General features: G+C 31.3%; 5 protein-coding genes and 1 long non-coding RNA gene across 8 annotated transcripts; 4 read left to right on the forward strand and 2 right to left on the reverse strand.

Moving 5' to 3' along the window:
* The first annotated feature begins 2,445 nt into the window (after positions 1-2,445).
* On the forward strand, positions 2,446-6,747 carry LOC114190669 (putative protein phosphatase 2C 60). Its single transcript, XM_028079645.2, has 5 exons — positions 2,446-2,741; positions 3,260-3,721; positions 4,357-4,724; positions 5,547-5,783; positions 6,257-6,747. The coding sequence occupies exons 2-5, from the start codon at positions 3,403-3,405 to the stop codon at positions 6,524-6,526; spliced, it is 1,194 nt and encodes a 397-aa protein (XP_027935446.1). The 5' UTR covers positions 2,446-2,741; positions 3,260-3,402; the 3' UTR covers positions 6,527-6,747.
* Positions 6,748-13,445: 6,698 nt separating this feature from the next.
* On the forward strand, positions 13,446-17,843 carry LOC114190277 (protein ALTERED PHOSPHATE STARVATION RESPONSE 1-like). Of its 2 annotated transcripts, none has more exons than XM_028079097.2 (5): positions 13,446-13,825; positions 13,911-15,220; positions 15,979-16,199; positions 16,489-16,712; positions 16,799-17,843. In XM_028079097.2, the coding sequence occupies exons 2-5, from the start codon at positions 14,242-14,244 to the stop codon at positions 17,655-17,657; spliced, it is 2,283 nt and encodes a 760-aa protein (XP_027934898.2). In that variant the 5' UTR covers positions 13,446-13,825; positions 13,911-14,241; the 3' UTR covers positions 17,658-17,843. The 2 variants fall into 2 exon arrangements, with proteins under 2 accessions (XP_027934898.2, XP_027934897.2); XM_028079096.2 differs by having other exon boundaries at positions 13,914-15,220.
* A 2,662-nt stretch (positions 17,844-20,505) lies between these two features.
* Positions 20,506-23,649, reverse strand: LOC114192253 (chaperone (DUF3353)). The gene is made up of 3 exons (XM_028081915.2): positions 23,221-23,649; positions 21,855-22,200; positions 20,506-20,991 (listed from the first exon to the last, which is right to left on the reverse strand). Exons 1-3 carry the CDS (start codon positions 23,539-23,541, stop codon positions 20,816-20,818), a joined length of 843 nt encoding a protein of 280 aa, XP_027937716.1. The 5' UTR covers positions 23,542-23,649; the 3' UTR covers positions 20,506-20,815.
* A 1,900-nt stretch (positions 23,650-25,549) lies between these two features.
* Positions 25,550-27,210, reverse strand: LOC114192254 (uncharacterized). Its single transcript, XR_003606073.2, has 2 exons — positions 26,934-27,210; positions 25,550-26,851 (listed from the first exon to the last, which is right to left on the reverse strand). It is a non-coding gene; the product is annotated as an uncharacterized LOC114192254 (long non-coding RNA).
* A 3,097-nt stretch (positions 27,211-30,307) lies between these two features.
* LOC114192252 (V-type proton ATPase subunit B 1) lies at positions 30,308-36,976 on the forward strand. The gene is made up of 15 exons (XM_028081913.2): positions 30,308-30,461; positions 31,209-31,273; positions 31,528-31,583; positions 31,705-31,803; positions 32,158-32,217; positions 32,917-33,028; positions 33,111-33,319; positions 34,153-34,284; positions 34,853-34,990; positions 35,168-35,318; positions 35,401-35,483; positions 35,865-35,912; positions 35,996-36,049; positions 36,125-36,208; positions 36,308-36,976. Exons 2-15 carry the CDS (start codon positions 31,216-31,218, stop codon positions 36,491-36,493), a joined length of 1,470 nt encoding a protein of 489 aa, XP_027937714.1. The 5' UTR covers positions 30,308-30,461; positions 31,209-31,215; the 3' UTR covers positions 36,494-36,976.
* Positions 36,977-43,835: 6,859 nt separating this feature from the next.
* Positions 43,836-49,170, forward strand: LOC114191800 (DNAJ heat shock N-terminal domain-containing protein). Of its 2 annotated transcripts, XR_003606013.2 has the most exons (4): positions 43,836-44,603; positions 44,863-45,045; positions 46,807-46,892; positions 48,652-49,170. XR_003606013.2 is itself a non-coding variant. In XM_028081196.2 (3 exons), exons 1-3 carry the CDS (start codon positions 43,947-43,949, stop codon positions 46,825-46,827), a joined length of 861 nt encoding a protein of 286 aa, XP_027936997.2. In that variant the 5' UTR covers positions 43,836-43,946; the 3' UTR covers positions 46,828-47,120. The 2 variants fall into 2 exon arrangements, 1 of the variants encoding a protein (XP_027936997.2); XM_028081196.2 differs by lacking the exon at positions 48,652-49,170 and having other exon boundaries at positions 46,807-47,120.
* Positions 49,171-52,267: the final 3,097 nt, after the last annotated feature.

A 52,267-nucleotide genomic window follows, 5' to 3' on the forward strand; every position in this document is an offset into this window, starting at 1 on the left:
TTGACACATGGCACAATCATGACTGCTATATGGCAGTACATTTTTTAAATAAAAAAATATCAAATTGACACGTGTCACAACCATAAGGTGACACGTGGCAGTTTAATTTTTTAAAAAATAAAAAATAAATTAGAAATTGAAAATTCCACAAATGACACGTGGCATGTACGGAGGTGTTAAAGTTGACTTAACGGCAAGGACCAAATTGAACCAAAAAATAATAAGAGGATAAAAATGAACCAACCCAACAAATTAGGGGACCAAAATGATAATTAAGTCTTTATGTATTTTTATTGAAAAATAATAAAAGACTATAGTTGAGGCTTACGTTAATGGTTAAATGGCGACCATATCGACAATATTGATTGTGATGTTATGTTTGTTTAAAATATGAATTTGAAAGATAATAAGTGAGTGGATAAATTTAGATTATTGAAAATATAAAGGGAAATTATTTATTTTAAGGGATTCAAATGTAGAAAAAAATATTTGAAGATCAAAATTGTGAAATAAATGATATGATGAATGTTGTAAAAAAATTTATAAGGTTATAATTTTACTCTTGTGGTTAAAATTAATATAAAATAATTTATAATAATAATAACAATATAATGGTATTAATTATTATTAATATTATTAATGTATTAATAATTTTTTTTAATCATTTTGATTTTGCAATTAATATTATTATTATTGGAATTAAAAAAAAAGTATGGATGTTTAGGTAAAAACATAACTATGAAGCTGTTTTTCTCATTTGTCTTTCCATTAATGCAAAGATGAAAATATTTTATTTCTCTCAAATTTTATTTTCATAAATCCTCTCAACTAATAAATACCCATCACCAAACACAACATAAATGATGACAAATAAATTTTAAAAAGTATAAACTTGTTATTCCATACAGTTTTAATATAAATAATGAAGTCCATCACAGTTCATAAAATCAATCACTTATTATGGTAATGATGTTTTATATTAATCACAAAACCCTCATATATGTTAACACATGAATATATGCTAAGGCGAAATATAATCACACAACTCACATGAACAATTAAACTACGAGATAATTCAATTGAAAGATATAAAAGTTTTGAATACTAAACAATTTTTTAATAGATACTCAATCAAAATAAAAACAATTTTTTTTGTTTTAAATTTCACATTATCTAATACAAAATTATGATAATAAAACAATATAATAACTACATCACTGACCGAAAAAATTAAATTACAGCGATTCAATTGAAAAATATAAAATTTTAAATGTTTAATAATTTTTTTATAATAATGACATAATTAAAATTATCTAGATTTAAGAAAAAAATTAAAACATAAAACTTTTCAAATGCTCTATAAAGTTTATTTTAAAAGTATCCAAATTTAAATAATAAATAAAATCAATCAAGACAAACAATTATCATCTTTTAATCATATATATTATTTCTGAATTCATGAAATAATATTTAATTGCAATGTGGCAAAGGAGAATAGAGTTGGATAAATAATAAGGTTTTGCTAGTCGATGACAGACATCGGTTAAGATACATTTATATTAAATTTTATAAGAAATAAATATATAAATGTAATATTAAAATAAATTTGACTTAATTACTATTAGTATAATATTATTTTATTGAAAAAATAAAAATATCTATAATTATTATATGTGTGTTAATATTTTATTTAATGTTTGTTAATAAAAGTTAAAAAATAATTAAATAATAAAATAAATATGTTTTAATATTATTAAAAATTAAATATATTTAAATGTAAGAAATTTAAATTAATAGAATAATTAATAAAAAATAGTATTAAATATATAAAAAATTTATAAAAAAATTTTATAAAATATTTTAGTAGAAACCTTAAAAATTTTAAAATTATTATTTTATATTAATACTTTGTTGTCTAAAATTTAAAAATGATATTTTTATCTTTATAAAAACTATCTTAATTATTTTAATTTTTAATATAAAAATAAAATAATTAATATAAATTAATTATCTTTAATCAGTGTCTTTTAATTGGTATCTTTTAGAACATTGATTGGCAGTCTCCTTAATCATAAATGATCGATTAGAGTTAATAATATGAGAGAAAAAGAGTAAATAGATGAGAGAGAAGCATGATAAAGTTTAATCCATAAATTCTTTGTTGTAAACTTATTATGTGTGTGACTACAAACCCAAACCCATGCATAGGAAAATGGTGATAATATAAGTGGTTAAAATTATGAATGCCAAAAACATGAGATGCTTAAATTCATTGACTCTCTATGTATGTATGTTTCTCTCTCTAACTTTTTTCTGATTCTCTCTCTAGTTCGTCATAGTGGTGTGGAGCCCATAGCTGGACCTGTGCTTTGCTGGCTCCAAGCTCTTCATCGTTAGTCTTTTTATGGGGCTTCTCCTCTGAGTTCATAACAAAAGAAAAAGGCAAAAACAAACACGAAAAAGGGTTTCACACTTTGTCCAATCTTTCACACTGAGCTCTTTCAATTTTCAATTATCTTTCATGCACCACTCTCCTTTTTCTTCTCTAATACCTTTCACCTTCTGCATACATACATATCGCCTCGCCCCAAAAGCAACACAAAAAACCCATTTCTGTTTCTTTCTATTGATTTGATGGATCCGCAGATCTAATGATTTTCCACACTTTCCCGCCTACGGATCACTGTCTTCTTCATCTGGGTCACCGCGATACCTTCTAATCGATTGTCAAATTTTGCTGGGTGAGATCTCTTACCCAAATTTTTATTTTACTTTGACTTGTTGCCGTATAAAATACATGTTTACACTTGATGGGAAATATTGCTTGCTCCCGTTATTGGATTTTATGGAGATCAGTGTAACATGGGGTTTTGTTTTGATTTTCAATGTAAATGTGAACAAAGGATTTCCAATCAGCTGACCAAAAAGTGTCTCAGAAAAAGTGGGTTTTGACCTTTGGGGGAAATAAAATAAAAGTAAAATATATTTTTTCCTTTGTTGAATTTTTCATCTTTAGCGGCTCCTCTATGTGGTCATAGTTTTTGTTGCGTTAAAAGGAAACCGAAAGGTTGGATTTTTTTTTTTTTCATTGGGAGTTGATTTCTTTTTGTGGGTGCTCTTCAATATTCAGTCACCCCTTATAAAACTGTGAAAAGCAGCTTGTTTTGCAAGTTTCTGGTTCATAGAGGGTTCAGGTTTTGTTTGTTTGTTGAGGGTTGGACCTTAATTGATTTTAACTGTATTTGTTTTGTTGGTGTAGCTTGTGCTGGATCATCTTTGTTGTTGTGGTGGTGAGGAGTGCAGCACCATATTCATAGTTTATGAAAATTCCGGGGGGTGAAGTTGTTTTTTGGGTAGTTGGTAGATGTTGAAATCCCTGACGGTTGTTTGGTGAAATGAGGGATGTTATCGGGGTTGATGAACTTATTGAGGGCCTGCTTTCGGCCGGGTTCCGAAGGATTTTCTCGCACAGGTTCGGATGCTGGAGGTAGACAGGATGGACTATTGTGGTATAAGGACTCAGGGCAGCACTTGAATGGTGAATTTTCAATGGCTGTGATCCAAGCCAATAACTTGCTGGAAGATCAAAGCCAGATTGAATCAGGCAGTTTGAGCTCCAATGAATCTGGCCCTTATGGTACCTTCATCGGTATCTATGATGGCCATGGAGGGCCCGAGACATCTCGGTTTATCAATGATCACCTCTTTCACCATCTCAAGAGTAAGTTTACAGCAAAATGACTGAATTCTTCAAGCTTTTCTGTATTGGAACAGGCTTTTCTCCTTGCCTTGCTATATTTTTCTCTGCTTTCCAGTTCCAAGACTCTTGTAGTCAATTTTTCTTTTTAACTGGGACAACCACAAAAGGAAATACAGGGAATCGTCTTAAGTTAACGAAAAGGATGAAAAACAGACGTCTTGTTCATTTCTGTCATGTCCTTAATTAGCTAGAAAGACTAGGGAATAATGGAATAATATAGTTTGGATTCTTTTCCTGAGTTGATAATATCTAAGAAACAAGACTTTCCACTTTACATGCCAATAAAAAACTCGTTCTTTCTTCTTCTATTTGCATGGATGGTCAGATTTCATTCTTTTGGTGTCAGTTTGTCAGAAGTTGTTATAGTGAATGATTTCCCTCCTACTATTCCTTTTGTCTGACATTCTATCAGGTCTGCAATGAATTAAGATTATAAAAACAGTCAGATGTGTACAGAATCGAAACTAACAAAATAGTGGTTTTCAGTACCTTTTTGTTGCATGTCTGTGATCGTAGATTTGTTTGTATTTTGAATTTGAACCATTTCTGTGCACATGAGTACTGAATATAATGTTATCTTTTGTTTTAACTTCCAGAATTTACTTCAGAGCAACAATCAATGTCAGTAGATGTAATTCGCAAGGCACTCCAAGCAACAGAAGAGGGGTTTATTTCAGTTGTTGCCAATCAGTGGTCCCTGTCGCCACAAATTGCAGCTGTTGGCTCATGTTGTCTTGTTGGTGTTATTTGTAACGGAACCCTTTATATAGCAAACCTAGGGGATTCCCGGGCAGTTTTGGGAAGAGCGGTCAAGGCGACCGGCGAGGTTTTAGCCATGCAATTATCGGCAGAGCACAATGCATCAATAGAGTCTATAAGACAGGAGCTGCATTCTTTACATCCTGATGATCCAAATATTGTGGTTTTAAAGCATAATGTATGGCGTGTGAAGGGCCTTATTCAAGTAAGTTTTTCCAGCTGCTATGTGTACATGTAGCAGATGAACTCATGATAAACACTTCACACCTCTTAATATCACTTTAAATCTGCAAACTTCCTAGATTGAAAGTCAAATTTTCAGTTTTCAGGATGCGAAGAATGACATCAGAAATACAAAGCTATGCTGAGGAGAATTAAAAGGGACTGGGGTGGGTGTGGGGAGAGAGAGAGAAAAACAATACCAATGTCAAAAAAAATTGTTGAAAGGGCTTTAATTTTTCAACTTCATTAGAGTTTTATGTTGCTGGATAGCATTAATATCACAGTAAAAGCTATTGCAGTGAATAGTTATTGAAGTTGTCTTAGTGCAACGGCAGAATTTCAATTTCTAGATTCTGGGCTAAATGGGTTAATATTTATCACTTCAGTTATAATATACTCTAAATTATGAGAGTAGAAAGAGTCAAATAACCTTGCATCATGTAATTCTGTTTTAGTAACTTTTGTTATAGTTTCATAAGAGTTTGGTCTAATCATGTCAAGTACACGTATAAATGTTGTCTATAATATTATGTGAATGACAATTGCAACTAGTGCTTTTGTATCTTTCTTTTCTTCTGTGAAAGTTTAAATTTGTTTATGGGCTTGTCATCTTTAATTCTTATCTCGGTACATCCTGGTAATCCTTGGCCTTTGTCATTATTGACTTTACTAGAGATGCCTTAACTCGGTTGATTCAATGCTTATTATTATCTTACCTAACAAAACTTGACTTAAAACCTCTCTCTCTCTCTCTCTCTCTTTTTATGAATTGTCATAAATTTTAAAATCTGTTTCTCAACTGCAGGTTTCTAAATCTATTGGTGATGTATATTTGAAGAAGGCTGAGTTCAACAGGGAACCTCTGTACGCTAAGTTTCGACTTCGGGAACCATTCAAGATGCCAATACTGAGCTCAGAGCCATCAATTTCAGTGCATCATTTGCAGCCAAATGATCAATTTATTATATTTGCATCTGATGGACTCTGGGAGCACCTTAGCAATCAAGAAGCAGTTGATATAGTTCAAAACAGTCCCCGCAGTGTAAGATACATATTTAAATTTGACTATGCTTGATTGTGTTTACGTCATTACCAGTAACTTTAAAGTGGATTTTCCATGAGAAATTGTAATCAAACAGATTTTTTTTTTTTGCGGAAATGCAGTATTTAAGTAACAAAACACTACTCTTAAATTCTAGCAACAAAGCTTGATTTAATTTGCTTAGAGAAATTCATGCTGGGATATAAAGTCTTCCCTTGACTTGGATAATCTTGACAAATAATCTTATGTTGGAGAACCTTGCTTATATCTGATGTGGTCGCACAAATGGATCCTTGAGAGATCTTTTGAATAATCTTGGAGGTGAAGGATGACTAAGAAAGATATTGGCATGCTTAAATTTCTATATTTCTTGACACATGAAATATTTTCCAATGCATGGCTTGAAAACAATTTGATAGCATTTTATTTGGTCAGTGCAAACTGAATTCGTGTTTCATCTTCTGTCCTTTCAGGGAAGTGCAAGGAGGCTGGTGAAAGCTGCACTTCAAGAAGCTGCAAAGAAAAGAGAAATGAGATATTCAGATTTAAAGAAAATTGATCGTGGTGTTCGTCGTCATTTCCATGATGATACCACAGTGGTTGTTGTGTATCTTGACTCAAATGTTGTGAGTAGGACAAGCACTGCGAAGTTCCCTGGTATTTCTGTGAGAGGGGGTGGTATTAACCTGCCTCATAACACACTGGCACCTTGTACCACACCAACAGAGATTAGTGGTACCTGATCTAAGTTGTATCTTTTATCTTTTTCTTTCTTGTATTTTCTTGTGTGAATACCAGTTATCTTCAAATAGCAATGAGAGGAGCAGCACTTCAATTCTTTTCAATGTGAACTGTAACTTACTAGGATACTAATACTCATGTCTTAGGTTTTTTCCCCTTCCCCTCAAAACCAAACAACAGAAGAGATCTTCTGATGACCATTATAAGAGTTGCCTTGGCACCATTTTATCTTTCTTTCCCTTTTCAACTTTGATCTTAAACTGTGATGTGGGAAATGTTGTAATGCTGAGGACACCATCTTTGTTTTAGCCTTAGATAATGCAATTCATTCAGGTGCTTTAGGTGGAGAGGAAAATCACACTGTAAATGTGGATTATGCATGACATGATGTAATGTTAAAGGTGTCTTCATTGTTACATTATTGAACACAATCAATCAATATGGCATCCACTCCCACCTCATTACAAAAATGTTGATGTTCAGAGGAATTCATTGTTTTGAATGATTGAATGAATCTACAATAATTTTCTTTTTTCTGGTTTTGGAAATATCTTTCCATAGATACATTAAATGCATAGACACATTGAGAAGGATGAAAGGGAAAGATGGAAAGAGATTAATGAATTGTTTGGATGAGAAGTGAAATAAAGAGAAAGAAATAAGAATTATAAATAAGTCAATAGTAAAAATATGATGTTTGGAGGGATAAGGAAGTAAATGCATGTTTTATTGTTTAGATATCTGAAAAAGAAAGTGGGAATAATTCAATTATATAAAAAAGTTATGATGGTTTTAAAAATGTATTTTTGATAGAATATCTTTGTTAACAAAAATAATAATTATTTTAAAATTAATTTACAGTTTTTAAAGCTTAAAGAGAAATAGGTAATCTTGTTTCCATTCCAGCCACTCTATAAAATACCTTTTCTTTTAAAAAACAGGGTAAGTGTTGGATGTTACATGAAAAAAAAAAGATAAAAATAGATAAAAGAAAAAAAATGTATATTTTTTTTCCATGAGAATTAAAAAAAAAAAAAAAACAAACCCGAGTGGGGCCTGTTAGATTCCATTTGTAACATGAGTTAGCATCAAACATTATGGATTTGGTCGCAGATTGAAAGATGAAAGAATGCATAGTCACTGTTTTATTTTCCTTGCGGAGACATTTGTAAAAACTAATTTCGTATAAGCCAAAACATTCAACATCAATTTCTTTCATCATCACTCTCCAAAAACATCATCAACATCAAACTCCTTCAGGAAACTTTGTACACAATTTCATTGTACGATGATTTATCAATTCCACTAGATTTTCTTTTATTACTATAGAGATTCTCGTATAAGATATTTTAATATTATATAAGTTCAATATTTATTTTATAGTATCATTTTTTTACATAAAAAGAGGTATTATTAAAATTCAAACTATTAAATCACTCAAATAATATTTTCATTCTTTTCCTCCATCTCTTTCCACTTAAAATAAATTTATATATTGTGTATCTTTTAATGTTTTGGGATGTTAATAAATGATTGATTTTTATTATTTCATTTTTGTAAATCAAGTCATGATGCCTGAATTCCTAATGAAATTAACACAAATTTTATTTAAACAATAATTATGTTAACACGACACTCAAAAACAATATTCTAAAAAAAAACATTTGAATCCCTGTTGTAGCAACAAACCTAAAACCATAACTAGTATTAGATCTGAGAAAAATATATTATACATCGTAACTTTATCACAATAGTAAATATATTTTCTTTGGTTAAACTGAATAAATAATAATTTATGCTTTTTAAAATCATCAATCTTAATTATAACTTAATTACTCTGTATTAAATTGATTTTTCGCTTTTTATTTTTATATTATTGTGTCTTAAATAAGATAAAATATTATTTTTTACTAAAAAATAAAATCTATAATAATATAATCAGGTAAGATTGTACAAGAAATTCAAAATATTAAAACATAATATAAGCTTTTATATATATATATATATATATATATATATATATATATATATATATCATAAAAATTATTGTTTTTTCATTGTAATTTATAGATAAACTTATTTTTCAAGTTAATTTATCATATTCAGGAATAGATATTTTAACCATAGCAAATGACATGCTGATTTCTACATTTATAGTTGAATACTAGTAACTCTTGTTATATCTATGTTTATAGAACATATTAGTCTGAGTATCTTCATCTTTAGAGTAACATATACAACAAATAAAATATGTGTCACATCCTCATGATCAATGGTTTATAGATATATTTGTACCTGTCTCATTTTTTTATACAAATAAATATTATAATATACCATTTAAATAAAATTGTACAAAGAAAAATATTAAATGAATAATAATTAGAATTTAAGAACTCGTAAAAAAATTTGGAAACAAAAATTAAACTTATCACACATTGCCAAATTCAAGCAAAGGAGACGGGACGAAAACATTAGTAATTATTATACAAAAAATCAAAGTAGGTCGATGAAAATACATAAAACCAAGAAAAAAAAATAAAAGGAAATAAAAATAATTAAATGTTCACTCTAAAAAAATTATTAAATGAAATTAATGATTGTATCGGTATACTCTTTGAAACAAATTGCATAAAAGTGAAACAATTTTAAATGGAATGAAACAAAAGGTCAAACTAAAAAAAAAAAAACTTTTAAGTTACCTAATAAATTAAGAATTTATAACATTGAACACTTGAATTTAAGGGTCATAAATTCTAATGTGACAAATAAATGAAAATTTTGATTAAATGGAAATTTAAAGTGAAATACAACATTTAAATAAATTCGTGAGAAAGAAAAAAGAATATTAAACTCTGATTTACAAACAAGTCAAACAATTAAGATCATCATTAGACATGGCAAATAAACTCGTCTCCGTGGGTATTGTCCGAACCCATTCCCGTCTTGACGGAGAATCTCCACATTGATTGGGTATGGGTATGGGTATGGGTATGGGGAATCCCCGACTTTTTCAGTATGGAGATGAGTATGAGGATGTATATATCCCCGCTATAATATCTGTCCCGCCATATCTCCATTCTCGTTTAAATTATTAAAATATTCACAATTAATTATGTAACCATATATATATTATTTCTTTTAATTATTTGATTTGTCATGAAACTCATTCGCATCTCCAATATATTTTTTATCTTATCATAACCTTTATGTAATTATGTTAAAATTATATATGTTAATTAAAAAAAATTTATGCCTCACATTTGAATATTTCTATTATTTTTTAATATTTTTATTTATTATATATTTTCCTTTCACATGAGAATGTTTATACTCTCAATTTAAGGTAATATAATTTTTTTTAGTTATTATTATTATTAATTTTTGTTTAATTTGAAGAACTCTTTTGTTTCATTGAAATAATTTTCGTTATTTTTCAACCATTGAGTATATATGTTAATATTTGAAAAATTTTCTTAGTTCTCTAAGATATTTTTCATCTTATCATACCTTAATTATACATTTGATTTCCTTTGTGCGATTTCTTTCGATAGTCTCTCAAATTATTTCTAAAACACACATTTGTTAGTTTTTTAATATTTTTATTTATTGTTTTTATTTTCATCATGTAGAATAATATTTTGATATATTCTATCTAATTATTTTTTAATTTATAACTCATTATTAATCATACTATAATTTTTTCGCTTTAAATTATGTTTGAAGTGGTTAAAATTATATATATATATATATATATATATATATATAATGATATTTATGAATAATATATGATAATTCACTACAAGAAAAATATGAAATAGTGGCTGATTTAGTCAATAACCCATATCAGTCACTATTTTTCGTCATTGGTGGTAGTAGTTGATTTATTGTCTGAATCAATTATTAAATATCAAATAAGTTCATCAATGTTGTAGTTTGCAAATTTAATAAATGTTTTGGTTCTCATGAAATTTTATTTGGTATTCTAATCTAAAATGTAGACAATTATAATTTATTTCAAAGTATTTGATATGGAAGAAACCATTATCTTCCTAATATTGAATATTTGATAATATTATATTTTCTTTACCGTAATTTTTTTCTTTTATAAAAATTAATATTGAAGTAGTTAGAACACAGGTATGGGTATGAGTACGAGATTATACCCGTTATCCGGTGGGGATGGGGATGAAACAAATGTTTGATACCCGTTGGGTTTGGGTATGGAGATGGTGATGAATTTTTTATGCAGGGATGGGTATGGGATAACGAAACCCGTCCCCACTCCGCCCTGTTGCCATCCCTAATCATCACGCATTTATGTAGTAAAAAATAAAAAATAAAAAAGATTTTTGGAAATAAAACAAAACTAATGATCAAATCAACACCGAAGATAAATTTGTATATATATCTTTATTTGTTTGGGTTAATACATCATTAAAGTATATATATATATATATATATATATATATATATATATATATATATATATATATATATATATATATAATTGATTTGGTGGTATAAATTGGAAGTAGGAGTGAGTTCAACAATCTCACCGACATTTGAAAATTATAAGATTAATGTAAAGATTTTTCCAGCAAAGGACGGGTTGGATTCAAATTTCCAACCCACTAACCTGTCTTGACCCGTCAATCATTTTTTTAATTTTTTTAATTTTTAAAAATTAAAAATAATTAGTAAATTAAAGTTTTATATTATATAAACAAATTTATATATATTAAAAAAATTTATAAAAAAAAAATGACGGACCATCCCACCAATTTGTCCTGAGGCGGGACAGATTACTGTGTTCAATCCGTTTTGTTGTAGCAGACTGACCCGACCTGATCTATTTTTAACGGATCAAAGACAGAACATGAAAAAAATAAGTTAGATTGGTCCATTTTAACATCCCTGAATTTAGTTCCTCAACTATAATTTACTGATAAAAGAAAAAATTAAAATGCTTTTTCTAATTTCCAGTATATCCAAATTTTATATCAAAAACCATATTCGTCAAACTAATATTTTTTTTGTCTTAATTGTTTTGTATAACATTCTTCAATATTTTAATAAGTTTTATTTCTAAAGATAAATTATCTTTGTTCAATTAAAATTATTAATTATTGATAACTTAATATTTAACTTTCTTAACTTAATATCTCTTCCCACACATATGCTAAGTGTATCTTGCAAAACACAAATGGTTTGGAGTCAAAACCTCCAAAAAGTTGTCTTCTATGATAACCAAAAAGGTTAATTCTATTAAACTATCGGACAATGATAGAAAAATACTTAAATTTTATTCAACCCCTGTCACATACATATAAAATAATATCTTTATTTTAAATATAAAATAATTTAAAACAAAAGACTTACAAGAATAAAAGTAATATTTTTTTAGTAAGAATCAAATAGGTGTAAAAAATTCAAAAAGTGTTAATGAGACTCTTTACTACAGTAGTAACAATAGGACATGTTTAAGAGTGATGAAAATGATACAATTTATTTAAAATAAAATGATTTTTTTATAACACTTCTGCCTTTTAGATGTTTGTATGAAGAATCAGAGTTAGTATTCACTTTAAGTAAGTGTGAAATAATGCACGTTTTAGCTCATCTTAAATGATTCATAATTTATATTTAAGTATAATTATTAATTTATTTAGATTTTTTATTTATTTTGTTGCTCATATTAATTTTTCAGTTAATTAAATTTATATTTTCATAAAAAAATAATATAATCATTTTAGATAAATTAATATTAATACTATTTAAAAATATCACAAATTAAAATTCAGATAAGTTACATATCTTAGTCATCTTTTTATTTTAAAAAAAATTATATAATTTAACATATGACATATTTAAAATAAAAGATACCTCAGACTTTAATATTTAATTGATCTGACTTTTAATAAGTAATATTTTTAAATAATATTAATATCAATTTTATGAAATCAATTACATCGAATTTTTTCACAAAAATAAAAATTGAGACCTTATAAACTCAATCAAATAAAAAGAAATACGAGAAACAAATTAAACTTTTGAATTTAGATCGTAATTACTTTGAAAATTTATAACAATAGAAGATTTTTTTTCCATGTTTCAAAATATTAATTTTATCTTTTAAAGTATAATTATTTATTAAATTTTAAAAGTTAATTGTTATTTTTACAAATTTTTTTATAAAATCTTTTGTTTCTATCTTTTAAAATATAATTATTTATTAAATTTTTGAAAATTAATCATTATTTTTATAAACTTTTTTATAAATCTTTTATTTTTTTAATTTATTTTTTTCTATTTATCAACATTTATTTTATATTTCATTTTACTTTTAATAAATATAATTTTATTTTATATATTAATTTAATAACTTTACATTGTCATCACTTATTATATAATATAACACATATTTAAAAATTATATATATATATATATATATATATATATATATATATAAAATCGAAAAAAGGTGAAAGGAGAACACAGATTTTAAACTTGAGGTTGTGAGTGAGAGTTGCAGTGCTTAGGTTAGGAGGGAGCAGCATAGAGATGTGTTGGGTCACCACCTGGAAATAACTGGCAAAATCTAGTGCCAACAGTAGTGGGCCATGCCATCTAAATCCAAGGGACAATTTCGTCATTATCCTAAATACCACTATCACACTTCTGACACCTCACTTCTGCTAAACCCCACACTCAATCTCAATTACCATTACCACTTTGGTCTTGTTGACCATCTTCTTATCATATCCAACAAACAACTAATAATAATATTAAATGTTTTTTAACTCATCTTATAATGTTTTTTTATTTTCATGCCATAAACACAATTATTCTCTCATTATAAGAGGGATTAGTACAAGACAAAGACTAGAGTTTCAAAACACAACCAAGAAAGACACCGTTCTCTGACAAAAACCAAACCAAAACCATCTTCTGTGGAGTGGAATGGATTTTATTCTCTCTCTCTCTTTCTCTCCTCTTTTTTTTCACAAGTCACCACTCACTCACTCTTCTCTGCTATGCTTTTTCTTTTTGTTTTTTGCATTATTTTTTAATCTCTCTAGGCTCTACCACTGCTACAACTCTTTTAAACAGCCAAACAATGCTTCTTCACCGTGACCGTACTCAAAACCATCAAGTGCAAATTGCCAAACACTAGAAAGAACCCTGTCTTCTCTCTCTTTCTCGAGCCCCTACCTTCTTTACCCTCTCTCTCTCTCTCTCCTCTACAAGTGTGCAGTAATTTTTTTCTTCAAGAACATTTATTTAGTCATTTACTACTAATGGTAAGTTAATTACTCTATCTACTTCTTCCATTAAGGTGCTAACAATGAGTTAATATCTTATAATCTCCGTGTGTTCTTGTTGTAGCAGGCTACTTAGGTAGTGTGTCCGAGGGAATGGAAAACTTTGCTGCGTTGTTTTGTTTGTAAAGTTCTGCGTGGAAAAAACATCTACTGCGTTTTTGTCTCAGAAAGAGGAATGGTTTTACTCCAAAACTTAGGAAAAAGGCTATTTTTTGAAAACTTGTTTGTTTCTTTTAAAACCCAGTTGAAAGTTGGTTCTCTCTACCTGGGAAAGCTCCCTCCTTTTTTGTCAGAGAAAGGAACAAGCAAGTAAGAGTCTTTCTTTCTCACTAAAACCATTCAACCCTTGTTTTAAGATAAGGAACACTTGCACCACTACACTACACTACACAATAATGGGATGTGTTGCTTCCAAACTAGAGGAAGAAGAAGAAGTTGTGTCCATTTGTAGAGAGAGAAAACGGCTGTTGAAGCTCGCTGTGGAGAAAAGATATGCACTTGCTGTGGCTCATTGTAAGTATTTTCATTCTCTCAATGCAGTAGCTGCGGCCATTAAGCTCTTTGTTGCACGCCACTCTTCACCTTCATCACCTTTCCTCATAACTTTTCCTCCTCCTTGTCCTTCTTCTCACCCTCCTTCTCCACCCTCCGAGAATGTCATCACCAACCCCATGTTCCTCCAGCAGACACCCTCGGAAACCAAGCATGAAGCCATTGCTTGTGACTCATGCATCTCTTCAACAACCTCGGAGTCTTCCGAGGAAGAGAGTGAGGAGAAAAGGAAAGGAGAAAATGAACTCAAGGGAGAAGAACCGCAGCATGAACAACCATGTGGGTACTATTGCATGCCTGTGACTATGTCTATGTCCATGTCGATGTCCATGCCTGTGCCTATGTCCATGCCACCTTCAATGCCGTCCCCTCAGAGAGATTTTGGATGGGACTTTTTCTACCCTTTTGACATGAGGGGTGATATGTGTGGCTACCACAGAAACTCAGATGATGACTTGAGGGCAGTGAGGGAGGAGGAGGGGATTCCTGAGTTGGAAGAAGAAGTGGAGAGAGAAGAGGTTGAACACAAAGTGGTGAGTGTTGAAGAGAATAATAATAATAATAAAAGTAACAGTGAAGGTGTTGCTGAGAAAGCGATGAGTGGTGTTGAAACAGTGAAGGTGGTGGATGTGGCCACTGAGAACCAAAAGGAGCAAAAGGGGCTTGCAGTTCTTGATACACCTGCAGAAGGGAGAGAGCTTCTTGAAGCATTGAAAGACATCGAGGACCATTTTCTCAGGGCTTATGATTCTGGAAAAGATGTGACCAGAATGCTGGAAGCTAATAGAATCCCCCTTCATTCTGGTTTGGATGAAATAAAAGGTGGCCCCCCCCCTTTATTGTTATCATTTTTCTGCAAATATCAAATTCATGTTTATGGTTGAGTTTCTTGAATTATTAACTGGTGGAAGTAATAATTACTGTGTGATGTAATTTGTTGGTTAAATCTTGTACACTGCTGTGTTGTGTTGGTTCTGCCTCATATCATTAGCCTCAACATTCGGCTTGTGCAAGGTATATGATTATCATGTCTCTGTTAACTTGTTTCTATTTCTACTATGGACTGTCCTTTTCTCCAACCAGCTTTGGATATTTTAGGATATATCCGTTCATCTTTTAAAAATATTTACTTGAACGACTATAGTATAATTGCAAGGTTTATCTGAACACTTAAAGAAAGTGCTATCAAGTTAGAGTACTTGGTGTGTGTTTGAACTTTTAATCAGTCAGAAGTTGATGGCACAAAAGTGGTTTAACACTTCGGTAGAAGCCTGTACACACAAAAACTTTGGATCAGTTAATTCTGTTCAGAATAGCTTATCATAGTTCACAACTTAATAAGAGAGCTCTAGAAGATAAAAATGATTTTGATCTGAAAATTAGCAAGAGGTGTGATAATATTATGTTTGAAAATCATATTCTTGCATGTACCATCTTGTGAAATCTATTTGATGTATGAGCACATGATAACCAATGCTCTGTATAATTTAGATGTGTATTCAATTACCTCTGCATGGGTTCATATGCTTCTGTTTCAAGTTTCAACCCTTGAGATTTTGAACCATCTGATCTCACTGCAGAAAGTTCGACTAAACTCATTCAGGCAATAACATGGAAGTCCATTTCGTCTAGGCAATCATCGTGCAAGAGTCTCATGGCTCCAAATACGAAAAGTTCCTCAACTTGGGTGGAATATAAGAATGATCTGTTTGATGACTATGGAGGAATGGATTCGGGAAGTCATTTATCAACCTTAGGAAGGTTATATGCATGGGAAAAGAAACTCTATGAGGAGGTTAAGGTTAGTTATTTTTATAATTTTTCTGTTTTGTGATGATGCTGATGCATCAACATTTGTTCTGGAATGGATCAAAATAACTGGTGTATATACCATTGTTTACTTTTTTTCACACCTTGCATCTATCTACATATAAATTCTTGGGGCATTTATTTAACCTTTATTAGTGTTTCATTAAAGGCTTCATCGTTGGCAAACTCAAGATTGGTGTTAAAAACATGCAAAACTATGTTTTCCAGTTTCCAGTTTTTCTCATTCTACTTTTAACATCTGAAAATTTCCCTTACCTTAGGCTGGAGATAGCACAAGGAAAAGTTATGAAAAAAAATGTGCACAGTTGAGAAGTAAGAATGTTAGAGGAGATGATCTGCTGAGCACAGACAAAACCAAAGTTGAAGTGAAAGATCTGTATGCCGGGATCTTGGTTGCGATCCGACGGGCCGAATCAATCTCAAAGAGAATCGAGAAAATGAGAGATGAAGAACTCCAACCTCAAATTGTAGAACTGTTAAAAGGGTGGGATAACATTGCCACTGAAATCTTGAAAAGACTAAGTAATTCCAAGTTTCACTGATTTCATATGTTCTATTTTCCTAATGCAGCCTGACCCAGTCATGGAAAATCATGTTGGAGTCCCATGAAACCCAGAAGAAGATTCTGTCTGAAGTCAAGTACTTCACATGCACCACGTACGAGAAATTCTGCAACCAGTCTCATGGATTTGCAACCCTTCAACTCGAAGCGGAGCTTCGAAATTGGCGTGACTGCTTCAAAGAGTACACTGCAGCACAGGAAGCATATGTTGAAGCTTTACACGGGTGGCTGAGCAAGTTCATAGTCCCGGAGGTCGAGTTTTACTCGAGAAGCAAAAACATCGCCGCCGTGCCGTACCAAGTGAACGGGCCACCTCTGCTTGTGATATGCAACGATTGGTTAGGTTCAATGCAGAAGCTACCTGATAAAATGGTAACACTGGCATTGAAAAGCGTGGTGAAAGATGTTAGAGCTTTGTGGCTTCAGCAAAACAAAGAGCAACAGCAGAAAAGGAAGGTAGAAAGGTTAACAAGAGTGTTGGAGAGAAGATACTGTTCAGGAGGAGTACCTAAAGTGGAGACTAAGATGCTTGAGCTGCATGCCACTGATCATGAATCAGAGTGGAGTACTAGTGATCATCAAGATGAGTGCATGATGGAGAAAAATGATCATGTGGAGACACTGAGAAGAAAACTTGAAGTGGAGAAGGAGAAGCACCACAGTAGCATGCAGGAAACACAGAGGATCACGTTACATGGATTGCAATCTGGTTTTTCTCTGGTGTTTGAATCCTTGTCGGAGTTCTCCAAAGCATCACAGAAAATGTACCATGATCTTGTAGGTTATAGTGAAAAAGGTGACAAGGTTGGGAACATTACATACATAGAAGGTGGCTGCAATATTGAAAGTTGCAACAGCCAAAAATAGTGGTAGTGAGGGATATTTGTGGCTTTGAGGTGCTTTATTGTGTAAGTAATTATGGTGTTATTATTATGTGTTGTGTTATGTCGAAGCAGCTCGCTGAGACATCAATTTTTATGTTAGTTGATGGAGTGCACTGATGTATTACTATAATGTTGCTGACTGTTAATTGTTTTGTTTGGTGATTTTCAATATTTCTTCCATTTTCTGCGTTTGGCAGGTGAAAAGTAAGATAAAGGAGGGAATGTGATGGAGTTGGTAACACTTTTGATAGCTGAATGATTAGTTTAATGAGGTTGAGTGAGAGAATTTTGTACAAGATTCTGAATTGTCTTGGTGGGTGTGTTAGATTCGTTTAACAATTGGGTTCAACTTCTGGATATATAATTATATTTGAGGCAGAGTCTGTGAACATATCTCCTAATGAAATTTTAAATAAAGAAAGGTAAACTAGTTACTTTTTGTAGGTTTTTAAACAGTATACTCATTTGCTTAATTTACCTTTAAATATAAAAATTTAGTGAGAAGACTACAGTTGAGAGTTAAAAGTGGTGTAATAACATTGGATTAAAAAATATGTAAATTATAGCTGATGTTATATATTTCCAGGTTAAAGTCAAACTTCAAAACAAATACTGAAAATATTTAATAAGGATTAATAAATAAACGTATCATTTAAAGTATAAATTGTCTTAAAGAGCGAAGGTGTTTTATGATAAAGACTCAAGAGGGAGTAATTCATTATAAGGAAATAACTTTTTCTTTTGATATGTTAAAACCATGGTTGTTATATAGAATTTCTTACCAACTTAAGTAATAAGTGTTAGAAAAAGGGAAGAATATAGTGAAGCTTAAAATCAAGGGGGGAAATTATTAATCATGTGTAATTTTAATTTTGTAATAACAAGCACTTGTCAAAGGTTCTTGTACACCATGTTTTATTTGTTAATGAGCAAGGTTATTGTTGAACTCTACAAAAAGATGTTCAATTTATTAGTTAAACGAGTGGACCGCTTGGGGAAAAACACCTATTAGCTAATTGTGTGATACCCAAAATTTTACTTCCGAACAACTATTATTAATGTCTCCTACTAGAGTAGTTAAATGTGTTGATGTTTCCAATTTTACTTTGAAAATGAGCATGGAACTTTCAAAAATTTAAAAATAATTGATTAGTCTAAATATTTTAATCTAGCTCCATACAAAAGTAAAGAATATTTTAAAAATATCCTAATCAATGCTGTTAGTTTGGTTTTCTCCTCCCGTTTGTGATATAATATATATCCTCTTCCAAGAAAAAGTCAGCATATTTTGAACTGCCCCAATTATGAAAAAAAAAACATTAAAAAAATTATGTTTTCATTTTTTTTCCTTATAAAATTTTTAAAATTATAAAACTTTGGGTGAAGAGAAGGAATGTAGAGAGGAGAATAGAAAACATAGATTATGACACATTTTCTCTCGTTTAAAGGGGAAATAATTTTTTTTTTTAAACGGTGTTTTCATTCAGTTTTTTTTTTCAATTCAAATTACATTTTTTTTTCTCTATTCTCATATTCTTTAGTATAAAACTCAACAGAGGGTAAATGAAGACGAAATAATTTCCTAATTATTTGCACCATTAAAAAATATTTTATCAAGTAAAACTACTCTTGATATTTACCCAAAAAAAAAAAAGAAGAGAAAAGAATTGTACCAAAAGAAACACTCTCGAAAATTCAAATTCATACAATTCGTTCTACTACCTGAGTTGTACCTCGGTTTGTAACCCAACAAAATACCTCGGTTAAGATTAAATCATTCATAGTAATAAATTAACAGTAGAATTGACCATGCTCATTTTCCAACGAATTGACCTCAATGTCTCATTGGACATTGATTTCAATGAAGTTGTCGGCAATCTCCTTACCACAATTGTTCCAAACTCGAATCTCAATCTCTTGCTGCTGCAATTATACTGATTGGAAGTTTTATCATAATTTCCAATGAATAATCAAACAAGCAAATTAAGTATTAGGTTTAGTTCTGAAGTGATATCCAGACACACTCTATTTCATCAATGCTTGTGGGTGTATGTATTTGTTTCTTCTTTTCTTGGGCTTTTCCCAAGAAACTAACGGAAACTTGCTTGGATCAGCGAGGTTGCATTTATTTACAAAGATTCCCAGACTCAAATTTTGACATTGCAAAAGAAGACTTTAAACCACAAAATTTTTTGCTAGTGTTTGTGTGTGACTATAAACTAACCTAACATTTGAAGAAATAAGTGAATTTTGTGCCTTTGTGCTGTCATTATTCTAGTTTATTTATTTTATCTAAACACGAGTTGTGGTCGCATGCTGAAAAGGGTGAGGGTGCAGTCTGTACGTGAGAGATGTACGAGTACAGAAAAGGCCAGCACTTATGACCCACCGGAAAAACACAAGACAGAGGCATTATCATAAAGCTTTGAAACAAAACGCCAAAATGCAGCACGTTGAAAGAAACAGCATGGTTTGATATACATCATAAAAGTGCTAAGCATAGCAACAGAACCCATCATGAGAGGACCCATAACACATAAAGATGTACACAAATATAAACAGACAGTGTTTCAAATTCGGAAACCAGTTAAGAAAATGAAGTGTTATGAACACTTTAAAGGACTAAAAAGGAAACTGAACTCCCCCAAGTGTGTTTTTTTCTTAGTTTATTTATTAAAAAAAGCAAGACGGACTATTGAGATTGCAAAATGCTCAATTTCTCACCAACTGTGAACATAAATATGCACCTTTCCGATGTAAGTTTCACGCTTCTAATTTGCAGATGAACGACTACATTCTATTCACAATAGCTTGGGTATGATCACGCTGCATGCAAATGAATAGTTACAAGTTCACATTTTCAAATAAGATCACCATATTTTCCTGTCTACCTTAGGTACAGATAAAACCAAGATATGAGATAGTTATGATTATACTAACAACAGCAGCAGGGAGCGTATGCCCAGAAATGGTATAACAGTTCTCTCCAGCTGACACAACCACAGGGGGCCAGCTATGAGTCCTATGGTTATAAGTAATAACAGTAGCCTTGCCTGTCTACCTTAGGGTATGAACATGCTGCATGCAAATGAATAATTACAAGTTTCACAATTTAATGCAAGATTACCCATGCTTTCCTGTTTACCTTAGGTACAGAGAAACCAAGAATTGAGATATAATAATGATTTCACTAACAACAGCAGCAGGGGAGTGTATACCCAGGAATGGGACAATATCTACCTGCAACCAGTTCTCTACCGCTGACCCTACAACAGCGCCAGCTACGAGGCCGCCTATGGTTATCACAGTGGCCTTCCCTGCAAAAGATTAATGGGATACAACAATAAGGACAATGAGAAAGAAATGAAACTGGTGTTATAACTGATCCTAAAAGAATAGACCATAGTCTAAAAAAGAGGCATAAAAGTCAGAAAAATATCTCAACTGAACAAAATATAGCTAGAAGTGTCATTTGTTAAGTAGATCAACTTTTTCAACTGCAGTGTCACACTTTACTTGATACTTCTTATTCTTTTCAAACAGCCACTAATTTAGACAGAAATAATCATCATGTTGGATAAATTAAGAAATTAATTAGTATCCATATCAGCAGCATAAAAATACAGGTCTTTTCTATAAACCCAATTTTTAATATTGAGTTGGGGAAAACACAGTAAAAGAAGTAAACAACACAGTCAAGTTTCATTTTGTGCTCCTGCCTAATTACAACACAAAATGCTATCATAGACGGCTCTTGCAGAATCCCACTATGGAGGTAAATATTGAAAAACAAAAATCTAGAAATTTGTACAGCCAAAGACAACCACAATAACAAACAACAACCAAGTTTCATCCCACTAGTTGGGAATAGCTAGATGAATCAACCGACAATTCTTTTCAGAGAATCCAAAAAGTTGAGGTTCAATCATATCACTTGCTTTCATATCATATTCTCTTATCTGTCCTCAAAATATTAAATTTCAACAAAGGATAACAAGAAGGTAAATCTCTCTATGTTCATTTCCCCCTTTTCCCTGGTTCTCCCATTCATTATGGCCTTTCCAATTCTCACTTACTTTCCAACATACAAGTCAATATGAATATTGCTACACCCACGAAACAAAAATCTTCTTGAATTGCAATGAACTAATTATAGAGTGCACATGTGAACGCTCCTTACCTAACTTAACATTCTTTTTGGTCATAAAGTACAGGGAAGCACCAAAGCTACCAGCCAAGAGTAGTCCAGGAACATCAGCCCCAGCATAAGCTGCAACGGGTGTAGAAGCCCCATTAAGATAGGTTAAACCCATCAATGCACCATACACTCCAGCTTGTAAACCGAGATCACTGGTGGAAGGTGACTCAACTGACACAGGTGAATTCTTCAACCACTGCGGCATCGATCCCGTTGTTGGGGGCTTAACACGCTTGACATCAGCATAACGAACACTACTGTTTGCTACTTTCCCTGCCCTCCTCTGAGTTAGGCTCTGCATAAGCAACATGTCATATGCAGCCTCAACCTACATACAAAGACAACCACTAATTGTGTTAATGTCCAGATCCACTTTATTCAGAATTCAGTAGTTGACTGCCTTTGGCTTCTCCAGAAGCTGATTCTTATTTATCTACAAGCAAATTTTAACTTGAAAAAGGTTTTATTCATTTTACCTTCTAATATTCTTCTTGATGGGTACATGTTTCAAGATATAATATGTTGCAGAAAATAGGTCCCATTCCTATGAAAATAACATGAACATTTATATTATTCTGAATCGGTAATTCCTGAAAACTTCAGTTCAAAACCAAACCCAGAAATGAAATATCCCCATGTTCACCTTCCCAGAAATCCTTTTCGATACCTCAAAACAAACACAACTCATAAGTATCCAGCGAGAAGTTTTCCCAAACAAAATTTAATGCTTCCCTATTGACCCATCACCACAGAGAGGATTGACTTATCATTGTCAGTTAATCACAAACACTCTTGTTTAACCCTGAAACGATAAATATTTACCCAAACGACACCCATCATTATCTGTTTTCAATCAACACACCACATACGCTACCAAAACCCACTCAATTCATGAGGTAACAAAGAAAAAAATTGCGGAGGATGTAACAAATGAGCGATTAAAAAATTGAGAAATACATATTAAACAAATAGTATATCTATATACAAACCAATTAGAAGCTGAAATTACGTCCGACCCCAAGTAGATATGCTAATTTTATAAAGAAAAATTAGATGCAGTTTTTTAAATTGCTTATAGTGAGTGTTCCAGTATAGATGGAAATTTCAATTTGACAGGCAGTTTTACTAAATCTTTACATTAGATATATGTCAGCAAAGATTCGAAACTCTAATTATGATTGGGAAACTCTAACAATGATTAGGCAATAGCACCAAAAACACTCAAGCTAATTTCATTTTTCACCTTCTCAATCATGACCTGCAACTAACATTAACAAGCAAGCTCGATGTGAATTCGATTCTCATAACGGAAATTGGAGCGAAAGAGACAAATTGAAGAAAACTCAACCTGAGCAACGGCATCTTGGTCATCTTTGCAATTGGCGAGGATGGCGTTTTTTGCTCGGAGTATGTCATCGAAGGACGCGCCCTCCGACACGCCCAGCAGCTTTAGCGCGTTCTCCACGGACATCTCGAACGGCGCGGAGTCATCGGCGCGAGAGCCGGCGTGGACCGGCGCCACCGTCCTGCGCCGGCACTGTATCCGCGGCGGTGCGGCGCGCCACGGTTCGGCCGCGATTGGTTTGTGCAGGAGAGGGCGGACCGGCGGTCTGAGGAAGACTGAACCGGGCGAGAGTCGGTCGGGCCGGAGGGAGAGAGTGGATGCCATGTTACGTTTTGGTTATTATTATTGTAATTGTAATAATTATTCAAGCGTTTGGAGAAAGAAAAATTTAAAAAAAACAAAAAAAAAAAACCGGAATGTGAGGCTTGGAGTGAGTGAGGGAAGAGTGTTTGAAATAGTAACATTCAACTGAAACAGCAACAGCAACAGCCACAACCACATTTTTGTTTTGTTCCAGTGACGGGACACTCTCCACCGTTGATGCAAAGATTGAAAAATCATCATCATCATCTTACCAGCTACGATTCATGGATAGAGTCGTGTACATGTATGTATGCATCTTTCTTCTACGCCACCTTAACCTTGTTCAAGTACACTTAAATCGTATTTTTTTTTTAAGCCTTTTTAAAAACATGATCAAAAGACAACAAGTACAGCGTGAGAATGACAAAAAAGCCCTTAGTGGGATTGGAGTCACGTAAATATCCAGCTTTAATAAAAAAAGGTAGATATTGATTCATATTTTTGGATTAAAATAAATATATTTAAAATGGAATTTATTGCGGATAAATTAATTAATATCGAGTGCTCAAATTTAATAAATTGTATCAAAAACATGTTATAGAGTGGTAAAGTATATAATCCATGATATAAAGAATATTTGCTACAAATTTAAACACGTGAAAGAAAATTGAGAAAAGGAAAAATAATTGGCTTTAATATGAATATTTGTATTTAAATTTATCTGAAAAGATGCTTGTTATTCTGGAATCTAGTACAGATGTCATATGTGAAAATATATTTAGTGAGATTAGATCCTATTGTGTGTATTCAGTGACACGTTCTCAAAGTATATCTATCCAAATAGTTTTAGTTTAAAGTCAGTATAATTTTATTATAATATCTTTTATTTTTCTATTGTGCTTAGTATTTGATCATTTTGTTAGATCTTTTAATTGAGGATAATTTTGAAGTAAGTTATAGTTTAATGGATAATCTTTTAATTGAGAACAGTGATTATCTTGACCACTTTATTTATTTTTTATGTCAAGTTCTTAAATCATATAGTAAAATTTCATTAGATTATTAAAATCTTTGGTGTGATTTAAAAATTAAGGGTGACAGGGTAAATCACTTATTTATATAAGTAATTTAAAATTTTGATGTTTGTTTAGTGAGGAACTACCAACTTAACTCTAGAGTATGGATTTTCAAACCATAATATTAATGATTTAAGTTATAAGTCAAAAGTTGGTAGAGAGATAACATAATCATTTTTTCTTTCATGTGAGGATCACAATTGAAATGATGGTTGGACATTTAAATGATGTATTTTTGAGAGTGTGGATAATTCTATGCTCTAATTTCTAAGCTTCAAAGAGTTATATCATTCAACCAACATCATTATAATTATAATTCATGTTAAGTCTAGTTAAATTAACCAATTTAAGAATACAGTGTCATGATTTATTATTGAACTTTGTATTTGCATTATATGACATGATTTTTGTTTAAGTTACATGCACAAAATGTTATGTTAACTAATTTGTGATTGTATACACACATATAATTAATATAAGTCTTCTTATTGCCTTAATGACTATATTAACATTTTGAAATATATGAATTTATCGATTGGATTATATTTAATTTTGAATATGACTTGTTTGATTAAACTAGAGAGATCTTTGCTCGAAAGGTTTTCTTTTTTGATAAATTAAGATCTCCTAAACATTTTCTGAGTCATAGTTTATGAAAAATATCTCTTTTTTCTTTTTTTAAATTAGGATTTTCCTAAACATTTTTTGAGTCATAGTTTACAAAATATGTTCATTTTGTAATGAGTTGATGAATTTGAATAAATTTGAAGGTAGATTCTAAGTAATTTGTCTTTATAATTGAAGTTGAAAGTGGAAATGAATGGATTTGTGGTGATGTTTGTAATTAATTTAAAGATAAAAAAAAATTAATAAATTAAAATGCAAGATTACTGCTTTGTCTTATTAATTGAAATTAATATATTATTATTATTGTTATTACTGAGGTTATAATCTATGTAAATTGGAATCGATTCCAATAATAGAAGAACCAATTCCCACACAGGTAATGGTTGACAAAATCGATTTCCTTGACGTTTCAAACTTGCAGGAATTGATTCTCCTACACTTCCCCACCATCACACCAACATTAACGAGCGTAATATATCACCATCAAATCATTCCACTTCAAGTGAAAAAAAAAACTCATTATTTCACAAATTTACTCACTCCGTAACCTTCAAAAGTTGCATGATATAAACACAAATGACACCGACAAGAATGACATTGGTAAGGAAATTTATAACAAGATGAATTCGACACCTTATCTTATTGTTGCATACACATGATAATTGGAACATTTCTAGCAGGTAAATTACAATTCATAATCATTTTTATTAACAATACCATTGATTTTTGAACACAAAAGGATGATTCATGGAACTTCCTTTATTCTTTTAGAGGGAGATGATCTTTTTGTGCCACCAGATTCATTTCGGACCTCAATCAATATAGTAAAAAACTTTTTCAAAATGTCTATTTTTCAAAAGAATAAAGTTGTGGACGAAATTCAACAAGTCCAGCTCTTAGATAATGTGTTGCACCGAATTCGTCATATAAATCCAAATTATAACTTATTTATTTTTATCTTGATTGCACACTAATTGCGAGAGAAGAATTTGACAACTCCAAAAAAGGTTTTGATTTTTTTTTCTTTCTAATAACTTATAACATAGATTATATATAAATAAATTTCATATAACTAAATATAGATGACGTAAAAGAAAATGCAAAAATGTTTCTTGCACTGTTCTCTCGTACACAGTAGTGTGCAATTAAAGTAAAAAATAAATAAATCATGATTTGAATTCACATGAGAAATTCTGATCAACACATATTATCTGAGACCTGGATTTGCCGAATTTCATTCACAAGTTCATCATCCAAGAAAATAGACATTCTTAAAAGACTTTATTGCAAGATTTATTGAGATCTAAAACGGATAAAGTGACATAAAAGATTATCTTTTTGTAAAAGAAGAAAGAAAGTTCCATGAATCACCATTTAATGTTCAAGAATCAGTGGTATCGTTAACAAAAATATCATAGATTGCCATTTATCTGCCAGAAATATCCCAATTATCATATGTATAGAATGAGGTAAGGTGTCGAACTAATGTTGTTACAAATTACCTTACCGATGTGGGGCTCCAACCTTCTTTTGGGTTCTTTCGGGTTTGTCTGCCTTCTTCCTGCGCCGCTGCCTCCAGACGAGTCCCCGTCGGTTCATGAAATCTTTGCCATCTTTTCTTTTTTTTTCTGCAATCATCATCACTCACAAAATTCCTCATCAAATTTGAAAAATTAGGAATTAAAAGAAGAAGAAGAAAGAATTGCAAACTTTTTCCGACGCCGAATTTCCAAAATTGATTTCATCAGTTTCTACTGCGGCGATCCACCCTCCACGACGATCCTTCCTCCAGAATCTCCTCGTCTGATTCTCGCACGACCATCACTCTCCCACAGTTTCATCTTTTCCATTAGTTTCTCCAGCGAGGATCTACCTCTGAAAACTTTGGCGCCCTCCACCCATTAAATAACGGTATATTAGATTAGTGAAAACTAAACTTAACACAAAAAATTAAATAACTACTAACTAATCCAACCAAACAAACTTCTAAAAAAAATATTTTAATATTTTGAAAAATAAACTGATCTAACTAAATTTACTTTTAAAATATAACTTTTATAGAAGTATATATCACACTATATTTACATTTAAATTTCTTATAACAAATATCAATATTTAATTTCAAAATATAATTTTATTTTAATATTAGAATCACAAGTTATTTAAATCGCGAAATTTCATGGCTGCAATAATTATGACTATGTGCAAAACAATATATTGTATATATTTTTTCTATTTCCTGTTCTATATTTGTCATACTTCATTTGATAAATAAATTATAATAATTAAAACATTTCATAATTATAATAATTTAGAGGAACAAGTCATATGAAAATCAACCTTTTATATTATCCAAAATATAATGGAGCAGAAATACCATTGGCACAAAACAAAGTTATAAATATGTCTTAAAGGTAGAAGAGTTTGGCAATAGGATTGCTCAATCAAGCAAGGAATTTGAATAAAACAGTTCCAATAGGTGCTCAAAGAACTATAACAATGAAGCCTAGTCTAAACTCGAGCAACACGTGATAGTAAACAATGTCAAAGACCCTTCTAACTCAATTATTTATTCGGATACATGTCATTGTCAATGAGTTTCACCTTACCACACACAAGGTTAATCCATGATCATTTAAGATCATTATCCTACCATACTCTCACCACATAAATCAATTTACTCTATGTGAGTCTGACTGATTCATTAGAATGTCAGGATGCAGCCGTACTTAAATTCTTATTTCATAACATACACTACAATAACACCACCATAAAGTCTCCCCCAAGATACTCATGAAATTACTTCAAGCACATACCATATACTTCTCACACATTCGTTATCATTGCATACCAAACACAACAATTTAAGTTCAAAATATTCCATCATACATGCATAACCATATACTTCATCATACATGCAAAGTCACATACTTCATACTTTCTCAAAGAATATAGCCAGCCACAGACTTAATAAGAGAATTAAAAACAAGTTTGCACCATTCTTGTTTAGGCTAGAAGGTCTTGCTCAAGCGACAGGGTCCCTCCTCGCTTAAACCTTTTGCCTAGGCAAGAACTCGAACAACAAGCATAGTGGACATCTGCGAGTTCTTTCTTAAGCCAGACTTCCTCGCTTAGACGAGACTGCTCTCGCTTGAGCGACGACTTGCACACCAACAAAGGTGAGTTTTCGCTTAGGCTAAAGGCTCCTCGTTTGGGTGAGAACAACAGATTCTCACCTGCTCGCACATGCACAACAGAAATCCAACTAGAAATAACATACAATTTATTTTCATACAAACACAAGCATCAAAATAACACTTTAAGCACCATTCATAATCAAAATAGAAACATGCAAAACACTAAAAAGCTTTAGAACATAACTTCCTTACTTCGAAATTGAAAGCAAAACTACGAGGAAGAGAGTCCTAACGGAAGGAGCACCACAATTTCAAAAACAAAATAGAGAACTGAAAAATATGAACATATGAATGAAAAATTAGATTCAAGAGAGACCCCGAAACTGAACCAACACACAAGATCTGAACAAAAAAGAGAAAAATAGAAGTTCAGAGTTCAACTTGAGGAGAAAAAGAATGTTTAGCTTGATCCAACAAGAACTCCACAACAAACTCAGTCTTAGCCTCTGCTTGAATGAGTGTAAGCAACTGAGTTAGAAAGAGAAGAAATAGAAACTATGAAGAGTAGAGAAATTTGGGAGGAGAACTAGGGTAGGAAAACTAAAAAGGTTTATTTTGAAAATGAACAAGTGGGTGACCTTGAGTCTTCTTACTTTAAACTAGGCCCAAATCATAAAATAAAAGTGAACCTCACAATATATTATATATGTAATATAAAAAATTAGGATACATAAATAGTAAGCAGATATTATGTCGTAACAATTTTCATATATATTAATATATTAATGTTAATTCTTATTAATAATAATAATATCTATTTATTATTATTATTACTAGTATTAAATTTACTTAGTTGGGTAAGACTAAATTGCTTAAACCAAAGTTTAAAAGTTTAAAAGTATGTATAACTTGGAATTCTTTGGATGTAAGTAACATCATATTTTTCGGTTAATAAATTTTAATTTTATTCTTTAAAAGCCATGACATGATGAACGACTGTAATAAATAATAAAATATATTACAATAGTATATGATAAGAAAATATAACTAATTAAAATAACTAATTTTTGTAGTGATTTTGACAAATTTTATATAATTTTATGAATTGTAACTTTCTAGCAACATTTTTTTAAGCACCATTTTTTATCAGTTAATTTTTTTATCATGTATAAAAAATTACGGAACGCATAAAGAAGGTTTTAACTAACATAAATATAGGATTTTAACAAATTTTATAGAATAAAATATATTACAATAGTATATGATAAGAAAATATAACTAATTAAAACAACTAATTTTTGTAGTGATTTTAACAAATTTTATATAATTAAATGAATTGTAACTTTCTAGCAACATTTTTTTTAAGCACCATTTTTTATCAGTTAAATTTTTATCATGTATAACAAATTACGGAACGCACTAAAGAAGGTTTTAACTAACATAAAGCTATGATTTTAACAACTTTTATAGAATAAAATATATTACAATATTATATGATAAGAAAATATAACTAATTCAAATAACTAACTTTTGTGGTAATGGCAATTCTATGATTTTAACAAATTTTATATAACAAAAAATATTACAATGATATAGCGAATTCAAATAACTAACTTTTACCGTAATTCAAAATCCTATGATTTTTGAAAATTTTATATGATAAAAATATTGCAATAACTATTTAATACAAGAATAACACGGCAAGCATAAGAAAATATAACTAATTCTAATAACTAACTTTTTCATTAATATATAATTAAGATTTTGCATTTATAAGAAATATTTAATGTCTTCAATAATTGATAATTTCGAAAATGACAGAAGGTAAGTGCAACGTGTCGCCCTTGGCACTTGACACTCTGGCATCATGGTGATGTCGTTGGGTCCCACTGTTATTTGAGAAAAAATGCAGTAAATCTTCAAACAAACAAAGGTTGAAACCAAGAGATTTTACTTATTTATTTTTTTATCTGGAATAAATAAAAAAAAATTGGAATTTAATAATTTGATGTTGTGTTAACATTTTTGGTCCAATAGATCCGTGTTCCTCACCCACGTCTCTCTTCCTCTTCAGATCACGAAAATCGTAAGCGTTTCGCTGGTGCGTTCTTCCCTCTTTCGATCCATTTTCTCACTTCTTTTCGCTTCGATCTCACAATCATCATTCCATTGTGCGTTTCTCGATCTCATTATTCTTTCAAATCTTTAGTATCGGTTTTTCATTTCTCTGTTACAAAGGATTTGTAATTATCGAAGTGTGGAAAACTAGTTCTCACTTCGACCACTTATCTACTGCTACCGTGCCTTCAATTTTGAATATGACTGTTGTTTTTGTTGTTAGTTAACCTTTGTTTTATTTTATTTTTATTTGTTCCAACCTAGTTCATCCGCTTAGTTCAGTAGCGATTGGTTCGGATCAATCCGTTCTTTCACGCGCTAATGGAGTGCAATTTGGATCCGAGTATTGTTGTTTTCGCTCAATTTTTTGTTAGATTGAACGTCTAAATGGCTTTTTCTAAAAGAATAGGTTGTTCTTTTTATTAGATATTCGGGGAACTAAGTATGTTTGAACGGGTGATTTAGTGAAACAAATCTTTACACTGTTTTTGATGGTAACTCGCTAATCTTTGAAGGACTAATTTAATGGTTTGAATTCTTTTTTTTTTTTTTTACTGTAATGGTTTTCGTATTGACTTTGTGTTGGATTGGATTTTTGGTATTTGCTTTGTCTTAATTTATTGTCGAGAGGATTGCTTTTGAAGATTTCTGTTTATGCTTCTCATTTGTCTTTTTGATTTGGCATGAATTGACTTTTTGTACGTCTCTTCTTTTGTCTGCTTGTTTGAAGTTCCAAGATGGGCGTGGCTCAGAATGTTCATGATACGGAGGAGGGTACCTTGGAGATTGGAATGGGTATGTCTTATTGGTTTGCTTGTCCTAATTATTTTTCAACTGTGATTGGATACCCTGTGGCTATGTGCACTGGCCGTTGATAATAAATAAAGACTGAATATTTAATGCCTTCCATTAAGCTTGAAAGAGAATTTGCGAGCAAGAATATTGCACTACTGAGTTGATATACTTGATCAATCAAGAGAACTAGTGGTATTTATTCCATTATTTTTCAGTTTCTCCCTAAACTATTTGTTTGCTGACTAATGTTGCAGAATACAGAACTGTATCTGGAGTTGCTGGACCATTGGTTATTCTTGACAAAGTTAAGGTAATGATGGCATGCTTGCCGTGTTATTTTTATTGAATTTTCTGGTATTATGATTTTCCCAATGTGAATGTCTTATTTCTGCCGTGACTAAAGTTCACTTCATACTGATTAACTGCATCAGGGACCCAAATTTCAAGAGATTGTTAATATTCGTTTAGGAGATGGAACTACTCGACGTGGACAAGTTCTAGAGGTTGATGGTGAAAAGGCTGTTGTTCAGGTTAGAGCCTCTGGCATGCACATATTATCTTCTGTACCTGCTTGTTTTTGAAACTGAATTGTTGACTATTTATGTGCTTATTTTTACATCTAACAAAAACTTTATAAGATTCCCCTCTCCTCCTAATCTTGAGCAGTTTCCTTTGTAAGAAGTGCCTTCGCTGTCGTCTACTTTACAAATGTAGTTGTAGTAACTTAAAAAGGATAGCCCAGTTCAGGAATTCCCTACCAAGTGGGGATGTTGCTGTATTGACTTCAATAGCAAATATTTTTTGTCACTGCTTAGTTTTGCCAATCTGCTAGTACCATTATCAATGGTTCAATGTTTATTCACCTTTTCTTAACTATTGAGCAGGTATTTGAAGGTACATCTGGGATTGACAACAAATTTACAACAGTGCAATTTACTGGAGAGGTAGGAACTCAGTTATTAATGTTCTCTAATATGGAAAAGTACAATTAAAATTATTCGTCTAAATTTATTGATTCCCATCATACTCATCTGCTGTTTTTGTGATTTTGTTGCAGTAGTTAGTAGCATCAAAATGTCAATTCTGTAGGACTCATATTACTAGTGGAAAACACATAGTTGAGCTGATTTCGCTGTGTTTTAATGAGTTTCCTTCTAAATTATTACGCTGAATACTTAGGACAAATCCCATTATAACTATCCCATGAGCTTGTTGAAGCTGCAGTTTTTCTTTCATGAGAAAAAGGATAATTGGCTTTGACCAACCAATATCAGTATGATTGTCATTGTTGATCTATTTACTAGATTAATTTTCTAATTTTACACTATGCATTTATTTTTTGCCTTTTTAATTGATATTTATTGTGGAAACGGGAGACGTCTCGTTTATTTTTTGCACATCTAAACTACATCTCGTTGGTTGCTGATTACTGTTGTATTCCTTAAGTTATTATTTCATATGATTTAGTCCGTCCTGAATTCCCTTATTATTTAGCCAAGAGTTTGATTATTGAATTGAAGCTGACAACTCTTCCTATGAAGTTTTTCTCTGACTTTCTTTTGCATGTTTCTTTAATTGTTCTGGAATCAGTTTATTCCACATTTTGACTTTCTCCATTCCTCTTTTTTTGTTTATGTCCACAGGTGTTAAAAACTCCTGTCTCACTAGATATGCTTGGGCGCATATTTAATGGTTCGGGAAAACCAATTGATAACGGTCCACCGATTTTACCTGAGGCATACCTAGATATTTCTGGTATTTAACTTCCTCTGCAGTATTCTACCATTGTCTGTTGACGGGTGATTTTTCCCCCCCTAATATCTTCCCAATAATTCAGGAAGTTCTATCAATCCTAGTGAGAGAACCTATCCTGAGGAGATGATACAGACAGGAATATCTACAATTGATGTCATGAATTCTATTGCTAGAGGTCAAAAGATCCCTTTATTCTCAGCAGCTGGTCTCCCTCATAATGAAATTGCTGCACAGATATGTCGTCAGGCTGGCTTAGTCAAGCGACTTGAGAAATCTGATAATCTACTTGAGGTATTGGTGATTTCCTATGGTGTATTTTGTAAAATATGTTGCAGGCTCTTAAATTATGACTTTCAGAAATTGGTAACGATTTGTTTTCCATCCAGACCCCTTAATACTATTATGGATAGAGAAAATAAATATTATTATATTGGTAATCTATGGCCGACATTACTTGTGGAAAAAAAAAATGTTTGGCCGATTCAAATGTTCTCTTTATTGTCAAACATTTATTACCTGTAATATATGTATTACTAGTCATATGACTGAAACATATGCCTTGGAAAAGTAGTTTAATCTGTGGTTGTTTAGGGTGTTGGTTTTCAAAATTTATAATATTAAAGCATTACCTTTATCTATGTAACCTTGAAAATTAAATTTCAATATTAAATGAATGGGAAGTATACTTTGTGATTACTAAAGTTTCTCAAAAGTTTTAAGGAACTGTATAATAGACCTGCTGTAGAAATTAGGCAGAAGATCCGTGAATTGCAAGAGTGAGAGCATTCAGTATCGTAGATAGTATTTTGTAATAATTTGTATACTTAAAAGAGTAAATTTTAAAACATTTACCAGGGCAATAGTAAAACTAAACTATTCCATATATGATTCTTGAACTCTGATAATTTCGAATGACTTATTAATCACTATCACTGTTTTTATTCTTTTGAACATCTGTAGTGAACTAACGTGGTTAATTTGAAATTATCTCACTTGTTTTATTTCTTACAGATCTATCGCTTCTTAGTGCCTTCAGATTATTTTTGCATAATCATTTACTAACTCATTACTACTCGACTTTTTGTAAGATGTATAATTTTTCTCACAAATATCATGCTATGCAGAGTGGAGGAGAAGAGGACAATTTTGCTATTGTTTTTGCAGCTATGGGAGTTAACATGGAGACTGCACAGTTTTTCAAACGTGACTTTGAGGAGAATGGGTCAATGGAGAGAGTGACTCTTTTCCTTAATTTGGTAATCTTTGACAATTAAAATCTGTATGAAAGTGTTCTGTTACTCCCCTTTCGGTTACTGTGCTGGAGTAGTTTGCAAGTTAAACAATATATTAACCCTTATATATTGATATGGTCTTGTAATACATGCTTGGAGCGTACTCAATGTATATTTTTTTTGTTTAAAAGTTCTTACATTCAGTCATTGTATTTAATCTAAATCTAAGATCTTGATCAAGAAATATGCATGTAGTGTTAGTATGTCTATGATCAGTGCAGAACTAATTTTTGGCACGTTAATATGGACTTAAGTGCTTATTTAAATTTAAGTGAGAAGAAAAGTTAAAAATTTTAGGCTGTACAAGCTGGTGAAGTTATAAATTGAGTAAGGTGGTATGATCTTAAAAATTTAAATTGGTCTATCAAGTTGTATTTATGGAACACAGGGTGATAGATAGTATATGATGCATTTAGAATTACCTCTCCCCATTAAAAGCGACATTCAAATGATTTTTTATTTTTATTTCATGACTTGCATGAAAGATCTAATCTCTAAAATGTATGTTCTCTGCAAATGTGATTTAACGCAGGCAAACGATCCTACAATTGAGCGAATTATCACTCCTCGTATTGCTCTCACTACTGCTGAATATTTGGCTTATGAATGTGGCAAGCACGTTCTTGTGATACTCACAGATATGAGTTCTTATGCTGATGCTCTTCGTGAGGTAATAATGTACCTTCAACTGTAATTAGTTTGGAAAACAAGCAACAGAAGGATAGGAGACTTGAAACCTTAGTACGCTTTAAAGATAGTTATGCAAGGCATTCTTCTATGCCTTTGACTCTTGCTTGGAGAGTAAGAAATGACTGAAACAATGTTTAAATATTTAAACCTTCCATAGGTATCTGCTGCCCGAGAAGAAGTGCCAGGAAGACGTGGTTATCCTGGATACATGTATACAGATCTTGCAACAATTTATGAACGTGCTGGAAGAATTGAGGGGCGTAAAGGCTCTATTACTCAAATTCCAATTTTAACCATGCCCAACGATGGTAGTGAAATTTACAAGTTCATTGGCTATATTTCATAGTTCTTTCTTGATACTGAATGATCATATTTTAAACTTCTGCACAGATATTACGCACCCAACTCCTGATCTGACAGGATATATCACTGAGGGGCAGATATACATCGACAGGCAGCTGTATAACAGACAGGTGCGTTTATGTTGAAGCTTTCAGATGTAATGAACATTGAAATTAAAGAGAGAATTTGGTGCAGAATGCATCCTATAATTCAATTGCTGGCTTGTTATTATTCATTGATAAACTAGTCTCCTTGTGAAAAGTTTGTCTGTTCCTTCCAACTTTTAATTTTTCTATCACTTCATGGTTTAAATATAAGTTTGCAATTTATTATTTCCTTGACTAATCTAGGACTGCTGTGAAAGATGTGAGCAGTTAGATTGTTGCAGATTTTTGTTGTAAATCTGTGTAAATGACCTGGTGGTTGATTGGTTGCATTTAATGTTTTTGATTAACGATGGGGATTAAATATCAAAGCCAAAACTAAACATTTTAATTTTTCTAACTGAGCAGATATACCCACCAATCAATGTCCTCCCATCACTGTCTCGGTTGATGAAGGTAAAATCTTGTATGTTTGATATCGAGGTGCTTTCAAGAGATAAACATTTTTTCTGTTTCTGAATTATTGGTCACCTCTGCAGAGTGCTATTGGTGAGGGAATGACCAGAAGGGATCATGCAGATGTTTCCAACCAGGTCTGATATTATTTCATTCATCACATACTTATTTCTTCTCTTCACAAACTTTCTCATTCGTGTTTGTTTTTTCAGCTCTATGCAAATTATGCTATTGGAAAGGATGTTCAGGCAATGAAAGCAGTGGTTGGAGAAGAAGCACTTTCATCAGAGGACCTGGTCTCTAATAATATCCTATCTTAAGTACATTTCTTTTCATTACGTGAACTTGCTCTTAAAATGGTATTAATGGAACTCTTTCTCCCCTTTTATCAACAGTTGTATCTGGAATTTTTGGAGAAGTTTGAGAGGAAGTTTGTTGCCCAGGGAGCTTACGACACCCGTAATATATTCCAGTCACTAGATCTTGCGTGGACCTTGCTCCGGATTTTCCCTCGTGAACTTCTTCATCGTATACCAGCCAAGACTCTTGACCAGTACTACAGCCGAGATGCTGGTAATTGATGATTAAGCAAGCAAGTTCGTATACCTTGGTCTCTTGCTCAACCAGTGCCTAATGTCATCGGCAATTTATTTGTTTCTTTGCTTTCTCCCACAAATCCACATTTCTTCTAAGCAGCTAAATATAATAAAGGATTGAGTCTGTTTGAGTGCCTCATATTTTGAGTCGGTCGGTTAGTCAGAAAAGTAGACCCCATAGATGTTATGATTCATGAGCCATTTTTTCTTTTGGGTGGGGGAAAATGAGTTGTGTTAGTTTGGGATGGCTGGCGTCAATTGCATTGTGGGATGTTCATGTTCCCTGGTGTTGGAATTTGTGGAGACTGCTTTCCCAATGTACGTTGCATGTTTCATAATTTTATTTATCATGTAATTTGATTGTTTAGGATATTCATAATCAGGACAGTTGTCTTTTGGACACTTCCTGGATGTATTTATCTGCTTTAGTTTATCAATAATTCAAACAAGCATTTATAGTCTTGGAAATCTGGCAATATTTGCATCTGTCTCTATCATTTTGTAGGCCCAACTTCCAAACCCATTATTCCATCGTTCTTGGTAAATCCAGATATTGGACCCGTCTAAGGTAAGAGTCATTCATGATATGATGATACTTGTCTTCCTGCCAATTTGAAATTATCCACGTGTTAGCTTATTCCCTGCTTTTTGGCTGACTCAAATGATGCTGTTGCTGTCCAGTGACCACACACCCACCATTTGTTCGGTGATTTACTTTCTTCCCTATTTATCCTCTTGTTTATTTCAACTCCCAATTAAATCCTAACAACTCCTCGTAATAAAGAAGAATAAAGATGTATTCTTTACTCACTTTTAATTGTTCGTGTTTAATTTAATTAGGAATAATACAAGATTAGATTTGTGTATCAAAGTGTTCTTGATTTTATATGATTCGATTACACTATTTAAGATTTGATTTGTTTTTAATTTAATTTGACTTTGGAATGAAATTTGGTGTTATACAACAATAAATTAAGTAGAATTAAAAACTCCGGCACCTGACGGCTGGATTGTTAGGTTTACAAAATGGAAAAAGGAGATTAAATTTATAAATTGTCTTTGAAAGTATTTTCACATTTTTCATGAATCTTTTAAGGATAGTTATGGGAGTATAAATCAATTAGGTCTAGTGTCTGGTTGTGTTTCAACTATTTCTGAAGAAAAAGATATGCAATAAATTATACAATGGTATGAAAGTATTGGGAATTGTCATAAGCAATTCTATTTTATTATTATTTTTTTTTTCTGCTAGTGATGCCATGTAATTGCTGTAAACGTACAACGCTTTTGAACGAATTTCTGAGTACGTTTAATTTTCGCAGTTATTTAGCAGTGTTCACGAAATGTTGTATTGGAGATTGACAGAAGTTACGCCAGGTTATATATTTATCTTTGTTTATTGTTGTAAGAGCTGACATGTTATTGATATAAACACACACACACACACACATATATATATATATATATATATATATATATATATATATATATATATCAGTTTAACTGTCGTAGTTAATTAAAATTATCCACGAAGACTTGTATGTAAAATTATGTTATGTTATTATAGTTCTTGGTAAATATTTCGAACTTTAATTAAATATTTCTCTTAAAAAACTTCAAAACGATTTTTAAAAGTGTTGAGCATTTGACAAAACAGCATTGAAAACATCTTACATAAATAATATGAAAATCGTAATAGCGATATGATTTTTAATGTTTAGAAGCTATTGAGTTTTTGTAAATAACTTGTCTCATAAGAACATTTATTAAATTTATTTTATAAAAATGCATTTTTCTGTTGGTTTAAAATTATTTAATGTTTTCTTTTTTACTTTCGATTTTCTATTGAGTGTTCTCCTTTCTATACCATCTCACCTTACCACAATCACATTCTTTATAATTTCTTTTTTCTAAACATTTATAAAAATTAAAAAAAAAAAAAACAAACAAACAAAGTTGACCTGGATGATTTTGTTGAAGGAGGCAAAACTCTAAGAGCCCATTACTTACCTTCATGAAATCTAAAGACAAGTTCATTTCGAATTATTTTTTTCACTTTCAATGTGTTTTCTTTCAAATAAAAAGTAGATTTCATATACTTTTTTTTATAGTTATAGTGTTTTTAGTTAAAAATTTGTGTTGCTAATTTTATGACTTTTTTTCTGTTATTTTTCTGGAAAAATGTGAGGTTTAACTATGAAATCGTGATGAATGTTTTGGATCGACAGGGTTAGGAAAATTCATAAGTCAAATTTGAGTTGATTGTCATCTATCACTTATCATTTGTATCTTATAATTTATCATTTATCACAAGATATGCAAAAAAAATAAAATTTTGAGGTCGATAGTCGATTACACGTAGGAAAGATATTACCAGCACCTCCACATCGTTCATCCTAAGACGGTAACTTCAGTAAAATATGCAAAAGAATGCGGTTTTAAAAATATTTAATTTTCTCCAAAAATAGTAATAAAAATAATGTATAAAAGAAACAAAAATAATTTTTTGGTGTTAGATCCGACAAGAATTGATCTTCGCTCATATGCATCTCTAATTACATTGGAGATTTAGGGATACAAAATTTTTTTAGAATCTTTTAGAAATTGTTGATTTGATTTTTTTTATATAATTTTGAAAAGTTTTTTATGTTGTTTATAATTTTGAAAATCTTTTTATATTTTTTGGTATTTTCAATTATTTGAAAATAAATGTCACGCAACGAGAGCGACCACACAGTCACTCAAATTAAACAAATAAAAATATTTTTTATCACACGACGACTGCACAAACTCTAAAAGAAATGATGAAAACTAGTTTGTATGATTTGTAGAATAAGATATTTATGAATAATAAAATATAATATATGTTAAGCGAAAGGCCAAATTTAGGTGTAAAAAAAATATGTGCAATATTTAAAGAAAATATAAGAATAACGAAATACATAAATCAAAAGAAAAATAAAAATAGTCACGTACCTTCTAAACTTTTCAATTCATCTACTTTTCCATTAATATTTGTTTATAACTATTAAAATCATATCATTATTTTTTCTATAAGAAACAAATGGTAGAATATATGTCGGGTTGTTGGACTCATGAGAAGGGATACGATAATTAAAAACAAAATGAGTTTTTCCTTCTTTTTCTCCTTTTTCTATTCCTTTATTCATCCCTTTTTTTTTTGCTAAAATTATAGTTTGAAAATCTTAAAAAAAATATATATATTTCACCCTTTTTATTTACCATTAACTAAAACACATTTTTTTTTAAATAAATTTATTCACTAGGACGAAATTGGGTGTTAACATATATCTTATCTCCTTTCTCTTGTATGTTATTTGTTATCTCTTATCTCTAATATTTTCTCTCTTATCTCTTATATCTTATGACTTGTAACTTATTATCACTTATCACTTATCAGTTATCACATTTCACCTACCATTTATCACCTATCATCTACTACGTATCACTTATCACTTATCACATATCACTTCTCATTTATCACTTATCATTTATCATTTATCACTTACCATTTATCACTTATCACCTATCACTTATCATTTATCATTTATCACTTGTCACTTATCACCTATCACTTATGATTTATTACTTATCACTTATCGCCTATCACTTATCCCTTATGACTTATGACTTATCACATGGTCTGCAAAAAAAAAAATTGTCCGGGAATCTCTTACGCGAGGAGAAGGTATTAGCATCCCACAAAGTCCGTCATAAGATAATACCTTTAGTTAAACATGCAAAAGGATGTGATTTTCAAAATATTTAATTTTCTCCAAAAATAATAATAAGAATATAAGGAATGAATTGGTCATGATAACAACACATTACTAGAAGCAAATCATAGCACAATATCAAATATAACAAATAATATTGATTCGAAGCATTAGTAGACATATTGTTTCTAATTATTAAAATCATAACATTATTTTCTATACCAAGAACAAATAAACAAAGGGGTGGAAATTACGTTGGGTTTTTGTGCTCATGAGAAAGAGTGCGATAATTAAAAATAAATTGGGCTCTTCCTTCTTTCTCTCATTTTTTTTTTCTTTTTTTCATCCCTCTTTTGTTTTTTTGCTAAAATTATAGTTTGAAAATCTTGAAAAAAAAATTATTTCAGCCTTTTTATTTAACATTAAGTAAAACACACCGTTTTTTATTTTATTTTTTTAATTATTTTATAAAATAAATTTATTCATCCGAACGAGATTGGATGTTGACACATCTTATTTCTTGTCTCTTGTCTTTTGGCTTTTATCACTTATCACTTAACATTTATCACTTATCACTTATCACTATTCTCTTATCACCTATCACCTATCACCTATCACCTATCACCTATCACCTATCACCTATCACCTATCACATATCATCTATCACCTATCACTTATCACTTATCCTTTATCACTTATCACTTATCACCTATCACTTATCACCTATCACTTATCACTTACCCTTATGACTTATCACTTATCACAAGGTCTGCAAAAAAATAGATTTTAAATTCGAGAGTCTCTTTCGCGAGAAGAAGGTATTAGCATCCCACAACGTCCGTCCTAAGATAGTACCTTTAGTTAAACATGCAAAAGGATGTGATTTTCAAAATATTTAATTTACTCCAGAAATAGTAATAAGAATAATGTATCAAAAAACAAAAATATTTTTTTAGTTTTTTAGATCTGACAAGAATTAATCTTCGCTCCTACGTATCTCTATTTACAATGAAGATTTAGGGATACAAAATTCTTTTAGAACCTTTTAGAAATTATTGATTTGACTTTTTTATATAATTTTGAAAAGTTTTTTATGTTGTTTATAATTTTGAAATTTTTTTTATATTTTTTGGTATTTTCAATTGTTTGAAAATAAATGTCACGCGACCAGAGCGGCCGCACAATCACTAAAATTAAACAAAGAAAATTGTTCTTTATCTTTAGTTCTTTATATATATTTTTTAAAATTTTATAGAAAAAGAAATTTAAAAATTGATATCACGTGACGTGAACAACCAAACAAACTATAAAGGAAATGATAAAACTAGTTTGTATGATTTTTAGAATAAAATATTTATGAATAATAGAAAATAATATTCGTTAAGCCAAAGGCCGAATTTAGGTATAAAAAAATGCGTACAATATTTTAAAAAAATATAAGAATAATGGAATGCATAAATCATAAGAAAAATAAAGATAGTGACATATCTTCTAAACTTTTCAATTCATTTACTCCTCCATTAATCTCACTCTTTTGTTAACTACCTTTTATCCTCTCTTTTTCTAATTTTAATTCAGCCTCCGTCCCTAAGATTGTTGTTTTTCCCCCATAAAGAAGAAAAAAAATCAGGTTGTTTGTGTGAGTGGTAGTGACAGAAAAAAAGAGAGAGGTGTAGAAAATATTTTCTTTTGTTTTTTCTGGACCCTTTTTCGTGTGACAAAGTGTGTATTTATATCCACATATTGCAATACCAATGTAATTCTAGCCTTAATCGTAACGAACAATATAAGGAATGAATTGTCATTTATCACTTGTCACTTATGACTTATAACGTATCATTTATCACTTATGACTTATGACTTAGCACTTATCACTTAACACTTATCACTTATCACTTATCTCTTATCACCTATCACCTATCACCTATCACTTATCACCTATCACTTATCACTTATCACCTATCACCTATCACTTATCTTTTATACTTTCTTACTCATCGCTTATCATTTATCACTTATCATTTATCACTTATCAATTATCACTTATCACCTATCACTTATCACCTATCATTTATCACTTATTACTTATCACCTATCACTTATCCTTTATCACTTATCACTTATCATAAGGTCTGCAAAAAAATAGATTTTTGGTCTGGGAGTTTGTTACGCGTGGAAAATGTATTAGCATCCCACAACGTGCGTCCTAAGACAATACCTTTAGTTAAACATGCAAAAAATTGTGGTTTTCAAAATATTTAATTTTCTCCAAAAATAGTAATCAAAATAATGTATAAAATAAACATTTTTATTTTATTTTTTAGACTCGACAATGATTAATCTTCACTCCTATGTATCTCTATTTACAATGAACATTTAGGAATACAAAGAACCTTTTAGAACTGGTTGATTTTATTTTTTTTATAACTTTGAAAACTTTTTTATGTTGTTTATAATTTTGAAATTTTTTTATGTTTTTATGTTATTTTTGTAAAATAGATCAACACCTAAATTTACGAATGATATATGAAAATTAATTAAACCCACTTTCAATATCGTTATTAATTTCTCTTTTATTTAAAGGTTAAAATACTCTCTTGGTTCATGTTTTTGTTGAAAAATCTCAAATAGGTCCTAAAATTTTTTTTAGTCTTAATTAGGTCCATATTTTTGAAAATGTGTAACAATTAGGCTCATTCCGTTAGTATAGAGTTAATGGTGTTAAAGATGTGCCACGTGTCAACTTCATATTTTTTTGAAATTTTTTAAAAATTTTTGAATTTTTTTTGAATTTTTTTTTGAATTTTTTTTTGAAAATTATTCATGCCACGTGTCAAGTCAGTATTGCGCCACGTGTCAAGTCAGTAAGGTGACACGTGTCAAATCATTGTCTGAATCTCAATTTGGTCCATATATTTGTTATTTTTATTACATTTCAGTCCATTTTTTTAAAATTTTTTAAATATATTTATTTTAACTTTTTACAAAATTGTTTTAAAATTTTATATTTAAATTTATAAAATTGTTAATTTTAGACCAACTCTAACATTTGTATATAAATTATTTAAAACTATTTTGTAACAAGTTAAAATAAATATTTTAAAATTTTAAAACAAAATATAAAATAAACTTAATATTATTAAAATGTTTAATAAAAATATCATTATAAAATTTATATAAAAGTTAAATTTGATCTCAATTTGGAGAGGATGAAATTAAAAATTAAAAAAAAATGGACTGAAATATAATTAAAATAACAAATATATGGACCAAATTAAGATTCAAACAATGACTTGACACGTGGCATGAATAATTTTCAAAAAAAAAATTAAGAAATTAAAAAAAAAAAAAAAATTCAAAAAAATGAGAAGCTGACACGTGACATATCCTTAACACCATACTAACGGAATGGGCCTAATTGTTATACATTTTTAAAAATATGGACCTAATTGAGACTAGAAAAAAATCTTAGGACTTATTTGAGATTTTTCAACAAAAAGATGGAGTAATACCTTATTTAAACTATGTCTTTTAATCCTTAATAAAAAAACCCTTTTGGTTCCAATTTTTTTTTTTAACACATTCATTGGAAACAACTTATCATGATCAATAATAACTTGCAAATTGAAGTGCATAGTTGACAAGGCGAGGGTTAGGGTTTTGGCGCATCGATTATTGCGGGAAAAGAGATTTGGGGAAAAATGGATGCCCAGATTGATCACTATGCGGTGCTAGGGTTACCATCGGGAGAAGAAGGTGCGAAGCTAACGGAGAAAGAAATCAACAAGGCCTACAGATGGAAGGCTCTGGAACTGCACCCCGACAAGAGGCCCGACGACCCCAACGCCGCCGCCAACTTCCAACAGCTTCGCACATCCTACGACATTCTCCGGGATGACAAGGCCCGTAAGTTGTTCGACGAACTATTGCGCGTCAAGCGCGACCGCGAGCTCCGCCACTCCCAGCGCGACGGAAAGCGCCGCAAGATGGTTTCCGATCTCGAGCGCCGGGAGCGCGATGCTAACGCCCCCGACCTCGCCGCCAAGGAGCGCGAAGAGGAGGCCAGGATCGCGCGCAAGCTCAAGGAGGAGATCGCGAGAATTCGTGCCATGCACAGCATGAAGGCAGCGCCACCACCTCCACCGGAAACGGAGAAAGAGAGTGGCCGTGGCGGCGGGGGAGGTGGATTGGATCAAGAGAAGGTTCTGAAGGTTTCTTGGGAAAAGGTGGGTGAGGATTATTCGGCTGATAAGTTGAGGGAATTGTTTTCAGAGTTTGGTGAAGTGGAAGATGTTGTCATCAAAGGGAGTAAGAAGAAGGGTTCTGCACTCGTTGTTATGGCCACTAAAGAAGGAAGTGTAAGTTTCGCCTTTCCATTGTTTGTTTATTTCGGAACAAGGTTTTAAATTGATGGTTTCAGATTGCAATCTTGGCAGCGTTGTCAAGGTTTTAGGGTATTCGCAACTGCAATTGTAGCCGCACTTATCTGTGATTTCTCACGACATAATTGTGACTTCAGTTTAAAACCTTGTTATAAAGAAATAATTTTTTTTGGAGAAATTGTTGAAAATAAACTTTATTCCAGGTTTACTAATTTGTAATTGTCGATTTATTCAGGTTGCTGCGACGGGAAGTGTGATTGGTCATCTTGCTAATCCGTTGCTGGTTTTACCTCTTAAACCGGCAACTGTTGCAGATTCTTCCAGTGTTCCGAAGTCCGCTGAATCTCCCAAATTGAGTAATCTGGTCGGTGCTGGATATCAAGCTTTTGAGGATTCTGTTCTGAAGAAACTGCAAAAGGTTTGCCATTAAGTTGTTTCGGGTTGCGATGCTCTTTATATAGAGTTAATGTGTTTCCTTGTTTAGACTTAAGTTCGTCTTCAATTTTGATGCGGTATTTTTCGATCATATTTTTTCTGGTGGAATTTTTATTTAAATTAGTTAATTAGTTAATTTCTCTTCAATTTAGGTTTTTATACTGTTATTTTAATTGTTTTGAACTTAGTTTTCTGATGTGAGTATGATTTTGGGATCATTATCCCTCTGCTGTATTTCAGCTTTTTGTGATAGAATTCTTGTATTTTTCTGTTAGTTGTATTGTGAAATGGCTATCAAAGTATCTTGTGTGGGATGCTGTGATTTTCCAATACTTTTTTATCCAAGTTCAATTTAATTTGAATTCACGGTCCTCATATTTGTAGTCATGACCCCATCTACTTATGGCAGCGGATATAGGTTTTGTGGGTTGTCTAGTGTCTTGTATCCCCTTGTCATCTATAGCGAGTGTCAGGCCTATCGAATTTTTGTGTTAACAGGATATAAACTTTTATGCACTTTGTTTCTTTTTCATACAACTTAGCTTTTTATATACACATATAGGAGTGAAGATGAACCGAGTCAAGCTATTGATGCTTGGGCTTGACTTGGGAAAAAATCAGATACTTAAGCTTTGCTCATTGATTTAAACGAGCCTGATCAAAAGCTTTGGCATGGCTTGATTTAAAAAAGCAAAGCCTGAACTTAGATTATTTAGCTCATTCATAAATTAATTATTTTTTTTTTGGATTTTTTCCTGTAATTGTTTTTTAACTTGATCAATGGACGAAATGTGCTTAAAATGTGATATGTGCTTAAAATTGAAAAAAAAGAAGAAAAGATTATTACACTCATAATTTAGTAAACAAAGAAATTGTAACTGATTGACTATAACAAAAAAACCTTTTTCAACAAAGTTTAATCTACATATTTCCATAATCCATATTGGAACACACACATTACACAACTGAACTATTCATGAGCTTTAATGTCGAGCTTTTAAATATTAGGCTTGAGTCATTTCAATAATTAAGCACAATCTCAAGTTTGATTTTGTTTATTTAACTAAACAAATAAACCTAATGAATAATTAATGGGTTGAGTCCAGATAGTTTGACTCATTTACACCCCTACACACGTAAATGTATATTTCAACTGCAATGTGACTTCTGCTGTTTGCTCTCCGCTATATGAAGTAGCTGATAACTGGCTTTCTGCAATCCACAATTAATAACATTGAACATTATCCAATATATGGAGCTTGTGTGCTTGATTTTAATTGAATTCAGTGGTGGTTGTTGATCTACGAACGACTTCCTTGTGTCACGAAGTAACTAGAGCAGAAATGGATGCACTGTTTTCAATTCTATAGCATGAAGCTGATATTAGTCCAAATCTGAAACACTAGTACTTGTGATTTTGGATGATCTAGTTACTCATGGATAAATGAATCTCTAGTGTTTCTAATTTAATTTTCTTATTTGTTGCCGTTCTATTGCAATGTAGTTCTATTAATCCTAAAGGATTCTTAATTATTGGACTCTGATAAATGAAAGGGAGAATAACAGTTTAATAAGAGTAATTCACTAAGCTTGAGAATCTGTCAAGGACGAGTTTTGAACGTGTTTCCTTAAATTTTGATGAATAAACTGCTCTTCTCTGTATAACGTGTTCATGTGCCTCCTAATACTGTTTATGACACCTGTCACTGATACCCCTACCTGTTTTATTTACTTCTCTGTGCAGGCTGCAGAAAAGCAAAAATGATGCTGTCAGAATGATAAGCATAAGATTCAATTATTTGGCACGGTCATCCCCAATTCTATGTTTAGGTACTGAAATTACCGTTGTAATGATTCATCATTAGTGATCTGTCAACTGATCTTTGTGTATCCAGATATACTAATTAAGGAGTAGCATACTAGAGACGAATGTTCCCTGTAGAAATTTTCTGTCATTGTGTAGTTGGTCTTACAGAACTGTGACTGGTTCATGGGTGTAGAATTTTACAAAACAATGTGAAATTTCAATAACTGTACATTCTCTGACGCCAGCCTGAAGTTTTGTGTGATCTTGTCTGTGTTTCTTGTTGTGTTAAATGGTTGAAATTTAATAAAAACTGCATTAAAATGCCTTTTTGCTACACTACAGGCATGGTTTTTGAAGGTGAAATAGTTAATGAAAAACCTGACAATGCTATCTGGGAATGGATAAAAAGATACTATATGGCCTGAGCTTCAAAGTTCGTTACATAGTAGCTTAACTTATTTTTGATTAACAAAAGTATATCTTTTTGCACCACAGAATCTATGTTAATGAGTCTTGTTGATTTTTTAAACTAAGGTCCTTGGTTTGTCCATAAATTATGACAGTGGCAAAGTTGTGAACTTGGTTAGAAAAGGGTGATATGTTCTTGAGTGATATTGTTTTGTATGCGTGAATAAATTGTCTGAAAACTAAGTTGTTGGACATTTGGATTAGTCCATTTTTTTCTAAGTCTTGGGAAAGTTCCTTTTCCAATTTCTTATTGTGGATATGAATAAAATACAGCATCATTTTTAGGTTACATGGTTTCAAATTTTAAACTCTGCTCGGAAAATTGTTTTTGTTTTTACCTCCTTTGAATTCATGTTTGTTGTTTTCGGTTTAAGTGTACTTACTTCCTATTCGGTTCTGAACATATATTTGAGGAATATTGTCAAGTTGATTTAAGTAATGGGAAAAAATGACCACCTCCATAGCCTTCATCATTTTCCTGGAACCATTTCTGTTTGTTTTGAGGAATTCTACTCAAAGTAATAAGGTAGTGGCAACTGGTTTTGATATGGTTATTTAGCCTACGACTATATAGGGCATGTTTGAAACTGCTCTCTCCCTTCTCTACACATTCTGTGATATTTGATAGTGTGTGTGTACAGATGAAATTAATTCTTCCTAGTTTCATTTTATTTTTCCTTACTTCAGTTTAAGAAAGTGAAACAAAAGATGCCCAACTCTTTCTTAATGCTGTGTGTTTTTTTGCTTGATTCTTAAATTGATCCAGCCTTGATGATAAAATAGGGTAGAGACTAGAGAACCAAGTTTTCTTTTAAAAATATTAATCAAATCTGACAAATAGAAGTATCGAGTCATTGTAAAACATTTCCAGTTCTAAATAGGCAGAAGAGAGAGTTAGGAGTTGAATTATACGGATAGCTTGGTTTCTAGCAAACCATACTAAGAGAGTTGAGTATTAGTAACACATTTTCTATTTGTTAAAAATTATTTAGACTACAAAATCATGAAATATTCATTAAATAATATGGGGGACTACAAAGATTTGTAGTTTTCAATAATTTTAACAAATATGGGAGAGTGTGGTGCGTAAATGAGTGTGCTGGTATTTTTCTTCTAAGAAATAATTATTATGTTTTAAGTTGATAACCAAAAGATTAGTTCCACAGAATATCAATGTATCTACTACAATGCTTAGAAACACTCGTGCCTTGATGATCGAATTGTATTAGGGAGGGTGTCACAGGTTTGACTAGGAATGTATATGTTAACACTAACTGATCTGTAACTGATTTTCTGTACTTAATTGATTCTCAGGAATCTGCAAACCTCTGGTGATATAAATCAAGAGAAATATCTTTTGTTGAAAACCACTAGCTGGAAATTGAATCAGTTGTGTGGTTTTAATGTCATCTGGGCTCTACGCCACATGCTGTTGGGTTACGAGCAGAGATAAAATCAATACTGCTTGCAAGCAGATGGATAGTCAGAAGCCATCGATTCCCAAATGGATTGCTTATAACTTCAGTGTCAGTTAAATCCTGTTTTCTGCTCTCTGTATGCAGCACTTAACGGGAATGGAACTCGGATTAAACCAGATTCTAAGACCACTTTTGGAAAAGCTCTTGTTCAAGGTGCAGGACTAAGCTCTGTATAGTGTAAATTTGATAGTATTAGACATTGCATTGGATAGAATAATACTTAGGACTATGCTTCACTCAGCCATCCATGTGTGCTAGAATAATAAATTGTTGTATAAAAAGACTAGAGCTTTAGAACGTGCTGTCAAGTACCGAGGCTTTCTGAAAGTACCTTTTTATACTGGTGTTTGCCACACGACTGCACAACATGATTGTTTTTTCTGCTTTGCTTTTCAAATAATCCATGAATTGAAGTATTAAAGACAAACCTGAAAGATGCAATACCAAATCGGCAACCTTTGGAAGTAAAGCAGAAGTGAAGAATTGCACTTGAGTCAGTGAAAGACTAGCTCCACGAGTTGATAATGGCCAGTGACCAATGAAAAATATAGCCATGCTTCTTTATAAGTATTTCGTGAACGCATGGGTGAACCAATCAGGTAGCTGGTTCAGTCAATGGCATTATTTAAATAATAATAATAATAATAATAATAATTTACAGTATTTTTTAACTCAACATTTAATTACTAATCTGATTTTTAAAAACGGGGGTTTGAAAATTTAGAGTTCTTTCTTAGACTTATTAATGGATTAACTTGTTTGACATGAAATTATAGATGATTCTCTCCTTTGTAATTAAATGATTTGCACATTCCATGTTGGCTAAGAGCAATAAAAGTAATTGGATTCCGATATCTACGGGTAGAAAGGACCACAAATCTCTTATTCTTTTATGATGCTAAAATATTGGTGGCAGAGACTTAGAGCACCATGTGGATGTGATCATAGATACGTTTCATTCCTTCTATATCTGGACAAAATGTTCATACTGACATATCCAAACTTTATTTATTTATCTTGAAAATGTGGATCATGACAGATTTAGCTTTCTAACAAACTAATTCATTTGGGTTTCAGGTAAAGTACTTGCCTTTGTAGATGTAGATAAACTTTTTTATATAATGAGATGTTAAACACATGTTCTCATCAAAAGCATCATCTTTGTTGTTTAGGAATAAAACTTTGTCTTAAAGCCTCCACCACACACCTGGTTTGAAACTAAGACATTAAAGCTTGCGTTAGAAGGTTAGTGGTGTTATTCGTTGGTGTCGTAGTGTGTTATAAAAGGTTTTTACCGATGATTTAGAAAATTAGCCTTTAGTAAACGTTGGATGATAAAGTTTTTTTTGCATCACTTGTGGTTCGCGAGGTACATGAAGCTTTGCTGGAAATATTATAAAAATGTTAAAATATGGTGTTCATTAATGTGAAATGTGTTGAAATTAATAAAATTCTATATTGAAAATTCAAGTGTGAGTCTAAGTTTCACGTTGAGTAAAAATGAAAAAGTTGATGAAAATCCATAAATTTATCACCTTAAGATTTTTGATTAAAAATGGTGTCAATCTCTTATGTGTGTGGGTTGAGTTTATGTCTCATTAATGTTAAATCTCCTTGGTGATCCTTTCTAAAAAGACCTAACAGTAGTATCAGAGTCTGGTCCTGTATTGAAAGTCTTTCTGATAGTGGGTCAGGTAAGTGTGTCCTGTTAAGAAGAACGGTGGTACGAAAAATGATTCTTGATAGTTAGTTTTAGGGTATCTTAAGGTTTTGGATTAAAAATAGTGTCAATCTCTTATATATGGGTTAGAATCATGTCTCATTTATGTTATATCTTTTCAATAACCTCTCTCAAAATACACAACACTCTTCTACATTTCATTCTTTGCAAACTTATACGGTATATGTCTTTTAGGACAATTTATAAGTTTTTTTTTTTTTGTCTCTGTATCCAACTTCTTCATCATTGAAAATATGTTTAATACGATGTTATGGGTTTGTCAAATGTGTAGCAACTTTACAAAACATACAGTGACAATATTGTATTTTAAGGTAGCTTTTTACATTGGTTATAATTTTAACCTGTGTTAAAATCTTATTTTTACAATAATTATAACTATAATTACTGTAAAAACTACAAGAAGAATATAGAAAACTTCTGCAGCAGAAAATAAACACCAAGAGAAAAGAGTATGAAGCACACATAGGAAAGTGAAAGAAAAAAAACAAACTAAGAGTGGGAAAAGAGTTATGTTTGGATCCATTCGCAGAAAACAGGGTCCCAATATTGTTACTTTTGTTTCCATTAACTCTTGCGGAAATAGATGATTAAAAAAAATAAGGGTCAAGAGGGTAGCTCCCAACTACCTGTATGATGAACTCTAATATTAATAGGTGGCTTTCTTGTTTTTTATAAGTTTCTTCATTTCTTTCATACAAAATCATGAATATTATTAAGGTTTACACTTATCCAATATTTATATTTACACTATTATATAAAGAGGTTAACTTTTTGGTGTGCACATTTTTTTTTTAACTTCACTCTTTAATAAGTTTCTGTTTATCAATTTCTTTTTTAAAAATTTAACCATTCTTTTAATTTTTTTTTTAAATTTAATATTTTTTTAAACTAAAATAATTATTCATAATAAAATATTACTGCAAAATAAACAAAATCTATAGTATTTTTAGTAGTATAATTAAAAATGTTACGGTGGCTAATACATAAAATATTTCTAAGTCCCTTCAAATCCACTTTTTTTTTTTTTCATATTGTTAACGTCGGAAAGATCGAATCCACTTTAATTTTTTCATATTGTTAACGTCGGAAAGATGAAATCCAGACAATAGTTAAAACCAATTATACGTTCGAACGATGTCAAACCAAACACACTCGAAATCATAAAACGATTCCATAAGAAAAGACCAGACAATAGATGAAAAAGAAGACAAAAACAAAGTAGACATAAATGACACCGTGAAGCCAGAAAGAAATGACTCCATAGACATAATAAAGTGATTAAATGATATAAAAAGAATTTTATCACCTCCCACTATTTCACTATGGAATTAATTGAACCAAATGTAGACACTAAAGTAATACTCATTGGAGTAAATAATACATAATGAATCTAAATATGGTGTAATTTTGTTTCCACTCATTTTTTTTTTTCAGTTTTCTTCATGCTATTCGAGTTTGGTGATTTGGTCTCTCTTCAAGTGTACATGTTTTCCAAGATAAACAATTTCAAATTATTTAAAGAAACAAAAATTCCCTTTATATTTTTAAATAAATTTCTTAAAACAGTTTAAACAAACATAGCGTGGAATAGTTAATTTGATTTAACATTTCCACAAACATAAGGAGAGCTAGGCCAAATGCATATGATAAAGGAGTAAAGAAAGTTTAAATTATTGGTAACAAATTATGATCATCCATAACTATATGTTTA

Source organism: Vigna unguiculata, chromosome 7, assembly GCF_037176805.1.
Source record: "Vigna unguiculata cultivar grain cowpea cultivar isolate G323 ecotype 2 chromosome 7, ASM3717680v1, whole genome shotgun sequence".
NCBI classification, from domain to species: Eukaryota; Viridiplantae; Streptophyta; class Magnoliopsida; order Fabales; family Fabaceae; genus Vigna; species Vigna unguiculata.

Coding starts and splice junctions, on each gene's coding strand:
- LOC114192253 (XM_028081915.2), bottom strand. CDS start 23,541: ATGGCATCCACTCTCTCCCTCCGGCCCGACCGACTCTCGCCCGGTTCA. Junction 22,201..23,220: donor ACCAAGATGCCGTTGCTCAG/GTTGAGTTTTCT, acceptor CTTTGTATGTAG/GTTGAGGCTGCATATGACAT. Junction 20,992..21,854: donor CAAAAAGAATGTTAAGTTAG/GTAAGGAGCGTT, acceptor AATCTTTTGCAG/GGAAGGCCACTGTGATAACC.
- LOC114191800 (XM_028081196.2), top strand. CDS start 43,947: ATGGATGCCCAGATTGATCACTATGCGGTGCTAGGGTTACCATCGGGA. Junction 44,604..44,862: donor TGGCCACTAAAGAAGGAAGT/GTAAGTTTCGCC, acceptor CGATTTATTCAG/GTTGCTGCGACGGGAAGTGT. Junction 45,046..46,806: donor TTCTGAAGAAACTGCAAAAG/GTTTGCCATTAA, acceptor TTCTCTGTGCAG/GCTGCAGAAAAGCAAAAATG.
- LOC114192252 (XM_028081913.2), top strand. CDS start 31,216: ATGGGCGTGGCTCAGAATGTTCATGATACGGAGGAGGGTACCTTGGAG. Junction 35,319..35,400: donor TTTAACCATGCCCAACGATG/GTAGTGAAATTT, acceptor ACTTCTGCACAG/ATATTACGCACCCAACTCCT. Junction 35,484..35,864: donor GGCAGCTGTATAACAGACAG/GTGCGTTTATGT, acceptor CTAACTGAGCAG/ATATACCCACCAATCAATGT.
- LOC114190277 (XM_028079097.2), top strand. CDS start 14,242: ATGGGATGTGTTGCTTCCAAACTAGAGGAAGAAGAAGAAGTTGTGTCC. Junction 16,200..16,488: donor AACTCTATGAGGAGGTTAAG/GTTAGTTATTTT, acceptor CCCTTACCTTAG/GCTGGAGATAGCACAAGGAA. Junction 16,713..16,798: donor ATTGTAGAACTGTTAAAAGG/GTGGGATAACAT, acceptor TTCCTAATGCAG/CCTGACCCAGTCATGGAAAA.
- LOC114190669 (XM_028079645.2), top strand. CDS start 3,403: ATGTTATCGGGGTTGATGAACTTATTGAGGGCCTGCTTTCGGCCGGGT. Junction 3,722..4,356: donor CCTCTTTCACCATCTCAAGA/GTAAGTTTACAG, acceptor TTTAACTTCCAG/AATTTACTTCAGAGCAACAA. Junction 4,725..5,546: donor GTGTGAAGGGCCTTATTCAA/GTAAGTTTTTCC, acceptor TCTCAACTGCAG/GTTTCTAAATCTATTGGTGA.